The sequence below is a fragment of the Ipomoea triloba genome, chromosome 15, assembly GCF_003576645.1.
Source record: "Ipomoea triloba cultivar NCNSP0323 chromosome 15, ASM357664v1".
Classification (NCBI taxonomy): domain Eukaryota; kingdom Viridiplantae; phylum Streptophyta; class Magnoliopsida; order Solanales; family Convolvulaceae; genus Ipomoea; species Ipomoea triloba.
The window spans coordinates 20,376,250-20,437,197 of record NC_044930.1 but is presented as its reverse complement, the minus strand read 5'-3'; the positions used below and the strand labels follow the sequence as shown (position 1 = coordinate 20,437,197).

Below are 60,948 nucleotides of genomic sequence, written 5' to 3'. Positions count from 1 at the left end.
CCATGTGACTTGTGATTTCTTATTCTTAAAAAGTAATAGGGAATATAATATAATCCCCACAATCTTAAACAGTTGTCTGGTCATTTGGATCATTAATTATTGCATGAATATAGCTACTTGGACTAATGCATGCATGCATATCTCTCTATTAATATAAAGAGTTGGTATGACATTTCATGTATAAAAGCTATATCCCAATGATTACAAATTTTTTTGACATGTGAAAATTCTAGAAAAATAAAAATAAAAGAAAGCAATAAAAAAAAATCAAGAGTGATCGTCACTTTGATGCGCGAAGCTTAGCCACTGTGTGATAGACACACACCAATTGGGAGTTTGCTCCACACATTTTTTTTTTTTTTCGTTTTTTGACCAAAAAAAAAAAAAAAACTCAATATATTGTAGAAGAATATACAAACTATGTCTCTTATCATCTCTCTCTTCCCAATCAACATGGAAACATGAATTTTTTGAAATTTCATTTTCTCTTTCATCTCTTTATTACATGTTAAACTATTTTCTTTGCTATTATACCATAAAAACTACTATGGATAGAAATATATCATAAAAATTTAGAATTTTATATATATGATTTTTTTTAAATACATCAAAAAACACAAAACTATAAATTAAATGAATAGAGATAGTCTTATTAGAGGCGTCTTGGCAACTTTAGTTGAGGCTTCAAGACAGGAACTAGCGGAACAGTAGGTGCCCCATGTTACTCATGTATACATAGAGCAAAACAAGGTTATAGATGTCATAGCCTCGAGTTCAATTGAGTGTGGCAGTGGTATACAATGGATGAAGTCCCCATATATATGCTAGGAATAGTGGGACAAATACCGATTGTAGATGTTTTTGAGGTTTTCGTACTCATAAGAGTGCTTATAAAGGATGGTAGTCGTAGACATTGGGTGTTCCCCTTCCCATAGATCACAAAAAAAAAAAAAAAAAAAACTATAAATTAGATAAACCACAACAACATCACTCCAATACTATTTATATTTTATAAATAACTAGTATATAAAACTATAAATACTCAAGGTAACTATGTATTGTAGTGTACTACTGTACTAGTGCCTCATTTATTTATAAGAACGAGGCCTCAAAAATTTAAGAATCGACCCTAATTTATAAATAACTAGGATATAAAACTATAAATACTCAAGGTAACTATGTATTGTAGTGTATTAGTTTATACTACCTCCGTCCCAAAATGGTTGTCTGGTTCGTTTAACGAGGCTTGACTGAAGTAATTTTTAATCCAATTTTTCATAATATTAAGTTTAGCATTAATATTTACAATTTATATATTTAGAAACTACATTAAAAGTACTATTAAACACAAAAAATTAAATTTAAAAATAATAAAAAATTACTAAAGAAAATAAGCAAAGAAGAAAGAGTTGGTTTGACCAATGAATAGTAAATAGGACAGGTAAAATGGGACAGAGGGAGTATTAAAACAAATCCTAGCTTTCTCCTCTGCTACCACAATAAACAAGTCTTTAAATGATGTTTCTCATCCGCTAGACCACTGTCTTGAGGGATCATGCATTTATATAATTGTAAGTTAATTAAAAGATTAAAAAGAAACTATCAAGCACCTTGTCTCAGATGGCATGTTGTGACTTACTGGTTTTCCTATATGGGAGGTCATGAAAAAAAAGTAATGTTAAAAAATTAAAAAGAAACTATTAATATGAGTGTTCTTGACTCATTTCAAAGATATCAATTAGAGCATTTTAATAATATTTTTATGCATTAATTTTATTAGTAAAATAAATAAATAAATTTAAGTAATAAATTTAGGGGGATAAGTATTCATTTATTAAAATTTAAATCAAAATTCTAAACAAATTTAAAATTTTTTCATAACCACACGTCCATCAATCAATCAGAATAGATTTAGTACAATATATTTGGCCAAGGTCCAGTGCTAATTCTTTAACTCAACAAAGTGCATCAAATTAAATTTTGTTTCAATTTCACCTCTCAGGAGCATCTTCAATTGTCAAGATTATTTAATTTATTGATTTTTAAGAAGCCAAGTAAGAGAGAAAAATGAATTGAAAGAGAAAAAAAAAATTCAAAAACTGTTGTAAAACCTATTAGCTCAAACATAATGCAGGGAGAAAAGTAAAGACAAAGTAGTAGAGACAAAAATCAGAAGTACTCTTATTCATCATTCCACACATATATATAAAGGGATACAATAATGGGATACATAATGAGGAATAATTGCGTCCGTTACAACTGTTACAAGCAATAATGTCCACTAATAAAATACTATTATAACACTGCCCCTTGGACATTATTTGACCACGACCTTGTCTCATGAACAATTTGCTAGGAAAACCCTGTGGAAAAAATCTAGACAATAAAAGAGTATTGAGTACATGAATGGTATATTCAAATACTCTCATGCCTCATTAAAAGTTCACTAGGAAAACCACGTGGGAAAAACCTAGTTGAAAAGAGTATATTTATAATTTCATATATAGTCCGGGTTGCCTCATTAAAAACCTTATACTAAGAAAACCCAGTGGGAAAAAACTTAGTTAAGGAAAAGAGTACAACCATAACTTTCTGCGTTTAATCTTTAGGATTTGCAATAGTTGGTGGTCTTATGGACCAAATAATTTGTATGTTGTTGCTCCCCCTGAAGACGACAACTTTCCTGATTGCCTCGTTAAAAACCTTACACTAAGAAAACCTGGTGGGAAAAACTCAGTTAAGGAAAAAGAGTACAATCATAAGCCTGCATGGCATAATCTTCAGGATTTCGGGGTTCGTCTATTTAAGTATTTATTTGCAACTTTCTCCCCGTTTATTATATCATACTCATGCCTCGTTAAAAACCACACTAGAAAAACCCAATGAGAAAAAAATCTAGTGAGGAAAAGAGTACATGGTATATAGGTTGCAAAAGAGTACAATTGTTCGTCCTTTTAGGACCCACCCAATCTTCAGGATTGATTCAAGTAAATGTAGTCTGCATCTCTCCCTAAAGATAACAATCTTCAATTTCTACATTGCTTAAAGTAGAATAGCTGTTTCAAAGGGATCGTAGAGGAGATGATATGACAATCTTCAGGATTGTTACTATAAGTTAATATTTTATACAATGATTCTCGAGACTCTTCTGGAGCTTATGTGGGTTGAATAACACACAACTAGTTTTGAAAAAGAAGGCAATACCAAGTGATCTATGAGAAACACGCAGTGGTTTATTGCATAAGTTTACTAGATGATATTTGGAGCACTAGGAGATATAAGTGATTTCATTGTATGAACAATGTTAGTCCTAATATGATCACGGAACTTCTGGTTCTTTCGTAGTGTTCCAATAATGAAGAAATGGACTTCAGGTCCTAAAGTGTCCTCAGTATCATTTTTGCGTCTAAACGGTTCCTTATCTTCTTCAAGAGATATAACCGTTAGTGTGATGAGTTCAAGGGAATACTCGATCTGCAAGTCGAGATAATACTTGTTTTCTCAAAGTCCTTTAATTTCTAAAATTCATTTTTGGAGCTAATATCATTAAGCTCTTTATGATTCAATAAGTACTACGGTATATTTTGATTTTTACATTTTCCTACTTCAGGAGGAAATTACTCAGTTAATTGTGATCTGTTCTAAGATCATATAAAGACCATATCGTCCAGTGACCTTATTTTCATATGGTCACAACGTTTATTAGCTGCATATCTAACTTTATTCTGCCATTTATCTTGTATAGCGGAACTTAATGTCATCGTTCATGGGAGATTTGATTAAATTAATCAAGGGTATCTGCGTGAACCCTGTTCTACAAAAGCTCGCTATTATGTCACCTCATCATTTTTTATTTCTCTTTCGTACAAACATCCATTTGGAACCAATAGGGTTAACATTCAATGGTGTGTTATAAAGAGAATATATTTTAGCGAGTCGAGCTATGCCTTAATTGCTCCTTTAAATATTAAATAATGAGGATGCATCTGGCACCTCACCTGGATCCAGTTTATTTAAACGAGCAATTATATTGGCGTGTGTTGTCGACAACTATATAATTTTTTTTTCTCCCAAATTCATGGTAATCAGATCGTTGACATTTCCCAAATATTAAAATCTGATCGTTCCGCATCCCTAGAATTATGTTTGTTTGGTGCACCTTTACTAGGGTTTTCGTATTCTTAGACGAATGTCTTTAGGACATAGTTCTTTTTAAGGCAAAAGTGACAATGTTTCTTTACTAGATCTAGTGTTATGTTTCATATCTCTTAAATAGATAGATCTCCTACACTTCTGGTGTCAAGGAGTATCGATATATATATTATTTGGTCCAATTTTGGGGATTATTTATGGGACCTTGTCACTCTTTTCTGATCAACATGATTAATGTATATATACGTTATTGGTATATATTTGGCAGATTATTTGCTAATATTGCAAATAGATTATCTTCTGAACTTCTAGTTCATTTTTTACTAGTACGTGGATTATAATGAAGATCATTCCATTTCATGGTTTTCTCGGCATTTAAATTCGGATATATCTCCCCCTAATGCCGAGAAACAGATCTTTAGTATGCAGTCAGCGTATCTATTGAATTCTTATCGTGGGCTCTATATAAACAGATGGAATTTTATAGCCCATAAAGATACGCAAAAGGTGGTGATAATAATTGGACTGCACACTAAAAATGAAACGCAGAATGGGAAATGTGTACACGTACTAGGTTGATGGGGGATTTATATTTATATGCAATGAGTTAGATTTGAATATGTCAAGTATGATGTCCCCCAAAAAGATATCAATACCTGTGTGGGTGATATCTACTATTTTGTACAATAATTCACCCCTTATTTTAGTTGTTTTGATGCTTATTTTCTTTATCCTAATGAAATTGAGAATTGTTTGTGTGTTATATTATCCCAAGAGTTGAATTATCCACAAGGAGCAGCAAAGGAAGAATTTTGGAGCAGTTTGGACAAGTTTTGGAAGCAAAGGAAATTACCTAATCACGAAAGGAAACAAGAATAAGAATTGGAAGTTGCCTAATGGGCCAAAGCCCATCTATCTCCTATATATTCTACATATTCTCTACAATTTACAGAGTTCCCAACCCTAGTTAGTTTTAGTTTATTTTTCCATTCTCTTTATATTTCCCTAGCATAGTTTAGATTAGTTATATATTAGATTATTTAATTTCAAGGTTGGAATCTCGGATGGAAGTTGGATTTGTTCTTCATCAGTAAAGTTCTCTTATTCTTTTATTTACTTTCTTCTCAGATTTCTTGCAATGTTTATGGTTATTTATTATTGCTTTGTTTTGTTTACTTTTATGATGCATGATGAGTAGTTAGCTTTTGGGTTTGGATTAGGGTTCTATTGTTATTCTTGATGCTAGGTTTATAATTATTGCATAAAGGGATAATTTATTGATCTAGGGTTTTATATTTGAATTGGATTATAAATTCCTCTTATTGATAATTGATGCGCAACTTTTATTGATTTGTTTTGGAGAGGATTTCATCACAACGAAAGTCAGGTGAAAGACTCAGCATAACCAATTTCAACCCAATTTTTCATACTATGAGAATATGGGTAATTTGAGGGCTTATAATGATTTTGTGTTTAAGGTTATGATTGATGCATCATGAAAGTAGGGCAATCTTAGCCTAATTCTTGTTATTGATTACGAAAGTAGCTAACTTGAATTCTTGAGTGCATTGCCAATAAATCCCTTGGTTATTTATTTTTCCCTAATTTTGAGTTTGTTAGAGCATCAAGATTGCAATACCCCTAATCTGACCCATTCTTTTATCATATAGTTTATCCCTTATTTAATTTGCATTATTTTATTTCCATTCATTAATCTTAGTTTGCTTGGATTCTAGTGAATTCCAATACTTTAGTGCCTAGAATTTTATAATTCACACAATACGTGCCATAGCCCCAATCCTCAGCGGAACGACATTTACACCCTCTTTTTACACTCACTATTATATTCATCACATTTTGGCACCGTTGCCGGGGATTGATTTATTTGGTTGTATTGTGTGATTGTTTTATTTCTAGCATTAAAGTTAGTGAATTCTTATGAGATCAAGTTTTTATTTTATTTTATTTAGTCACCAAAAAAAAAACCTATCAAGGAGTTTGGTGCCAATATGAATCAAGAAGTTTTTCAAGGAGGTGCACCATCAATGTTCATGCCACAACCTCTTTGGTGTGCCATATGTGGAGGATCACATGAAGCCGAAAGATGCTACATCTTTGATCCTAACTTTCAATATCAAGGCCATGTTCAAGTACCTCTACATCAAGAACATCAAGAGCCATTCTATCAAAGACCTCCACAAGCAAGCCAACCTATTGATGAGGAGATGATCAGGTCCATGATGAATAACATAAGCATTCAAATGAATATGTTACAAGCTCAAGTGGACGAAAATAAGGCTCAATTGGAAGATCTTATGGCTCAAGGGACAAGCTTGACAACTCAAGAACCCATTCAAGGTTCAACTCCTTATGAAGATGTTATACATGAGTTGTTCACTCCAAGTGAAGGTGGTGATGAAGAGGAGAGTGAGGATGACGCTGATGAAGATGAGAAAGTGAATGATGGAATTGAAATGGAAACTTTGAATTGGGAAGACAGTGTGGAATTGCAAGGGAATGGTGATAAAGAGCAACTTAAAGATGGTCTAAGTGAAGAAGTGCTCAAGAATGATATAGTTGATGAATTTGGTGGCACAAACGAGGTATGTCTTTCATTTAATGACACTCCCTTGGGTGAGAACTTTAGACTAACTTGGGAACCGGGAGGTGTCAATGTTTTTGAATGTGGAGGCCCCCATTGGCCAATTTTCATGTCCAAGGATTCTTACTTCATCTTAGTGCATAAAGAAGACCCAAGGTTCTCCCTACTTGCTCAAGGAAAGGAAAATCAAGGGGAAAATAAGAATGGATTTGGTGAAAGTGTGTGCTTGAATTTTGAGTTCATGGAGGAACAGTGTTTGAGTTTTATGGTGGTGGACTTGTGTATAAAGAAATTCATTGATGGCCACCATTTGAGGCACTATCTTGAAGAAAAATTTGCTAGGAAGGATGGAATGTTCATTGTTCAATTCAATGATGGTTGATCTTGAGATGTTGAGTCGAGCTAGCGACATTAAACTTAGTGCTTCATGGGAGGCACCCCATGTTATCCTTTACTTTTTGCACTTTATTTTACTGCATTTTTCTTTTTATTTTAGTTCGAAGTAGAATTAGGAGTTTTTCTTTGTTTACAGGGGTTCCTAGGGTTGTTTTTGGTGTGAGGTTTGCTTTATTTTACCTTTGAGAGAGTGGGGAATGGTTGGAATTGAGGTGTTTATGCTTTGAATAGGTGCAGAAGTGCTTTGGAAGTATTTTTGACTAACTTGCAGGTGAAACCGAGTTTGGGCGCGAAACACAAATTTTTGCAAAACGAGGGCTCGGGCACACGGCCATGGTCACGGTCGTGTACCCGACTGTGAGGTCTAGGCGCTGTTTCCAGTACGCATAGCGCAAAGGAGGGCTCAGGGTCCCGACCACCATCCCGGCCGTGACCCTGGCCGTGATGCCTCATCAGAAATTCTAGTGTCTACAGAGCAAACCAGGACTCTAGGTCACGGGCCACATCCCGGCCGTGACCCTGCCCGTGACAGTCTCCAGAATTTTCAGTGTGAACAGAGCTATTAAGGCCCATGGGTCACGGCCACCACCCCGGCCGTGAACCTTCACTGTTTTCTACTTCCATTTACTGCTTGTTTTCGTGCTTTCTAGTTCGATATCTCTTTATTGCTTTAGTTAATGGGTTTTGGTTGTCCATCAGGGATGATGTCCAGTTTAAGTGTGGGGGGGTGCTATTTCTGATAAGCTTTTGAAAAATGAAATTTTTGATGAAGTTTGCTTGAAGGACTCAATTTGCAGCTTAGGATAGTTTATTTTCCTTGTGTTGTGGCTGTGACCACTTTCCTTTCTGCTGGTTGGTGGTTTGTTTTGGTGGTACTTGTGCAGCCTAGTTTGTCAGGGATGATTCAAAGTTGAGCTTGTGATTAATTCAGTCTCTTGCTAATAGTTGGGTTAACCTCTAACCTAAATGTTTCCCCTGTTTGTTATGCATTGCTAGTGAAGGCTTATGTGGGATTCCGGTGATACCTGTTCTGTCATAGCTTGTCTCAGTGTTCTCATAGTGAAGTCTAGAATTTGCATGCTTTGAAGTGATTTAGGCCATTGTTGTTAGCCCAAGCCTTTAAACCTACCCTTTTTACAATTGTTTTCCCTAGTTGTCCCCTTTTGAGCCTTGTTTTTGTTTAATAAGTGCAAAGCACTTAACCCCGTTCTTTGTATTGTTTTTCTTGTTTAGCCCTATTATTTAACCCTTAGCCCTTAACCATATATTTTCCATTCACCCTTAGAGAGAATGTAGCATTTGTTCTTTAATTTAGAGGAGATTTCCCCTTTTGAGCTTACTTTTGATAGAGTTATTCTTGTTATCTTTGTTCTAGTGTGGGGGTGTTGTGAAGGAATTTATTGGTTGGTTGAATGAAAGAAAATGAAATGTTTGTTGATTGAAAAGAAAGAAAAGAAAAAAAAAAGAAGAAAATTGAAAAGAAGAAAAAAAAAGTGAAAAATGATTGTTAGAGAAAAGTTGGAAAAGAAGTTTGAAAGTGAAGAAAAAGTTTGTGAAAGGAAAGAAAAAGAAGGATGAATAAAAGTGCAAGTCAGGTTGCTAGAATAAGTGTCTTCACCCCCACTAGTTTAGAATACTCTTGTGTTTCCAATTATGTTTAGCTCTCTTGATTCATATTTTCCATGTCTCCTCTAAGTTTAGTTGTGAATAAGTGTGAAATTCTCTCTCTTTTGTGCATTTTTCCATACCCCCCCCTTCTTTTAGCCACTCACCCTTAGCACCATTACAAGCCAAATAAAGTCCTATTTGATCTTAGCATGCAGTTCTAGAGTTGATCTATGTGAGTATGAAGGGCATGTCTATGGGATTTCATCTTAAGCCAAGTCTTGCATAATCTCAACTAAGTACATGTGCATACAGGGTTTTAATTTACCTAAATTCGAGTGCTCGGTTATTGGCCTAAGAGGGAACTCACTTGTGATTCTGAGATGATTCTTAAAGCAGGTTAGGTTGTATGAGATGGTTGGTGGTATGATTGGTTGTGCAGGAAGGAAGTGTGATAAGTTGCAGTGTTTGGAAGGTGGATTATCTTGGGTAATTGCTTGAGGACAAGCAAACGTTCTAGTGTGGGGGAGTTGATATGTACTATTTTGTACAATAATTCACCCCTTATTTTAGTTGTTTTAATGCTTATTTTCTTTATCCTAATGAAATTGAGAATTGTTTGTGTGTTATATTATCCCAAGAGTTGAATTATCCACAAGGAGCAGCAAAGGAAGAATTTTGGAGCAGTTTGGACAAGCTTTGGAAGCAAAGGAAATTACCTAATCACGAAAGGAAACAAGAATAAGAATTGGAAGTTGCCTAATGGGCCAAAGCCCATCTATCTCCTATATATTCTACATATTCTCTACAATTTACAGAGTTCCCAACCCTAGTTAGTTTTAGTTTATTTTTCCATTCTCTTTATATTTCCCTAGCATAGTTTAGATTAGTTATATATTAGATTATTTAATTTCAAGGTTGGAATCTCGGATGGAAGTTGGATTTGTTCTTCATCAGTAAAGTTCTCTTATTCTTTTATTTACTTTCTTCTCAGATTTCTTGCAATGTTTATGGTTATTTATTATTGCTTTGTTTTGTTTACTTTTATGATGCATGATGAGTAGTTAGCTTTTGGGTTTGGATTAGGGTTCTATTGTTATTCTTGATGCTAGGTTTATAATTATTGCATAAAGGGATAATTTATTGATCTAGGGTTTTATATTTGAATTGGATTATAAATTCCTCTTATTGATAATTGATGCGCAACTTTTATTGATTTGTTTTGGAGAGGATTTCATCACAACGAAAGTCAGGTGAAAGACTCAGCATAACCAATTTCAACCCAATTTTTCATACTATGAGAATATGGGTAATTTGAGTGCATTGCCAATAAATCCCTTGGTTATTTATTTTTCCCTAATTTTGAGTTTGTTAGAGCATCAAGATTGCAAATTTGCAATACCCCTAATCTGACCCATTCTTTTATCATATAGTTTATCCCTTATTTAATTTGCATTATTTTATTTCCATTTATTAATCTTAGTTTGCTTGGATTCTAGTGAATTCCAATACTTTAGTGCCTAGAATTTTATAATTCACACAATACGTGTCATAGCCCCAATTCTCAGCGGAACGACATTTACACAATCTTTTTACACTTACTATTATATTCATCAGTGGGTCTTAGCATAACTTTTATGGCACACCAAAGGAAACATCACTAAAACAATGTTGAATGAAAAAGTAGGTTATCAATATTACCAACAAGAGCATTTGCTTCAAGCAAATTAGTTGGTAAGATTGAACATTGTGATGTTCTGTTATGTGTCAACAAAATGCTTCGGGGTGTGGCCTGCACGAGAGCAGTACCTTTTATTGTTGTTGGGAGGGTATTATTGCCACCGTGACCTATTATTCATACGGTGACCTTTTCCTCGTCCCCTTTTGACGTTACATGACAGGGCAACATTATGTGTGCTACATGCACTAGTGCATGGTCAGCTAGACATGCATTATAAATTTGCAGTTTTATTGCTAGCAAAGGGAGGGGGTAAAAGAGGGCAAGGTCTTTTTAAACAAATTTGTGATAGAAACATCCTTCTTGCACGACGTACGCTTGTGACATGAAAAGCATTTCAGTCAATTGTGGTTTAGAAATGACAAGTTGATATGTAGTATCCTTCAGGGATTTCTATAAGGCACAAGGGTATACTAAGTCTGGCTGGACCTGAAAAGGTCCATTTGTAAAGCATAACTATTAACAGAATATGCATAGAAATGCATAGTGCTCAATTTTGAAAAAAAAATTAATTGCTGGCCCATATAATTTTTAAGAAAGAACGCTTCTAGTGTTATTAGACTTTAAAAAAAAGCACCATTTATCAAACGGGTTTAGGAAATCGAAGAGACCTTCATCATTACTGATACACCAAAAATATTCCACCTAAGAATTTCAACAGGAATGAGCGAACACACTTATCTTCTTTATGAGAGTTTGGGCCTTCAAGGCCTCTGTACAAGAAGATTAAAAGGAGTCTGTAAAGGATTTTGGGCGCATTTGAAGTATAAACTCCGAATGTTTAAACTGGATCATTGACACGCATTGGGTTGGCAGTCTCTAATGGCCCAAGAAAAAAAAATCATATTGAGATCCAAAAGCCGTAATAAACCAAATAGGCTTATTAAAAAAAATTTAAAAGAAGCCCATAAGCTCTTTAAAGAAATGAGATCATTTTTTTAAGCCCAAAACCCAATGGCCCATTTCTTTCATCTGCATCTCTAAACCAAATTAAACCTAGCTGCTTATTTGTGCCGAATGAGAGGGAGAGAGACAGCGTCGAAAAAGAGAAGAAAGAGACGCAGGTCTCCGCTTTAAGCCACCGCCACAGACTACGGAACGGGTGCTTTCTTCGCCGGAGAATAATATTTGAATTGGATTCCAAAATGTTTGCAATGAAATAAACCGGCAAAAGAAGCAATAGCGGCTGACCATCGGCCGTTGTAGCTTTTTTCATTTTTTTTAAATCAAAAGCTATAGCGGCTCGTCATTATTTTTTTTATTTTTTTTTAAAATCAAAAGCTATAGCGGCTCACCATGAGCCGCTATAGCTTTTGTCTATTATTATTTTTTTCTGTTTTATTTTCCGCAAGAGGAGGCAAGCAAGTAAATGGACAATAATATTTGTTATTGTTGTATCTTTTACGAATTATTATCTATTGATTGTTATAATTATTATCTCATTATTGCTAATCACCGATGATTATTAAAATGATTAGTTAAAAGAATTTGTAATTATATAACGTAATAATATTTAATAAGTGGTTTTTAGTAGCAATGAAACAATATTAACAAGTTAAAAAGAAAGATACTTCGTAATATGCATTATTCACTGCTCCAATTTAATCGTTCAAATTCGCCACACATTGTCGTTAATAGTGTACGTAACTGACCACGGATAAATATTATCAACATAACATTGACCAATAACTAGCATGAGCACGACGTTGTCATTTATATTGAAGCATACAACGTCATCATCCACCTTAATCTCAAAATGATCAATTATTTGCTTCCATTGTTCAATGTAGAATGTTTTATCGAAGTAGAGACGTAGCTTTCTATTGAAGCGGTTGTCCGTTTAAGACATTAGCATCGTTGAGAAACTCACACAAGCGATCATGCTACAGTTGGAATAAGAAGATGCTGGTAAGTAATGATATCGTTGGAATCGGTTAGTAAATGTATATAATATTCTTACCGCTCCAAATGTATAGAAATCTGTATACAAAGAATTACATCGCTCTAGTTGCTCAAACTCAAATCTTGGTGGTATTGAAGATTTTGCGCTCACACTTATTTGTCCTAATATTTAAAGAAATTACGATTAATATATGTAGTTACAAATAAATATAACATATTATTTTATGAAATATGGAGTTGTGTTACCAATTTCAGTTAGACGATTGCTGACGGATGGGCCATATTGATTAAATTTTCTCCGCAGCTTGCAGGAGGAGCTCTTATAGAAGAAAGTTTCAAACCTGAAAAAACCCCGATGTCGAAAAACCACAATGTCTCCAGGAAATAAATGATTTTCAATCAGGAAATCAGAAATGCCCGATGTAAAGTGCATATTTCCGACTAGAACTTCTATTGCCACACTGTAATGCAACAAAATTGCTTTTGTTGTGAAATGTTGCATAAGATGACGATGCATACAATCGGGAATTTTTAGCTGATGAAAGAAAAAAAAGAATAGGTAAGATTGGGATCGGCGAATTGATTTGAATGTATTAAACAATTTAAATATATAACACAAAAAATTAGATTCTTATACCGCAATATGCGAAGGGTCGATTTGAATGGAGAACCACGTAATAGTGCATTCACTAACATCAGGCAAATGTATTTGATTATTGCAAGCTAGTAAAAAGAATGAAGAACATAAATGAACACGTTATATAGTAAATGGATAGTTCTAAATGATAGACTTAAAAAAATCTACAAATACAAAATCACTTACGGCAAGGATAATTAATTAATTAGTTGTAGAGTAAGGAAGATGACCGTAGTATAATCTTGCGCATCTATCTCGTTTTGAAAGATCGTTGTTTCATGCGCATTTAAACCCGACATAGAACAATATTGAATCCATCCTAGACTTGGATAACACCAATATATACCTGATCCTACAATATTCCTCACATATGCATACATAATGGGCCTTCCTACGCGGGTTACTGCGTAATAACGCGTAAATTCATAACTTTTCGGAATGCCAAATCTGGTAAGACGCCAATAATATGTTGTGTAATCTACGAATATATCCATTTGCTGCTCTATGTTGTCTATGACAACATACTGTCCTTTCTAGAGTTTAAATCTGATACCCCCATTTTGTAGAGTCATAGAGGTGCCGTTCAATTAAAAGTTACTTGGCTAGCTAGTAAACACTAAGTATTTATACATATATTTAAAAAATATTTGTATATAATATTGGCTTGTTTTTATGTCCTTTATTTCTGTATATATGTTCTTGATGAGTGATGACATTATATGCATGCATGTATGGTATAAAAGCATGGCATAGTGATTGGATATGAATCCGGTCATATTTATTACACAATAAATAAAATACAAAAACTTGATGCACACATGCTTTGGGAGAAGTGAAGGGCAGTAGTGCTGAGAGAGAAGTGAAAAGGACTAGTAGAGAGGGAAAACGATTAAATAATAATAAATCTTCTAATATAAAAAAGCCGTAGCAAGTGCAGTAAATGCAGTATAGCTGATTTCCCGCCCAGTGCAAAACGTCGCCGTTTAGAGATAGGTTAGGATTAGTAGTTTAGGCGCCTTAGTCCGCTTCTTATATGTAGGTTAAATAGAAAACGGCGCACAATAATTACTATAAATATTTNATGTAGGTTAAATAGAAAACGGCGCACAATAATTACTATAAATATTTATTGTTAAGAGGAGTCATGCGTGAATTAAACAGCCGAAATATGTTTAGGGAATCGAATCGGCTCAAACGATTCGTGAATCGATACACAACTTCCGGGAATGAAAATAAATTACAGGTATATATACAACACAAGCTTTTTGATCTGGATTACATTTGACATATTGAACGCATTGATATTGAAACAGTCTCAAAGCTTGCATTCTACTATGGGTATGTACTCTTTGGCCACCGAGTTGTCTACCTTCAAAAAGACAAGTGCAATCAAGGTAAGGGTGATACGTACGTTCAAAAAGACAAGTGCAATCAAGGTAAGGGTGATACGTACGCATTTGGTTCCATTACGGAAAGGATCCAGTGAAATAAAAAGCAAGGAGATTGTATTTCACGACTCAGAGGTAAGTCTGTTTAATTCCTAACCTTTCAGTACTATAATATTTAAAGTTTAGGGTACACAGTGCACTACAATCTACTTTTGTTTTTATATCAACAGGGCACGGTCATACATGCTACTGTACCAAAATCTCTTCTAGACAAATTCATTAACAGTTTTGAGGAATGCAAAGTGTATGCTGTGAAAAATTTCTTTGTGGTCTCTAATTGTTTGGTCTACAAGACCAGTTTGCATGAATATATGATGCAGTTCAACCATGACACAATTTGGAAAGAAATTAGGTCAGACAATTTCCCGTGGCACATGTACAGACTAAAGTCCTTTCCTTCTCTGAGAGGTAACCCATCTTTAAATGAGAAGGAGCTTATTGGTAAGCTTTTTAAACTGTTTAAATTACTTGGTTATTCTATTAGTATTTAAAAATAGGTCAACTACTGTACGCATTTGAACTGTATTAACAATTTTTTTGTGATTTAACTATAAACTAAAATAGACATTATTGGTCGAGTGGTTGAAATTCATGCACCGCAACAAAAGACCTTTGGTGGTCATAATGCCAAACTGATTGACTTTGTTTTGGAGGATTCACTGTAAGTATAAAACTATCCTAAGCCTAGACTGTAATTATGCACTCACAATTTTATATCCATTTTTACATTGCATATTTAAATCTGTTGTAGGGGAAATAGGATAAGTTGTACCTTTTGGGATGATTATGTGCCTAAAATTGAGGCATACTATCAATGTGAATTTACTGATCCTGTTGTAGTGCTGATCCAGTTCTGTAGGATAAAGTATGGTGTTAGAGGTTAGTTGCATTTTAAACTTAGAAAGTGTATTACAAACAGCAAAAGAAATGCATACTGTAATGACTGTGTTTTGGTCTGCAGACGGTGATGTCAAGATTTGCTCCGCATATGATGTTACACAAACTCTGTTTGACCTGGATAGTCAGGAATTTAAAACATTTAGAGAAAGGTATATCTTATTTTATAAAGTACAATTACTATTAATAATATTACAATACAGTTTGAATATGTAATATGACACTGCTACCAACTTGAGATGCAGTCTTAGAGACCCTGAGTATCAAACACCCATGCGAAGCATAGCTTCATTCTCAAGTCTCAGTTACAACAACACTTTTGATGAGTCCACAAGTCATGACATGGATCTAGTGACAATAACTGAACTATATGGCATGGATAAGGTAAGTAAATAACAATAAGTACAACTGTATGTTTTCCTTTCTAGATATACTGATTGTGAAATAATATATTTCGTAAATGCAGATTGGTGAATTTTGGGTGGTTGCTAAGATTAGTGGGATCGAGACTCCCAATGATTGGTTCTATCTCTCATGTCCGCGTAAGGGTTGTAATAAAAAATTAAAGGTGTCTGAAGGTGTGTTAAAATGTTTCAAATGTAATACTACATGGGAGGATGGGGTTCTAAGGTTTAAAGTTAAGTTAAGAGTTGTTGACATGAAGGGTAATGCTTCTTTCATGCTTTGGGATCGGGAATGCTTTGAGCTTATAGGTATTGCAGCAAGTGACCTACATGAGTTGCATAAGGATGTAAGTATTATTATTGATGTACACATCTTCCTTCTTATATCTTGAAAAAAAAAGTAATATACTTACCTCTTAGTATACTCTTCCTTTGTAGAGAACTAAGCCTCCGAAGCAGTTACAAGACTTAGTGAATAGGTGTATGCTTTTCAGAATTTCAGCAAAGACGGAGCATCTTTCAAAACTTGATAGTGCATTTCCTGTTTTCAAAATTAACACTGACCAACAACTGCTGAAACACCACTGTCCTGAAATTCTTGGNCTAAAATAGACATTATTGGTCGAGTGGTTGAAATTCATGCACCGCAACAAAAGACCTTTGGTGGTCATAATGCCAAACTGATTGACTTTGTTTTGGAGGATTCACTGTAAGTATAAAACTATCCTAAGCCTAGACTGTAATTATGCACTCACAATTTTATATCCATTTTTACATTGCATATTTAAATCTGTTGTAGGGGAAATAGGATAAGTTGTACCTTTTGGGATGATTATGTGCCTAAAATTGAGGCATACTATCAATGTGAATTTACTGATCCTGTTGTAGTGCTGATCCAGTTCTGTAGGATAAAGTATGGTGTTAGAGGTTAGTTGCATTTTAAACTTAGAAAGTGTATTACAAACAGCAAAAGAAATGCATACTGTAATGACTGTGTTTTGGTCTGCAGACGGTGATGTCAAGATTTGCTCCGCATATGATGTTACACAAACTCTGTTTGACCTGGATAGTCAGGAATTTAAAACATTTAGAGAAAGGTATATCTTATTTTATAAAGTACAATTACTATTAATAATATTACAATACAGTTTGAATATGTAATATGACACTGCTACCAACTTGAGATGCAGTCTTAGAGACCCTGAGTATCAAACACCCATGCGAAGCATAGCTTCATTCTCAAGTCTCAGTTACAACAACACTTTTGATGAGTCCACAAGTCATGACATGGATCTAGTGACAATAACTGAACTATATGGCATGGATAAGGTAAGTAAATAACAATAAGTACAACTGTATGTTTTCCTTTCTAGATATACTGATTGTGAAATAATATATTTCGTAAATGCAGATTGGTGAATTTTGGGTGGTTGCTAAGATTAGTGGGATCGAGACTCCCAATGATTGGTTCTATCTCTCATGTCCGCGTAAGGGTTGTAATAAAAAATTAAAGGTGTCTGAAGGTGTGTTAAAATGTTTCAAATGTAATACTACATGGGAGGATGGGGTTCTAAGGTTTAAAGTTAAGTTAAGAGTTGTTGACATGAAGGGTAATGCTTCTTTCATGCTTTGGGATCGGGAATGCTTTGAGCTTATAGGTATTGCAGCAAGTGACCTACATGAGTTGCATAAGGATGTAAGTATTATTATTGATGTACACATCTTCCTTCTTATATCTTGAAAAAAAAAGTAATATACTTACCTCTTAGTATACTCTTCCTTTGTAGAGAACTAAGCCTCCGAAGCAGTTACAAGACTTAGTGAATAGGTGTATGCTTTTCAGAATTTCAGCAAAGACGGAGCATCTTTCAAAACTTGATAGTGCATTTCCTGTTTTCAAAATTAACACTGACCAACAACTGCTGAAACACCACTGTCCTGAAATTCTTGGCATTCCAGAAGAAGAGGTGAACACAGAAATGCTAAGTCTAGAAGATGATGAAATCCTTGAGGTAAAGTTACATTGCTCTATATAAATTCTAAACTAAATTTTGCCTCTAAAATAGCTAGCTAATATTTCTAACACTATTCACAAATAGGGATTTCTGAGTGATGAGGCAGATAGCCCCATTGCAACTCTTCCACCTTTAAGTGGTGAAGCAGCTGATGGGTCTGTGAAGAGGTCTTTGATCGATGAGTTCTCCTCAACTCAAGGGTGCAAGAAGGTTAAGCAGCATAGGGTGAAAGTAGAGAAGATGGACTGATTTGACTGATCTTTAATCATTATGAAACAAAAAATGTACTGCCTATGGATTGTAGACTGTTTTGTTTTTGACTCTTGGTTTTTTTGATGGACTTTTGAATGATGGATGATATGGTCATTTTACAGTACATAGTGCAGTTTGCACTATGCTACTGTTTTCGGATTGTTTCAAATTGTCATATGTGCAAAAAATTTTAAATCTGTGCAATGTAGGCCTTTTGTTTTGTTCCTTTCTTTCAGGTTGCATTATATTATAAGCTAAGGGTAGTCCAATGACCGGCAGCACTTTCAACAGCGGAGCACAAAAGGAGAAGGCCTACTATAACGGTGCACACAAGGAATCACAGCCAGTAATGAAGCACAAAAGGATTACATGTAAATACTTTAGCTTTGCAGGCTCAGGAAATGTAATTGATGAAATGAATGTTGCATTACTTTAGTACTATAGGCTCAGAAAATGTAATTGATGAAATGAATGTTGTTACATAAAGTGCTAATTGTTAGTTCTTAAACTACTGTAACAAAACCTATTACCTATTAGTGCTTTAACTAACTTAAAGAAAGGTCTACGAATTTGTTATTTTCTTTCATGTATTTCCAAAGTTGTTTAAGTGTATACATCACATTCCCAATAAATACATCACAGACTTATAATTCCTACTTAGTTTAGGAATTATAAAGTATATCCTTGATAACTTATATCTAGATATGATTCAAATACACTCTTACTGTTTTAAAAAGCCACTGGAAATGACTAACTGTCAAATCTCTTTATAAATGACTTGATTCTTTCATGTATTTCCAAAGATAAGGTATTACTTAAAGATAGCATATTACTTAAAAAGATAGGAGTTACTTTCTAATAATAAGAAAAAAAAGATAGGATCAAACTTAAAGATAGCATATTACTTAAAAAGATAGGAGTTACTCTCAAATAATAAGAAAAAAAGATAGGATACTACTTAAATGAATTCACATGACATTCATGAAAGAATCAAGAACCCAGTCTTACTTAAATGAATTCACATTACATCACATATATTCTGCAAAATACTCTGTAGCATCATATGGAATTATCATCATTTGCAACTAACTGGAAAAAAAAAAGTTAGTCCACTTATATTATAATGCTCCCAAAAAAGCTGATAATCGTGCTAAATGAATTCACATTACATCACATATATTCTGCAGAATACTCTGTAGCATCAGATGGAATTATCATCATTTGCAACTAACTGGAAAACAAAAGTTAGTCCACTTATATTTAGATTAAATAACAAAATTTTAATAGGTGTAAACAACAATTTCAATGCAGCATGTACTGTCCTCTTAATCCCAACTTTTTTGGGAGCATTAATTGGAATCCAACTGTTGGGATTCCAAGGTGTAGTGTGCTCTTTATTTCTACTAAAGCTTTAGGACAGTGTTGGTCTTATGTTTTAGACACACCAAGTGTATTTCTACTAATATTCTTTTGCAGATGAGTGCAACATTGACCCCCAATTCTGAGATCAAAGCACAGTAGGATAAACAATGAAGCAGCTTATAGGGTCTACTCTTATAGGTCGCAAAAGGAAGCACCCTTCTCATAATAAAGGTATGTATTTTAAATTTGTCAACCATCTATCTATGAGCTGTACAATTACTTTACTAGTTCAGAAAAAATGTGTTAATGCTTTGGAGTAATTATACATGCAAGTACATATATAGTTACAATTTGTACCTAATTGAGAATAGCAGTTAAGATCCATGAGCTCAANTAAGTGGTGAAGCAGCTGATGGGTCTGTGAAGAGGTCTTTGATCGATGAGTTCTCCTCAACTCAAGGGTGCAAGAAGGTTAAGCAGCATAGGGTGAAAGTAGAGAAGATGGACTGATTTGACTGATCTTTAATCATTATGAAACAAAAAATGTACTGCCTATGGATTGTAGACTGTTTTGTTTTTGACTCTTGGTTTTTTTGATGGACTTTTGAATGATGGATGATATGGTCATTTTACAGTACATAGTGCAGTTTGCACTATGCTACTGTTTTCGGATTGTTTCAAATTGTCATATGTGCAAAAAATTTTAAATCTGTGCAATGTAGGCCTTTTGTTTTGTTCCTTTCTTTCAGGTTGCATTATATTATAAGCTAAGGGTAGTCCAATGACCGGCAGCACTTTCAACAGCGGAGCACAAAAGGAGAAGGCCTACTATAACGGTGCACACAAGGAATCACAGCCAGTAATGAAGCACAAAAGGATTACATGTAAATACTTTAGCTTTGCAGGCTCAGGAAATGTAATTGATGAAATGAATGTTGCATTACTTTAGTACTATAGGCTCAGAAAATGTAATTGATGAAATGAATGTTGTTACATAAAGTGCTAATTGTTAGTTCTTAAACTACTGTAACAAAACCTATTACCTATTAGTGCTTTAACTAACTTAAAGAAAGGTCTACGAATTTGTTATTTTCTTTCATGTATTTCCAAAGTTGTTTAAGTGTATACATCACATTCCCAATAAATACATCACAGACTTATAATTCCTACTTAGTTTAGGAATTATAAAGTATATCCTTGATAACTTATATCTAGATATGATTCAAATACACTCTTACTGTTTTAAAAAGCCACTGGAAATGACTAACTGTCAAATCTCTTTATAAATGACTTGATTCTTTCATGTATTTCCAAAGATAAGGTATTACTTAAAGATAGCATATTACTTAAAAAGATAGGAGTTACTTTCTAATAATAAGAAAAAAAAGATAGGATCAAACTTAAAGATAGCATATTACTTAAAAAGATAGGAGTTACTCTCAAATAATAAGAAAAAAAGATAGGATACTACTTAAATGAATTCACATGACATTCATGAAAGAATCAAGAACCCAGTCTTACTTAAATGAATTCACATTACATCACATATATTCTGCAAAATACTCTGTAGCATCATATGGAATTATCATCATTTGCAACTAACTGGAAAAAAAAAAGTTAGTCCACTTATATTATAATGCTCCCAAAAAAGCTGATAATCGTGCTAAATGAATTCACATTACATCACATATATTCTGCAGAATACTCTGTAGCATCAGATGGAATTATCATCATTTGCAACTAACTGGAAAACAAAAGTTAGTCCACTTATATTTAGATTAAATAACAAAATTTTAATAGGTGTAAACAACAATTTCAATGCAGCATGTACTGTCCTCTTAATCCCAACTTTTTTGGGAGCATTAATTGGAATCCAACTGTTGGGATTCCAAGGTGTAGTGTGCTCTTTATTTCTACTAAAGCTTTAGGACAGTGTTGGTCTTATGTTTTAGACACACCAAGTGTATTTCTACTAATATTCTTTTGCAGATGAGTGCAACATTGACCCCCAATTCTGAGATCAAAGCACAGTAGGATAAACAATGAAGCAGCTTATAGGGTCTACTCTTATAGGTCGCAAAAGGAAGCACCCTTCTCATAATAAAGGTATGTATTTTAAATTTGTCAACCATCTATCTATGAGCTGTACAATTACTTTACTAGTTCAGAAAAAATGTGTTAATGCTTTGGAGTAATTATACATGCAAGTACATATATAGTTACAATTTGTACCTAATTGAGAATAGCAGTTAAGATCCATGAGCTCAAGCATGTTTAGTCGACGAATCTACAGATCTTAGCAATTCTACGAGCAATCAAAATAATAACGTAGCTAGGGTTAGAAAGATTATAGTGATTTACCATGAATTGATGTTATACCGTCCAGATCTGTCAAATACAGTAGTGTATCTCTTCTTAGAACATAGAATCCGGGTCTGAATGATATCCAGACCGGCTGTTTTCCGTCGGAATCACTGTCGCTCGGCACCGCGAAATCACAACGCCGCAAACCCAACTATCAATTTGTGTCTAACATCGGTAGCCATCTATATGTCCTGCTTTTGCGGTCGGGAGCCTTCGACGGTCAGGACGCTGTAGTGTAGAAAATTGGCCGGTGCATCTACGAGGACAGTTACCACTCCGTCAATCCACCTTAATAATTCCATGGTGGATTGACGGAGCGGTGAAATGAAAATGAAGAATAACAAGAAAGATAGTGTAAATGTTAGGCTTTCTAGAAGTAGAGAGATGGAGGTTGGGAGTTCTGGAAGATGCAATACGTAGAGTAGGCTTTCCATTTTTCATTTTTCTTTTATATATATATATATATATATATATATATATATATATATATATATATATATATATGTATGTATGTATTTTAAAGGATTTGATGTATAGGGTACATAGTACTATTTAATGTTATACGTGTATGTAATTTTGTACATTTTGTGAATGTAGTATGTAAAATAATGGTAAATAATATTTAGTAGCTTATTTAATAATTAGTAAATTATTTGAATATAGCTTACTAAATTCACAATATGTCTTAAGACAATTTCCTTTTATGCTGTACCTATGACCATCAACAAAAGTCAAGCTAAGGTCAAACTTTGACGCATGTAGGCTTACTATTAAAGAAACCTATATTTGTTCATGGTCAACTTTACGTGGCTGTTTTAAGGATTAGTAACCCTAAAGGTCTAAGAATTTTAATAGCAACCGAAGGTGTGGAGAGTAGTAATTATATTACCAATGTTGTGTACCATGAAATTTTTAATAATTTGTAATCTTAAATATTCTATTCTTAAATATTCTATTGATTTAATCCAAAGCGTTATTCTCATTCGTGCAACGCACGGGTATAATAATAATTTCATGGTCTCTTTTTTGTATAACTAATCAGGTACAGTTTTCATACTATTATTATTAGTTCAATTACATGTTATAAATTGAGTTCAAGATTTAATTTGCGTTTTATGTCAAAATTATTATGTATCTTATTAGAAAACGCAGTCCAACCAGCTATCAATACAAGTGATGTCCATACTCCTCAAAATACAAAGGGCTCACAAACTTCAAATCCTTTGGTGTTTGGTGTTTTTGGGAATTCTTTGAATTCACCATTAACAATTATATCAAAAAGTAAGTATGACCACTACTATTTAAGATGCTTCATATTCGTGTCATATTTTTACTAATGAACGTATAGTCTACTCAGTAAGTTTAATAAATGGTGTATACTTAATGTTCTAAAGACCTATTGTTTTTATAGGTGGCAACCTAATCAAATCGAGTATCAGGGATGCCAACAACTCAAAGCACATTTTAAGTGTCAACAAAGGTACGGATTTAGTCTTGCAGATGTTTTAAATAATTTTATGTACTTTTAATAATTAGTAAATCACGTGGTCTTCTAGGTGCAAGTAGGCTTCAAATATTTAAATTAAGTATGGTATTGAGATTTTTTTTTAAGACACATGAATATTTGATTCACATCAATCTCTAAGTGGTCATAATGATTTCGTAATATATTATAACCCACATGGAATATAATTGTGATTGCAGATAAATGTTCACAACCAGTGGAATTTGAGAATTTCCCGTTGAGTGATGTTACTAACGGTTAGTAATATATTCCGAATGAATTTGGCGGGCTCGACTTACTGCTACCAACTAATTTTGCATAAATTATTTCCAACTTATGGCAGTTCAACAATCCAAAGGGAACTATAGTCAAAGATTGTATGATTCATCATTTTCTGGAGTGACCTCAACATTGCAGGGACAGACATTTATAACACCAACTGCAAAAAAGAGCAGTGCTTTCACTAAAGGTTAGTGAACTTATTTTTATACCCGTGTGATTCAATTTTAGAGGGTGACAATTGTGACTAATTAAAAATGCTTTATGTATCACATGTATAGAAATACAGTAACTCACATGTATACTAGGTGCATCTATGCTTCAATATTTAAATTAAGTATGGCATTTGATATACCATTCTGTATTTTTTTTTTTCTAAACCCATTTGAAGTTTGACTCCTCAATCTCACGTGGTTTTAATGATTTGTTGTGTTGTTATACCTACATTGAATATGATTTTGATTGCAGATATAGATACACAAGACATGGAATTTGTGAGATTACCTTTGAGTGATGTTACTAACGGTTAGTAATATATTCGGAATGAATCTTATATGTTATATTCCCTGATATCAATAAATTTTACTAATTATTTTTCCTTTATTATGGCAGTTCAAAAAGCTAAAAGAGACTATAGACAAGTTTTGAACATGACAACTTGCGAAAATATGTGGAATCGTGGTACAGGTCAAATATTGAGTAATTGTAGTTTTGTAAGAGCGAGTCCACTTCATAGTATGGAAAACACGCAAGGTCATAACAACGAAATCAATCGTAATCTATTACATGAGTTCGTAGATGTTTCTCAACTACATGATCAAGTTCCACAACAATTACAAGGTAAGATAATTCATTTTAATATCATGTTTTGATTTGCGACATTGTGTGTATTAAATTGAAACGTAGAATACTGTTTAATGTCATATTACACCTAAATGTTATTTTTTCTACAGTCAAATACAATGATATTGGTGACCCTACGAACATTTGTGAACACTGCAATGCAATGTTTTGGTACGAAGAACAAATCAACAAGAAGCTTCGAAACGGAAAAATCAAATATTCAACTTGCTGTGGCCACGGGAAGATTAAGCTACCAAAAGCTCTTCTTCCTCCAAAAAGAATATTGGATTTATTCTTTTTTGGTGGGGATAAAAGGAATGAATTCTTGAAGAACATTCGGAAGTACAATAACATCTTTTCCTTCACCTCATTAGGAGCAAAGGTTGACAAATCCATAAACAACGGTACTTGCCCGCCAATGTTTAGGATAAATGGGCAGAATTTTCATTTAATGGGAGGCCTAACCCCGGAGGAGGGTAATCCACCTAAATTTGCCCAACTATACATACATGACACTGAAAATGAGGTGGAGAATCGCATTAACTCATTCGGGTAATACTATTACTACTATTTGTTATTTCGTACTACTCTATTTATTTTTGCCTATTTGTTTAATGTATACCACAGTTTATATATAAGTTAACATCTTTTGTATAACAGGAGCAGCAAATTTAATGCAAAATTACATGTCGACATAGTTGAAGCTATTAAGCAAGACCTAGATGATCACAATGTCTTGGTTAAGTCTTTTCGTTTGGCCAAAGCACAAATGCAAACCAATCCTAACATTGAGTATAAGATGAGATTGATTGGTAAGAGGGTCGGGGATGCACGAACATACAACCTGCCCATAGCATCAGAGGTTGCAGCTTTAGTCGTTGGTGATCTAGATCCCAGTTTAGGACACCGGGATATTTTGGTCGAAACTAAAGCAGGTGCTCTTAAGAGAATAAACGAGCTTAACCCAGCATATTTGCCACTGCAATATCCTATTTTGTTCCCCTACGGAGAAGATGGCTATAGGGAGGATATTCAATTTAATATAACGAAGAATGAAGGCAGTGGTGGCAGAGTTCGTGTATCACAACGTGAGTTCTTCGCATACAAGATACATGATAGGTTTAACGAAGTATCAACAATGCTATATGCCAAGAGGCTTTTTCAACAGTTCCTGGTTGATGCTTACACCATGGTGGAATCGAGCAGACTATTATACATTCGTAATAATCAGAAGGCTTTAAGATGCGAAGCTTATAAAGGCCTGTCTGATGCATTGACTAGAGGAGAAGTTGATACATCCAATCAAGGGAAGCGAATCATACTACCTTCAAGTTTCACTTGCGGAGCTAGATACATGATCCAAAATTACCAAGATGCCATGGCCATTTGTAGACACAAGGGTTATCCAAATCTTTTCATCACATTCACATGTAACCCGAAGTGGCCTGAAATACAGAGATACATGAAGAAGTGCAACTTAAATGCAGAGGATAGGCCTGACATTGTTTGTCGGGTCTTTCAAATGAAGTTGGATTCATTGGTTAAGGAGATACGCACGGGAAATCTCTTTGGTGTCGTAACTGCAGGTATGCCATATTACTTAGTAACCATTGTTCATTATGGTATATTCGGTTCCTTAAAACATTTTGTACTTTAATTTCTTTCTTTGTAGTTGTTTATACTATTGAATTCCAGAAGCGTGGTTTACCACATGCACACATTCTTATCTTCCTAGAAAGAACCACTACATTGTCTACAGCATCATGCATGGACAGTTTCATTTCTACTGAAATCCCAGACAAAGAAGTGGACAAAGAGTATTACAATGCTGTGGAAGAATTCATGATTCATGGACCATGTGGACTTTACAAACCTAACTCGCCATGTATGGTGAACAAGAAATGTTCAAAACACTTCCCGAAGATATTTGTGGGTGTATCTTCTTGGGACGATGATGGCTACCCAATCTACCGTCGTCGTGACAATGGTAGGACTGTCCTGAAGAATGGTGTCCAATTAGATAGTAGGTATGTCGTACCACACAATAGATATCTACTTCTCAAGTACAAGGCGCACATTAATGTTGAATGGTGTAACCAATCACGGTCGATCAAATACCTCTTCAAATATGTCAACAAAGGGAATGACAGGGTAACAGCAGAGTTTTATAGGAGTACAACTGCTGATGGGTCAACCGATGCTGTGGACGAGATCAGTATGTATTACGATTGTCGCTACATATCAGATTATCAGCATGCGAAGCTGCATGGCGACTACTTAGCTTCGATGTGCATTTCAGACACCCTTCTGTTGAAAGACTAAGCTTTCACCTGCCGGAATGCCAGTCTGTTATATTCGAGGATGATGACAAGATACAAAACGTGCTTAATAGGCCGACAATAAGTCATAGCATGTTCACTGCTTGGTTTGACGCTAACAAGACATATGAGGCTGCTAAACAGTTAGCTTACATTGACATGCCAACGAAGTTTGTGTGGAAGAAAGACCTCAGACATTGGCATCCAAGGAAAAAGGGATTCTCAATTGGTCGGATATTTTACGTGCCTCCAGGAAGCGGTGAGATATATTACTTGAGATGTCTGCTCAATGTTGTTCGAGGTCCAACCAATTTTGAAGACATCAAGTCCTTTTAGGGTGTCACATACACAAGTTTTCGAGATGCATGTTATGCAAGGGGGTTGTTAGACGATGATAAAGAATACATTGACGCAATTACTGAAGCAAGTCACGATGATAAAGAATACATTGACGCAATTACTGAAGCAAGTCACTGGTCCACTGCCAAATCAATGCGTAAACTCTTTGTCATTTTACTTACATCCAAAATGGTCAATAAGCCGGAAAATGTGTTTTTACTTACATCCAAAATGGTCAATAAGCCGGAAAATGTGTGGAATGAAGTATGGCACTACTTAGCTGAGGATGCACAATATAACAGGCGGTTAGCAATGCAGGATGAAGGTACGGATAAAAATACTTTCTTTTTTATTTGGAACTTACAATTTCTTCCTATGTATGACAACATTTGCTGACCGCCGATTTTAAAAATGTTCACACACAGATTTGTGCTTATCTGAAGAAGAAAAGAAGAATTTCGCATTGATTGAAATAGAGCGATTGTTACAAACCTACAATAAGTCTTTAAAAGACTTTCCTCAGATGCCACTTCCAAACTTTCAAGACGCATTTCTGGCTGACAATCGCCTGCTATTCGATGAACTGTCGTATGATCGCAATGCATTACACCATGAAAGCCAACAAATGGAAAAGCAATTAACTGATGAACAAAAAGTTGTTTATGATACAATCATAAAAGATGTCTTGCAACAACATGGTGGTATGTATTTTGTGTATGGATATGGCGGTACAAGGAAAACATTTGTGTGGATGGCAATTTCGGCAAAGATCAGATCAAAGGGAGACATTGTATTAAATGTTGCATCAAGTGGTATCGCCTCATTGCTATTACCAGGTGGAAGAACAGCCCACTCGCGGTTTGCAATTCCCATTGTTTTGAATGAAGATTCTACGTGCAACATTACTCAAGGAAGCCATCTTGCTGAACTTATTACCATGGCAAAGCTAATTATATGGGATGAAGCACCCATGATGCACAAACACTGCTTCGAAGCTCTTGATAGAAAAATGCGCGATATCATGAGGTTTAAAGATGCGCTCAGTCACAGTAAAACATTTGGAGGTAAGACAGTTGTATTTGGGGGTGATTTCAGACAGATTCTTCTAGTGATCCCAAAAGGGTCAAGGCAAGATATTGTTCAAGCAACAATAAACTCTTCTTGTGGGAATCATGCAAAGTATTGAGGTTAACAAAGAATCTCCGTCTTAATACACGGGAACCTGGAGTGAATATGCAACAAGTTCAAGAGTTCGCAACTTGGTTAGCGAAAATTGGTGATGGTCAATTGGGAGGACCCAATGATGGGTATTCAGACGTCGAAATCCCTTCGGAGATGTTATTGTCATCCCGTGGTGACAATATAGCAACAATTTTTGACAATATCTTTCCCATGTTTAAGGAATTATCGTGTCATAATGAATACATGAAAAGTCGAGCAATTCTTGCGCCCACGCTTGATGTAGTCCATTCAATTAATGAATATATGAGTGACCTGCATATTGCCGAGAGCAAGACTTACCTAAGTTGCGACACAGTTTGTAGCTCTGATTCAGGTAATGGGATGTTAGCTGACATGCACACTCCGGAATTTCTCAATGGTCTTAAAGCTTCAGGAATACCTAACCATACGTTGACTTTAAAGGTGGGATCTCCTGTAATGCTTTTGAGGAACATAGATCATTCACTTGGACTATGTAATGGAACAAGGCTGGTCATTACAAGGTTATCAGATCATGTAGTTGAAGCAAAGATCGTTTCTAGGAACAATGCTGGTGAAATAGTACTCATTCCAAGAATGTCCATGACACCTACTGATATACGATTGCCGTTCAAATTTCAAAGAAGACAATTCCCTTGATGTTGTCATATGCAATGACTATAAACAAAAGTCAGGGTCAAACATTGTCACATGTGGGGTTGCTTTTAAAGAAGCCAGTGTTTGTCCACGGCCAGCTTTATGTTGCTGCATCAAGAGTTAGTAACCCAAAAGGTTTAAAAATTTTGATAGGCAATGAAGACGGAGAGGATTGTAATTACACTACCAATGTGGTGTATCATGAAGTATTCAATAATTTGTAACATATTTTTTATGTTAATCAAGGTGCTGGTGAATCATTATTCTATCAACTTTGATGCATCCTCAAATTATATTAAGGTGTTTCAGGCTTTTATTAAATAGTTGTATTAATATCATCCGTGCATCGCACGGGTACAATACTAGTAATACTATAAAGCTACAACGGCTCATGGTGAGCCTTTGTAGCTTTTTAATTAAAAAATAATAAAAACCTACAACGGCAGATGGTGAGCGTTATTGCTTATTTTGCCGGTTTATTTTATTGCTAACATTTTGGAATCCAATTTGAATTTTCTTGTCCGGCGGGGTAATGATTCCTACGGAACCCACCTACCGGAGCTAGGTTTCCGGTAGTGGTCTGTCGAACTAGGTTCGATCCAAGAGAATGCGAAGCTCTAGAGAAACCGAGACTATCACAATGGTCTGCTTGTTCGTCCGGCACCCCATCTCGTCAGAAATTAGTCGGCTGCGCAGCGTGTCCGGTCAAAGTTGTTGGCGGCTGATCAGCAATCGGATCCATGAGGAAGATCGTGTTGGGTCCCTCCTATGTGAATGGAATAAAATAAAATAAATAAAACAAAAACACAATGTAGTGGAAGGAAAAAGGAGCATGACTTTGCAGCAAGTGGAGACATCATGCGCATGTGGACTGCAACTTTCACTGTAGCTCCATTCTCCAATTATTCCCATTTTGTTTTTGTTGTTGTTTTTCGGCAGTAGTGGGCAGCAGCAAGTGTAAAAATATCATTCCCATTCTTCTCTCTTTTTTTTTCGGCCAGTAGAGAGAAACACAGAGAGGCAGTGAGTTCGGCAGTTCAGCAGAGGAAGAAAAACTCATCTTTCTTCTTCCTCTTCTTTTGGCGTTCGGCGGTTCATCAGCAGAAGGAACAAACTATTTTCTCCTTCATCTTTGGTGTAGTTTTGCCGTGCTATTTTGTCGTGGGTTTGCCTAGCTCTTGGGTATTTTCTTCATCAAATATTTACAGAGGTCAGCTTATTTATTCCAGGCATCTCTTTGGATAATCTCGTAATATTTCTATTCATTTTTATCCTAGTCTTGGAAATTGAATATTTTGAGTACGAGATATTATTCCTTTTAGCCTGTGAATATTATAAGAATGTATTTGGCCTAGGAGTTGTTGTATTTGATGATTTGTAGATGTTTGGCTCGTGTGGTAGCCTGAAACTTTGTACCCAAGATTTGTGATATAGTGGAATATTTTGTTGTTGGTGGCTCGTGGTTTTTCCCCGCGGTTTTGGGGTTTTCCACGTAAATCTTGTGTTCCTTGTGTTCATATTTATTTTTGGGCTATTGTGTATTATCTCGTATTTGTGTACCGTGTCGGGTCTGTGATTTTGATTGTCACAGGAAGTGGGATTTTTCCCAACAGATCGCCGGCATGTAATGACCGTAATGTATAGCAAAGGAAAAAAAACTATGGCATTTATCAAATACACAGGCAGCGCAAAAACGTAAAGTGTCAATTTGGGGATAAAAGGATAAGAGCGATCGACAAAAAAAACAAGGCCTTCGACATCTCCGCTCTCTCTCAGTCGCCGATCAATCAATGAGTTCCGGAAGGAGGCCCATCGACGATCGGCGATCGACATAGACCAGGGAGCCACCACTACTGCCGTTGTCGCCCTCTGCCGTACGCTCGCCGATCGAGACGCCACTGTGCCTACCATCTTGTCCGTTAGCCCGCAGCCGCGCCTCCATCGCAGTCGCTAACTGCATCGGCGACCAACCGCCGATGGTGGCTCTCCAAAGACACCAAGCTGTGCAGAGGCGCAGGGTAGACGACGATATCCTCCAGGTTTGAGATTTCTGCTAGTCCCTTTTTTGTGGATTGGATTTTTGTCTCAATTCGAAGACAATTTGTTTTGGATTGGGGTTTATTTTCGATTCTGGTTTTGAGATTCAAATTTGTATATGTGATATATTCTGATTTTTGCTTGTTTTGGAAAAAACTCAAATGAATAAAAGAAAATCCGAAAGCATATACATATTGTAGACAGCAGGCACAAATTTATGTATGCACTCAAATAGAATAATTAAATTCATATTGCATACAAAATTTAAAAAAAACAACCATCAGATCAATTAGACAGAGATAGGGCTCTTGATACGAATCATAAACAAAAATCATAGCACTGTAAAGCATAATATCATATTGTACAGGCTATAATGCAAAAAACAGAAAGCTTACTTGTTGATTCTATTTCTGTGAAAATCTGGAAATTGAATAAGTGATCAAATGCTTTCACCTCTCTACTTTGCAATCCTTAATCGCCTCATTCACCGTAAGAGCGTGCTGATAACGTGTTATAAAACCTATTAGCTCAAACATGATGTAGGGAGAAAAGTAAAGACAAAGTAATAGAGACAAAAAATCAGAAGTACTCTTATTCATCATTCCACACATATATATAAAGGGATACAACAATGGGATACATAATGAGGAATAATTCTGTCCGTTACAACTGTTACAAGCAATAATGTCCACTAATGAAATACTATTATAACAAAAACGATTTTTTTTAAAGGGAAAGCAACAGTCAAATTAAGTGGCCACTAACTAGGGCGCGCAATGCACTCCAACGCCTTTTTTTTCCTTCTCCTGCAAAAACCAAGGTCTTTGCAGGAGAAGCCAATAGACTCTCTCTCCTCTCCTCCACATAAGTTTTCTCAAAAATTACACCAAAAATCACTATTGTGCAGTTGCCTTAAGAAGTCTTCAAACCAACTTGACTTGAGTGTTCAACCAACTGTTCCATATGAAAAATAATGTTTTTTTTTTTTTGGTTTTTTTTAACTAAGAGTATGTTTGGTTCGCACAAGGGAATGAGAATGGGAATGAAATACTTGGTAATGGTAATAAGTTTTGATGAAAGTATTTTGCATATTTGGTAGTAGAGTGGAATTGGAATGATTACCAATATTGATTGATGTTTGGTCATGTATGACCATATAATGGAAATAAAGGTTTTGAGAATACAAAAATAAGAAATTAAGGATGATGGTTTTATTGGGACCGGATCCACCATAAATCGTGTATAATAATATCGAACGGGGCAAGAAAATAATACTCCATCCGTCTCATTTTATGTATCGGTTCGGTTCACGAGTCTTGACTGAAGTTATTTTTAATTCAAATTTTCATAATATTAAGTTTAGTATTAATATACAAAATTTATATATTTAGAAACTACACTAAAAGTACTACTAAACACACAAAATCAAATTTAAAAATAAGTAAAAAATAATAAAGAAAATAAACAAAGAAGAAAAAGTTGATTTGACCAATGAATAGTAAGTATGACACATAAAATGGGACAGAGGGAGTAATATTTATTGCGGGGGCATGAGACCCAATACAATATGTACAAAGCCCAAGAGTACCGGCCCAAAAAATGGCGGTCCAAATAATAAATAAATAAATAAATAATTGAAGGACTAATGAATAAATATAATTAAAATAGCCTAACTATGTTACCACCCAGATTGAACCAGACACACAAGTAGGGAAGAGAAAACCTAGACCACCTGACCAAGGAGGAGATAGTGTCTTGAGTGATGCCTTTACATGGACCAGATCTCCCCTTTTATACTATTGGAGGGATCCCCTGCGCCCTCCACGTATACGGCATCCAGAGGGTGTCAAATCCCACCAGACACGCGTCCCACGTTGTCTTGTCATGCAGCTACCACAACTACCTCAACTACCTCAGCTAGACTCCATCTGCCACGTGCCTGAGATCTCCGCGAGCAAGGTGGCATGCTATCGCGTGCATCCAAGGCAGCACGTTGTCGCATGCTCGCGCCTACGGATAACACGTAATTGCGTGCCCGCGCCTAAGGGTGACCGGTCGTGCCCTTGGGCGCTTGGTCGCCTAGGCAGCACGTCTAGCAGCCACCCAAGGTAACTGGACGCGCTGCCGAGGCGCTAGAAGTGAGACGAAAAAGTTGATATATTGTAAGTGAAAACAAATAATGAGTGAATGAAAAATTGATTATCAAAGTAAACCCATTTAATTTGAAAAATGAAAGTAGAGTTTGGAAGAAGCCTTTGTCCACACTGGAGGCAAATTATTGTGTGGACCATGAATATATGTATATTTTTAATATACTAAAAGTACATTATTTGTGTATTGAATATGCATTATTTGATAGTATATAAAATAATGTACTTTCAGTACTTAAATAATGTACTTTACGTACACAAACAATGTACTTTTTTTTAATACACAAACAATGTACTTTTAATATATTAAAAATGTACTTTTTATTTATGATTCACATGAACCATGGTTCATGTAATAATGAGTTAATGATTGCACATTGGAATGGGAAGCGAGTTTACACTAATATATACGGAGTATATGATTCACTTTTAGAAAGATATTGAATTGTATTGCATAAACATTGTCTCTTGTGCGAATTGGTGACATGAATTTTTCTTGCTTTTATCCTATTGGCCTTTTGAGATTATTTTCTAAAATTCGAATCCCATTATTATGTGTATATTTTTATATAAATTTGTTTTATATATCGACTTATTCATCCTACAATTAATAATAATAATAATAATAATAATAATAATAATAATGCCAAGGACCTTGTAGTCCAGTAGCATCAAGCCCTTCCCTTTATACGGGAAGTGGTGGGTTCGGTAGTTATGAACAGATAATGCTTTTATCCTATTGGCCTTTTGAGATTATTTTCTAAAATTCGAATCCCATTATTATGTGTATATTTTTATATAAATTTGTTTTATATATCGACTTATTCATCCTACAATTAATAATAATAATAATAATAATAATAATAATAATAATGCCAAGGACCTTGTAGTCCAGTAGCATCAAGCCCTTCCCTTTATACGGGAAGTGGTGGGTTCGGTAGTTATGAACAGATAATGCTTTTATCCTATTGGCCTTTTGAGATTATTTTCTAAAATTCGAATCCCATTATTATGTGTATATTTTTATATAAATTTGTTTTATATATCGACTTATTCATCCTACAATTAATAATAATAATAATAATAATAATAATAATAATAATGCCAAGGACCTTGTAGTCCAGTAGCATCAAGCCCTTCCCTTTATACGGGAAGTGGTGGGTTCGGTAGTTATGAACAGATAATGCTTTTATCCTATTGGCCTTTTGAGATTATTTTCTAAAATTCGAATCCCATTATTATGTGTATATTTTTATATAAATTTGTTTTATATATCGACTTTATGTGTATATTTTTATATAAATTTGTTTTATATATCGACTTATTCATCCTACAATTAATAATAATAATAATAATAATAATAATAATAATAATACAATTAATAATAATAATAATAATAATAATAATAATAATAATAATAATAATGCCAAGGACCTTGTAGTCCAGTGGCATCAAGCCCTTCCCTTTATATGGGAGGTGGTGGGTTCGGTAGTTATGAACAGATACTGCATTCTAATAGAGTTAGTAGTATTCAAAAAAAAATAATAATAATATTATTATTATATTTTTTTAGGAAAATTATTATTATTATATAGTACTAGTATTTTCACCCGTGCGTTGCACGGAATGAATTTGTTATAATATTTTAAGAAATATTTGAATCGATATACAATTATATAAAATTATAAATTATAATATCGAATATGAGTATGAATAAGTGTATAAATGCAATTATAGTATGAGTCTTCCTTGCATGCAACAAATATCACAAAAATTCAGTGTTCTAAAATAAGTGTATAAATGCAATAGGTAGATAATTTACATTATTGCATCATATTCATTAATTTAATTACTTGTCGGTTAGTTATTGCAAGATCTTGAGGTACANTATTTGAATCGATATACAATTATATAAAATTATAAATTATAATATCGAATATGAGTATGAATAAGTGTATAAATGCAATTATAGTATGAGTCTTCCTTGCATACAACAAATATCACAAAAATTCAGTGTTCTAAAATAAGTGTATAAATGCAATAGGTAGATAATTTACATTATTGCATCATATTCATTAATTTAATTACTTGTCGGTTAGTTATTGCAAGATCTTGAGATACACTTATATTTTGATATTCAGTAAGTATAACTATATTAGAGAAAATTTTACATGGGAGTAATGGGATAATCAGTTGAGTAATTGTTGGTTGACCGTAGAGCGTTGTGTTGGAGGAGGAAGATGATATATAGTGAAGATGATATTGCCCTTCACTATATATCATCTTCTTCATTCAACACATTGATATTCTCTGGACAAATAACTGTTGAAAAAAAATTAGCATAAAATGGCATTTTACTGGCAATATTGTGGTACAAATATATGTGGGGTCCACTTTCTTCGTAGTTAGACGAAAAGATTGATATATTGTACGCTCAAAACTGATAATGGGTGAATGAGAAATTGGTTGTCAAAGTTGACCCATTTGAGTTAGAAAAATATAGAGAAAAACCTTTCAAGTAACTTTTGTCCCACATTGGTTTGAGAAGTGGTTTGCACCACAACTTATACAAGAGTTTTTCTAAGGCTTATTGAATTGTATAGCATAGAGGCTCTCTCTCGCGCGCAGGGGGTGCAAATGAAATCCCAAAATGAACTTAAAAAGGCTTGACTCGTGCGCCGACACCTGCATGCACGAATGTCGTTCAAAAAATTGGTTGGCCTTGCGGGTTGAATTATGCCAAATTTTCATATTTTTTACAACATTACGCAAACCATACCATAATACTATCGGTATGTTTTGGGCGGGAAGTTAAAACTGAGGATATTGTTTTTATTAATAGTATAGATTGCATTGCAGAGAAATATATATACTGAATTATTACCATTAGTAATTCTAGTCTAGAATTGTATTACGAATAGGAACTTAGGAAAGAATATATTTTATTAGGAATTCTATTTTAATTTACAATTGTATTAGGGATAGGAATTGTATTACCATATTTTACAATATTACCCACACCAAAATATTATAGGTCTATTTTGGGCGAGAAGTTAAAACTGAGGATATTGTTTTTATTAATAGTATAGATAACTCCAAGTCTCCAACATGCAAATATGGATCGGAAATAATTGGGATTTGATTGAGCAGTTAGATCCACAACATCATCCATTATTACAATGGCTATTAAGCATAAATGAAGAAGAAGACGTTATTAGTCATTCAGAGTTATTTGTATATTATCTACCAACAATAACAACATATATGAGTTAATACCCAATTTAATAATCGATTATAGTGATTTGTGTCAATTTAGTCTTAAACTAATGAGTTAATTCGCCAAAGATCTTGTAGTCAAGTGGTACCTGATATCCCGATTAACACTCTCACATGGATGATGGGAGTGGGTTTGATCCTCAGTGGAGTACTATATTGTATTAGAGTCAGTCGTACTCAAAAAAAATGAGTTAATTCCATTTTTTGTCCTAGCAGATTTATAGGTGACAATCTATTTTTAGCTTCTTTTTTTAAAAAAAAAATTTTTTTATCAGAAAGTGGACTGTTACCTATAAATCTAGGACCAAAAATGGAATTAACTCTAAAGTAATTTTTGTACTTAATTAGGTTCTTGACTTTAATGGTTTTACCTAATTGAGTCATATGTTAAGATAACATGGTAATTTCACCTCTATTAATACACAATTTAGTCATCGACTATCGTGATTTTACCCAAATTAGTCTTTGAATATAATGGTTTTACCCAATTCAGTCTTTTGACTATAGTCATTTTCCTCAATTTAGTCATTGATTATAACAACTGAAGACTTAATTGGGTAAAACCATCAAAATCGATGACCTAATTAAGCACAAAAAAGTCGTTTAGGACTAAATCGAGAAAAATCGGTATAGTCGATGACTAAATTGTGTATTAACTCCAACATATATTGTATCAATGGCATTGGCGCATAGTTCAATTGGTCAACTAACCCAATAACATAAAATAAGTTTATAAGTTTTTCTTTACTAGTAGCTGTAGAGTGCAAGATTTGAATCCTACAAATAACACAAAAAAAATAAAAAATTGGAGATATTAAGACTAGTCGAAACACATCTTATAATTTACCTCATTCACTATCTCGCATGAGTGGTTCTTGTTCTAAACCATTTTTTTAATAATAGTTTAACACTAACCACGACAAAAGGAGAAGCCAATGACTCTTAAAAATGTAAATACAAAATAAAATAAAATAAAATAAAATAAAAAGAATTACGTGGACTTTGATTATTATTGAAATTTTGATAAGATACGTAGACAACTTAATCTTGATAAAATTAAGTGTAAGACTAAAATTATTATTAGTATTATAAATTAAAATTTCTAAATATGTGATCTTTGGGATGGTTTTTTTGTGAAATTGTCTCACGAATTTCAATCCGTGAAATAGATTGGATCTAATAAAAATGGCTAATAACAAAATTGCATATATAATCAATACTTTAAGTCTTATATATTGACAGGATAATTGAGCATCAACACCTGACCGGAATCATCAGCACTGACCCGAAGGTAGTGAATAGACGTGAAAGAGGCCGTTACACATTAAAGAGGAGGAGCTACTCCAACAGTTCCTCAGTATTAATATCCACTTACTGAAGAACAACATTGAAGAGGTCACTTACTGCGCATTGAAGTGGAAGCAAAGAGTCGTTGCACTCAGGCATATAAAAAGACACTCACACTAGACGGGGGACGCAACATTACTAAGACAAACACTACTAGACTATTGTACTCACCATTGTACTTTAACACTGAGATTAATAATACAAAGATAACGGTAACATTCTTACCGTCATTGGTGCTTTCATTGAGAGCCAAGATCAGATCTCAGGCAAACTTCACAAATAACAAAACACCCAGCTCATCTCATCCAGATCCAGCAGCTCTGATCTCATAGTTCTCGTCTAGTGACCAATGGTCACCCCTCGGGTGATCTTCGTGAGCAGCTCAACAGTAACCGCGTGTGAGATCGCCACGAGGGTGATCTTCGCAGCCAGATCAACAACAATCATCACCGAGAGGGTGATCTCCGTAGCAAACTCAACAACAACCACAATGGGAGCCGCGCTCCCCTCCTAGTGAACGCTGCTCCCATCCAAGCCGTGGACTTCCAAACAGCAGCGTTACCTCCTCAAGTAGCGTCACATCCTCAAGCGGTGTCACCTCCTCAAGCGGTGTCACCTCCTCAAGTGGCGCTACCTCCTCAAGCGGCGTCACCTCCTCAAGTGGTGTCACCTCCTCAAGCGGCGTCACCTCCTCAAGTGGCGTCACCTCCTCAAGCGACGTCACCTCCTCAGGCGGGCGGTGTCACCTTCTCAAGCGGGCGACGTCACCTCCTCAAGCGGGCGGCGTCACCTCCTCAAGCGACGTCACCTCCTCAAGTAGCGTCACCTCTCAAATTCTGTGAAAATAAAATAAAATAAAATTTTATTCCCTTAGGGCCGGCACGAGATTCGATCTCGCTAGCTACTTGACGGGAAGGTGTTTTCTGGGTAAAGCTTAAGGCTTTGCTGCGAAAACACCACACTCTATTCTCTTAGGTCTGGTACAAGATCCGATCTCGCTAGCTACCTAATAGGAGAGTGTTTTTCTAGGTCAAGCCGGAGTCTTGATTTCAAAAACACCACACTCTAGTCCCTTAGGACCGGCACGAGATCCGATCTCGCTAGCTACCTGACGGGAGAGCTGACCTTTGACCGAGCCTACGGCTAGTTGAAGTGAGCTCGCGCACAGAACGCCCAAACAAAAAAATAATAAAAAATCATCGCCCGAGAGTAGTACTATGATGGGTGACATCCTCAAGCGGCGTCACCTCTCAAATTCCGTGAAAATAAAATAAAATAAAACTTTATTCCCTTAGGGCCACGAGATCCGATCTCGCTAGCTCCCTGACGGGAGGGTGTTTTCTGGGTAAAGCTTAAGGCTTTGCTGCAAAAACACCACACTCTATTCTCTTAGGGCCGGCATGAGACCCAATCTCGCTAGCTACCTAACGGGAGAGTGTTTTTCTGGGTCAAGCCGGAGCCTTGATTTCAAAAACACCACATTCTAGTCCCTTAGGGCCGACACGAGATCCGATCTCGCTAGCTACCTGACGGGAGAGCTAACCTTTGACCGAGCCTACGACTGGTCGAAGTGAGCTCGCGCACAGAACGCCCAAACAAAAAAAAACATAATAATAATAAATCATCGCCGAGGCCGGACCTCGGCCAAAAATTGGCCGAGGCTAACCCCGTCTAACAATTGGTCGAGGCCTGACCTCGGCCAAAAATTGGCTGAGGCTGACCTCGGCTAACAATTGGTCGAGGCTGACCTCGGCCAACAATTGGCCGAGGCTGACCCCGGCCAACAATTGGCCGAGGCTGACCCCGGCCAACAATTGGCCGAGGCTGACCCCGGCCAACAATTGGCCGAGGCTGACCCCGGCCACAACAATTGGCCGAGGCTGACCTCGGCCAACCTCGACCAAAATTGGCCGAGGTCATCCTCGGCCAAAAATTGGCCGAGGCCTCGCCCTCGCCCNAATTGGCCGAGGCTGACCCCGGCCACAACAATTGGCCGAGGCTGACCTCGGCCAACCTCGACCAAAATTGGCCGAGGTCATCCTCGGCCAAAAATTGGCCGAGGCCTCGCCCTCGCCCTCGCCACGGCTACAATTCTCCTACCGTTCGAAAAAAAAATTTGTATACACGTCATTGCTCCCAAACCACTTGAAAAAAAAATTTGTATACACGTCATTGCTCCCAAACCACTTCAACCACTCTCGTTGGCTAGGGAGTGGGGGGGGACTGGTGACTGGATAATTGGGCATCAGCACCCGACCCGAATCATCAGCACTGACCCGAAGGCAGTGAATGGACGTGAAAGAGGCCGTTACGCATTAAAGAGGAGGAGCCACTCCAACGGTTCCTCAGTATTAATATCCACTTACTGAAGAACAACATTGAAGAGGTCACTTACTGCGCATTGAAGTGGAAGCAAAGAGTCGTTGCACTCAGGCATATAAAAAGACATTCACACTCATAGAGACGGGAGACGCAACATTACTAAGACAAACACTACTAGACTATTGTACTCACCATTGTACTTTGACACTGAGATTAATAATACAAAGATACCGGTAACATTCTTACCGTCATATATAATACTTTATATCATAAATGTAGTACTTTATAACAAAAACTGTAATGGACGAGTTGTATGAAAAAAAGTAATAGCATAACAAAAATGCATATATCATTAATACCTTTATAATACTTTAAAGCATAAACACAAAACTTTATAACAAAACTCTAATAGACAATTTGTAGGAAATAAAGTAATAACATAATAGAATTACAGATATAATTAATATCTTAAGCCTTATATATAACATTTTATAGCATAAATATAGTACTTTATAGTAAAACTATAATAGACAATTATAGAATTTAAAGTAATAAAATAATAGAATTGCAGATAACATCAATACTTTAAACCTTATATATAATACTATATAGCATAAATTCAGTACTTTATAGTAAAACTGTAATAGACAGTTTACGAAAAATAAAGTAATTAAATAACAAAATTTTATATATCATCAATAATTTAAGCATTATATTATATATATAATACTTTACATTGTAATAGAGTTAATAGTACTAACAAAAATTACAATAACAAATTTTATATTCTCATTAAAGTCTCACTATCATGAACTCTTATATAATTTTTATATATAAGATAATATTAACAATATTCTGCAGTAATAAAATGATATTTTGTATTACCATCTAAACAATGTTATATTGACATATTAAAAAGGGAAAAGGGTCAAATAAGCCCCTGAACAATAGCTAAAAAGTCAATTGGACCCCTAAATATTAAAAAGGTACAATTAGCCCCTTTAACACGTTAAATTGGGACAAATAAGCCTGAAAACCGGTAAATGACCTGCCATAGTAGGTCATTTACTGTTCAGGCAAAAATTCGGCGATGACGGTAGAACCGTCGCCGATCGTCGGACTCCGGTGGATGGTCACCTTCCGCCGGAGTCCGGCGATCGGTGACGGTTCTGCCATCGCCAGTCGTCGGATTTTTGCCTGAACAGTAAATGATCATAGCAGATCATTTACCGATTTTTGGGCTTATTTGTCTCAATTTAACGTGTTAAAGGGGTTAATTATACTTTTTTTAATATTTAGGGGCCTAATTAACTTTTCAGCTATTGTTCAAGGGCTTATTTGACCCTTTTCCCTTTTAAAAATCATATTTCATAATTCGGAGTTTCGGACGTCATTGGGACAGTACGACACACTGTAGCTAGCAAATAAAATAGCATGCCAACATCATCAAGGATAGTGAAGAAACAATTTTTTTTCCAGAAACATGAATAAAAAATACATTTTTAATATATTAAATGTACATTGGTTACTTATTGAATGCACATTATTTGATAATATACAAAATAATGTATATTCGATACTCAAATAATGTATTTTTAAAGAATATACTTTCAAATTTCAATACATAAATAATGTATCACTAGTATATTAAAAATGTTACTTTTATTCATGGTTCACATAGTTGTGTAGACCATGATTTATAGAATAATGATTGTAGTGAATAACTCATAAAGTGCATGCCTTTTTAATTTGTTTCTTTCTCAAGGTACTATGGAGAAAATTAAATACAACCAGTACACATGAGAGCTCAGTTGGTCACAGTGGTAAAGTTTAGGAAGAAAGACCAGGGTCTCACCCGTGACAGTGTGGGAGCAACCTCTCAAAGTGAGGGGCTCTTTGTACGAGGTAAGCAAAGGTCTAGCCTCTATATTTAGCTGAGTTATAATGATTTACATCTTCTCAGATGCTCTGTCGGACTAGGCTAGGAGTCCTTGAGGTTGGAGATAAAACATTTTGGGAAGAAATTAAATACAAATAAGAAAATATTGCAACATCATATTAATTAATATTGCATTGATATAAAGTAAAGCATTTTCTTCCCTTGTTATGGTAAATATCGTGTGATCGATCATCATTGGAATATATAATACGTTACATAAGACCTTACAAGAAATGTTGAAAGGATTTTAATTCATAACAACCTCATTAGTAAATAAAAGAGTTACTTTTTAAGTGCATAATTATTTTTCTTTATAATTTAATTTCAGATAATTATTATTTTTTTTTTAATTTAACCACAATTTTTTTATTACAAAATTGTTACCTATAAATTTATATAGTTTAACTAGTGTTCGTACCCGTTTGATGTACGAAATGTATTTGATATAATATTTTAAGAATATTTGAATCGGTATATAATTATAGAAATTATAACATCAAATATTATATAGTGCAATTGAAAAGATAGTTTGGATCAATTATGTTATAGTTTAATTATGTGATTTAGACAATTCATATTAATTCTCATTTTTTACATCATTCTCACATCTCACATGATACACCGATATCTTACACACATATATCACATTTTGAATTTTTTAAAATTGTTTAAATTACTAATATTTTGTATATAGTTCCCATTAAATGATTTTAGCTTCAAAATTTGAATGTCATATAAAAAAAATCACTAACATTTATAGAAATAAAAGAAGACACAATATGAAACAAATAAAGATATTAAAATTTCATTATATAAATAAAAGAAATTTATTTTAAATTTTATATTTAATTAAAGATTTTTAATTTTTGCATAATAGAAAATAGTTAATTATAGTCACAAGAAAGACTTCATCTAGAACGTACATTAAGATAACAGTGCAGTGACGTTTATGTAAATTAAAGAACAATTATTTTTAGGGAAAATTACACTATTCGTCCCAAAGTTATAGGGTAATTGTAGAATTCATCCCTAAGGGCGTGTTTGGTAACCCGGAAAATGATTTCCGGAAATCATTTTCCGGGCTTTTGGTGTTTGGCAACATCCGGAAAATGTGGTCAACGGAAAACATTTTTCGTTGACCACGGAAAATGAGCTCATTTTTTTCGAAAAATGACTTCCGGACAAAAAATCTGGAAGTCATTTTCTGGAAACGGAAAATGGCTTCATGCAACGTTTTTTTTGTAAAAAAAAAAAAAAATTCTAATTTCTAATAAATATTATTAGTTTATATATTTTTATATTTTAAATAAAATAATAAAAATATATAATTATACATTTATACTCATTTTCCGGAAAATGAACCAAACACACACAAACAGTTTTCCAGAGTATATTCAAACACTGAAAATGAACTCATTTTTCGGAAAATGATTCATTTTCTAGAAGTCATTTTCCTGCTTTCCAAACACACCCTAAGTATTGGTCATGCTCACTTTTTGTCCCTAAGTTATCATTGACATTGCATTTTTCGTCCTTTCGTGCTTTCTTTTCGTCCATGAGTTATACTAAAATTGCAAATTTCATTCCTAATATTTTATTAGTAAAGGAGGGAAAAGTGCAACGTCAATGATAGCTTAGTAATGAAAAGTGAGAATGACTGACATTTAGAAACGAATCCAATTAGGGACGAGAAGTACAATTTTTCTTATTTTTAACTAAAAAAAGGCCAAATATGCTTAAATTAACAATAAAACAAAAACAAACATAAATATTATCAAGAAGTCAAGCTTGCATACTAAACAGAGTAAATTTTGGGATTGAGGGAGGGAGAGGATTCAAATTTTGGGAAACGGTAATAGAATTTAGAAATCCCAGAAAACAGACTTCTTCCTTCATCTAAGCTTTTCTTCTTCCTCTGTCTCTCTGTCTCTATTTAGCAACTCTCTCTTTCTTAGAAGAGCTAAGAAAGGAACACAGTAATGAAGAGGAATGTTGTAGTAATGTTTGTGGATTTTCCCTTTTGGGTCCTTCATCTCTCTACTCTCACATCAGTTTATGCCAGAGCAGACCCTCCTCTTTCTTCCATGTCTGCACCCATTTCTTCACCATTATATGCATCAGCATCAGCAACCTACTCTCCAGGTAGGTATCTGTTTTTGTTGTTTAATTTCTTGGTTTTGCAGTGGCATCATATATATTTCTAAAGTTGAAGTTTTTTTTTTTTTTTTTTTTTTTTAAGAATAAAGTTGAAGTTTTTAAAATTCAAATTGTTGGAGCCATCATCATCATCATCATCATGTAGATAGGTTACACTCAGTACTAGTACATTAAATGAAATGGTTTGAAGAGGGATGGAGGGAAGGAGGAATGGGTTTTATGGTACCCTTTTTATTGTTGGGTGGGATTGGATAAATGCAAGATTTCTGTATATGGAAAAGGGTATTCTTTTTTCTGCAAATTTTGATTTTCTGGCTTTATTTGTGGGATATCTTCCTCCCTTGATCTTAGCAATAATCTCTGAGGTAATTTTATGTCTGTTTTGCATTTGGATTTTGGATTAATAATAAATTTGTAATCAGGGATTGAAATAGTAAGCAGCAAGCATATGGATCCCAATAGGAAATTATTTATAGCACTCATTGCTGCTTCTGTTGTGCTGCTGGGTGCAATCATCTTGGTGATGGGTTGTTTGTGGAGGATTTATCAATGCAAGAAGGGAGTTGAGGAAACTATTCACACTTCAGGTACTGTACTTACTTTTTTCTTCAACTAATAAGTTTCTGATGTATAAAATTAATGAGAATTATTGTGTTCTTTACTGATTGTTTGTTTCAATGGCTTTAATTTGTTGTGAAGATGATATAGTTAAAGGGAAGCCTCCATTCCCATCATCAGCCTCAGCCCCATATGTGAACTGCTCAAAGGAAAAGTCATGTGTGAAAAAATGTGTGTCTTTGATGGAGTACGAGACGCTAGAATCGGCCACAAACAATTTCCAGGAAACCGAAATCTTGGGGAAAGGGGGGTTCAGTTGTGTATACAAGGGCAAGCTGGAAGACAACTTGTTTGTAGCTGTGAAGAAGCTACAAGAAGGGGTAACTCAAGATGATGCCATACAAGAATTTGAGGTGGGTGGGCACTGTTTTACACTTTTACTTTTACTGCTTCATTGCATTTGAAGCTTTTTTCTCATTTTTATTAAAAGATACCCATATTGTAGACCGAGGTGGAGTTATTGAGTAAAATTCAGCATCCGAATGTGATTTCTTTGTTCGGGTATAGCATCCGTGCTGATACAAGGCTCATCGTGTATGAGTTGATGGAAAATGGATCTCTCGAAGATCAACTACATGGTAGGTAGTGTGATATCTTCAGAGTAGTAAATAAAACACAGGAATTTGAATGTGAAAACCATAGTTTTGTTGTTTGTTTTCACTGTGGATCAGGACCTTCCCGGGGATCAGCATTAACGTGGCATCTCAGGATGAAAATCGCGCTGGGGATAGCGAGGTGAGTGGTTTTTTAAGCAATAGACAGCACATCATCAGCATGTGGAAACAAGGGTAGGTTTCAATAATTGAATTGAGTCTTCTGGAAATTATTAACAAATTAAATTGCTGCAACCATTTGATTTGATTTGAGGTGAGCAGTGGATTAGAATATTTGCATGAATGCTGCAATCCACCCATAATCCATCGAGATCTGAAATCCTCTAATATCCTTCTGGATCCCAACTTCAATGCCAAGGTAAAATCTTTCTATCTCTGCTTCCTTGAATCATCATATGAATCATGAAACTTCACCTACTAGTAGTGTTTGGTTCACTTCAGCTTTCAGATTTTGGCCTCGCTGTGCCAGATGGGGCCCAAAACAAGAACGATGCCAAGCTCTCGGGAACCTTAGGATATGTAGCTCCAGAGTACCTATTAGACGGTATGCTATCTAAAATTCTTAGCTTAGTCGACGAAAAACCATGCTGCAGGAATAATATAATATAATACTGTTATCTATCTGTTAAAAAAGAAGCAAAAAAAAAGGATTGTTTTATCAGTGTGCTGAGGAGTCAAGGGAACAGTCTTCTGTGGAATTAATGTTTGTTTAAAACTTAGGAGTGTTTGTTTAAGTACATGTGGGACTAAGTGCACATGCAAAGTCATTTCATAGGAGACTAAGATAATACTTTGGTTAGGCACCCTAACATGCTTAAAGCTACTGTGTTTTAGCTCCATTCATTTTGTCTCAAATTTGATGCCTTTGAATTGATTTGATTGTTAAGCAACGAACCGAAAGGGCAGTAAAATATTGGGGACAAAACTAACTGCAATGTTGAAAATATATAATTTCCTGTAAGGAAGGCAATGAAGAATTAATCTGAATTATGCGCAGGAAAGTTAACTGATAAAAGCGATGTTTATGCATTTGGAGTTGTACTTTTGGAGCTTCTACTAGGAAGAAGGGCGATGGAGAAAGTGGCACAAGGTCAGTGCCAATCCATTGTGTCATGGGTATGTAGGAGAATGGTTTTATGAATATGGGTTTGAGTGAATTGAATTTGAAGCTGATCGAATGGTTTTGTTTATGCAATGTGGCAGGCGATGCCAGAGCTCACAGATAGATCAAAGCTCCCGAACATCGTGGATTCAGTGATCAGAAATACAATGGATTTAAAGCATTTATACCAGGTTTTTGCACACAAATCATAAATAATGTTCTCCATTCCATATATGAATGCTTAGTTAGTTATTTTGAGTACCCAAACGCATCTAAAGGTTGTTTGGGGTTGGGGGTTGTGTAGGTTGCAGCAGTAGCTGTGCTGTGTGTCCAACCGGAGCCAAGTTATCGTCCATTGATAACAGATGTGTTGCATTCTCTTATCCCCCTCGTTCCCATCGAGCTAGGCGGGACGCTTAGAGCTTCTGCTACTGCACAAAACTAGCAAGTCTGCATCTGCATCTTAATTAGGACAGCATTGTCACACCAGCACTTCAATCTGGGCTGTTTCTTTGCACAATATTAAGCTGACAGAAGAAGAAGAAGGTGAAGAAGGGACATTATTGGCTATTGCTAATTGGAATGGAATATATTTTATTTGTGTGAGTATTATTCATTACATTGTACACTGATTGAAGCCACACCTACCACGTGTAGTTTAATTTGTTCTTTCTCACACACTGGTGTACATATCAAGTGCCCACTGCCCACAAACACTCTGTATTTGCAGATTTACATTTACTATTTATAGGTTTTTTCTTTTCCTAATAGTATTCATGTTCTCTTAATGTAGCTTCATCCTCTCGCACCCACACTATTTTTGTTTATTTTATTTGTTCACGTTCTTTTTTCCTTAATTTATTTTGTTTTTATATATTTACATATTTTGTAATATTTATAGATAAATGCTATATTATTAAACACAAATTATATAATTTGAAATATCTTATCAAGATGATTAAAATAAGACTAATATTGAATATAGGTTAATTAAAATTTAAATTACATATATTTTATTCCTTCCTCATCCGCTTTCCCAACTATTAATAACCATTCACATTCCACCCTATTACCAAGCATGCAAAATATTTTCACCAAAACTCATTACCATTACCAAGTATTTGATACCCATTTCGATTCTGATTCCCATGTGTGAACCAAGCACACGCTTAAAGATTTTCTAATAGTTTGAATTGAATACCTTCAAACTTTTAAAGTTTATAAAAAATTTTAAAAGTCTATGAAAATCATGACTGAATACACTCCCCTTAATTAACTTTATGTCTCGCTCCAAGACCTTGTGGTCTAATGGCACCCGGTTGCACTCCCATATGGAAGGGAGTAGGTTCCAGGGCGAAATTGACTCTTGAGGAAGTAGTTATGAACATATACTGCATTGTAACAGAGTCAATATTACTAAAAAAAAAAACTTTAAAAACCACAATTATGCTACTCAATCACAAAGACAACCTCCTACAAGCTCAGTTTATTATTCAATTGTAAAGTATGATTAAATATTATTTCAACACTTGTATATTTTCCTTCACTATTACTTCAATCATTATTGCATAGACCATGATCCACACAACCGTGTGGACCAAAAATAAAAAGTACATCATTTTTATATTGAAGGTACATTCGTTTTATATTGTAGGTACATTATTTTAGAGTACAGTATTTTTGTACTGAAGGTATATTATTTGATATATACTATCAAATAATGTACCTTCAGTACAAAAATAATGTACTTTTTATTTTTGGTCCACACAACTGTGTACACCATGGTCCATGCAATAATTTGCCCTATTACTTACTCTAGATATGAATAATTTTCTCTAAACACCTGTAGAGGCCCAAAAATACCATACCATCACCCCTTGCCCATGATAGTCTCCTTAGTCCGATGATGAATGGGAAACTACACAGGGAACGGATTAGGCCAGGTGACAATGTTTGGAACAATTGTGGTACCGTAAGTCTTCTTAGTACTTGAGTTGGTCTATATATAATGTGTATGGTAGACCCTGATTCATAATATAATTTATGAACATTTAAATAAAAATTTGACAGGCAAAATCACGGTACAAATTGTTTATAATATAATTGGGTTATATCGAAGTCCATGGTCCAATACATGCTAGTTCAAGAGCATCTAACTCAATGCCTAGTCATCCGAGCTCATATACCTACATACATTAGCCTACTTGTATACACCAACGTATTTACCACATCAATGACATATATTATATTGTCAAATGAACACGAAATATAATTAAATTATACTTAAACGTTACTATAATTAAACTAGTGTGTATAGAAAATGAAACTAATAAAAAAAGAGCTAATATATATTGTCAAATGAAACTGTAGTATAATTAAAATGATACTTTAGTGTTGTTATAGTAAAACTAGTGTGTGGTGGAATGAATTAAAAAATATAACAATATTTTTAAATTGAACTAAAATGTAATTAAAATGATATGACATGATTTAACTTTATGGTTCATACTGCTACATGGACTATGTTTCACAGTAAATTGGGCCTCAAAATTGGGCAATTTTAAAATACCTTTTGGCGTCACAAAGGTGCTCCTGTAAAGCCCCTTTTTTGAGTTCAAGGTGTGGCAAATTATATAAACAATGTATAAAAGTACATATTTAATATATTTAATTATTTGTATACTGAGTATACATCATTTGGTAATATACAAAATAATGTAATTTATAATCAAATAATATAATTTCAAATGTTATGGTTGATGGTGTTTGGTTCAAAAATAATTTGAGGAGTGTGTTTCCTTCAATAGAAAAATGTCTAAAAACTTGTCACAAGTTGAGGTTGATGGTGTTGGGTCTTTTAAGGTTAAATAGAATTGATACACATAGGCCATAACCCCTGCCTATAACCTATTCCAATGCCTATCATCAGTATCTTTGCTCCTTTCACAGGGCTCTCCACTCCACACCTCACTCGGTCTCTCCACTCCAGTCAACTCCAGTTCACACATTTCTTCACTACACTCCTCTCGTCAGTCCACACCTCTCTCGGTCTCTCACTCCAGTCCACTCCAGTTCACACCTCTCTCCACTCCACTCCTCTAGCGAGTCCACACCTCTCTCCAATGACGACTGGGGATGGTATGAGGTTCATTATAGCTATGAAGTTCATTGTTATGCTGTTCGTCTCCTACATAGTTTGGAAGATGTATTGTGTTGTTCGGGTAAATATTCTGTATATGATTTTACTCGTGTTTAATATATATGAAAATTTTATTTGATATATATTGACAAGTAAACTTTATAATTTTTTGTTCTTGTATTTCAGGGGACAAATCGTGTTGTCCGAAGTTAGCTTTATATATATTTATTTCTTGTTGTTAATTTCAAATAAAATTTTCATATATAAAATTTCTTGTTGATCTTCTTTCTAAATCTTCCGTGCGACTTCCGTGCATTTTCGAATTTATGGAAAAAAACTGGAAATATTAGATCTTTTAATAAACATCACGGGGTTAATTTAGTATGGGTCATAGAGATCTAATATTTCCCGTTTTTTTTCCATAAATTTGAAAATGCACGAAAGTCGCACCCAAGTCGCACGGAAGATATTGAAAGAAGATCAACAAGAAACTTTATATATGAAAATTTTATTTGAAATTAACAACAAGAAATAAACATATATAAAGCTGACAACACAATACAAGAACAAAAAATTAACAACAAGATTTGTTCCCCGAAATACAAGAACAAAAAATTAAAAAGTTTACTTGTCAATATATATCAAATAAATTTTTCATATATATTAAACACGAGTAAAATCATATACAAAATACTTACCCAAACAACACAATATATCTTCCAAACTATGTAGGAGACGAACAACATAACAATGAACTTCATAGCTATAATGAACCTCATACCGTCCTCAGTCGTAATTGGAGAGAGGTGTGGACGGGCTAGAGGAGTGGAGTAGAGAGAGGTATGAATTGGAGTGGAGAGACCGAGAGAGGTGTGGACTGGCGAGAGGAGTGGAGTGGAGAAAGGTGTGAACTGGAGTAAAGAGACCGAGAGAGGTGTGGAGTGGAGAACCCAATGAAGGTATATATATATATATATATATATATATATATATATATAAGAAAGTAATGTAATATGGTATGGGGTAAGAACGTAATGCAGTAAGGTATGGTAAGAGCATCCTCATCAGCTGGGATATCTCGCGGTTATTGAGGAGTTTTTGTAAGTGTAATTAGGAAAGAGAAAATGGAAAGGGATGAATAAAAAAAACAAAACAAAACTAAAATTAAAATATATATATATATATATAAAATTTGTGCTGCTCTCAGGCGCGGATGTGCGAAACAACCAGCAAAGAAGATTAATTTATTTATTTTATTGGGAACGACCCAAATATCACTAAATTTGCAGGAGGATCAATTTTTCTCTCTCTCTTATTTCTCACTCCTCCAAATAAGCATTTACTGTTTCAATATCCCACTGCTATGCATTGATGTGTTGCTCTAAGGGGTTGCCGGGTTGGTGTGGAGCTAGTGAAATTTCGTGAAAGGAGCAAAGATACTGATGCTTGCTAGCCCTATCACTTTTTTAGGCTGCCTGCCTCCAGTCACTCGGAGCTCTCCCAACCTAAGAATCAAGCCATTGTCTCTCTTCATCAAACAAAGGATACATTGCATTATTGCACGCACCCCCACCGCCACCCACTAACCTCTTAACTTCTACAAACCTCATTCTACACTATACTTGTTCCCTTCTCTTATTGCCATCAGCTTATCATAACTTCATTATATTTTTATTTTTAAAACTCAACAACAAAAATGAATTAAGTTTTTTTTTAGGATAAAAACTTAATTCATTAAATCATGATAAAGACTGTTTACAAGGAAACTAGGGGGTTCTCAAACCATTACCCGCAACCTGACACAGAACTGAGAGCCTCCGGAGCAAGAGAGTGGGCAACACAGTTCGCAAACCGCTTTACAACTCAAAATTCAACATCACCAATTGTTGATGCTAATTCTTTAATATCACCAACTAAGAAACCAAAAGCAGAATTAAAACAAGAATTAAGAATAGCATAAAAAACAATTTGAGAGTCCATTTCAACTTCAACATTACTCATGCATGTGTCCTTGAGCCAACTGAGAGCCTCCCTGACACTAACTGCCTCAGCTCCCTCGACAGTATAGGAACCCATGACTCGTGTATTCTTTGCTGCTAAGAACCGCCCATCATCATCACGGAGAATCCATCCAAGACCCATTATATTATTAGATGAATCAAAAGACGCATCCGTATTAAGCTTGAATTTCCCAGGCGGAGGTTGAATCCAATTAGTAACCATAGGAACTGAAGTGGAGTCACCCAACAATTCATTAGCATTTTGCCAATTTTCCAAAAACATAAAAGCTTTGTAAAGCACAGTATTCAAGTCAAAAGGCACCCCATTCTAAACATTATCATTCCTGCTACACCAAATGCTCCAACACGTCATAACAAATTTAGATAGAAAATCTCCATTCAATATAGCTAAATAGCTAAAGAACCAGTCAATCACATTATTACCATGTGTAATATTTGGTCCAGGAAGACCAATTTTGTTCCATATTGTGATTGCCACAGTACATGTACCAAAAAGATGATAAGCACTTTCATCCTCCCTCCTGCACATATGGCAAAGTAATGAGCATTGAACATGCTTGGAGATAAGTGCCAGCAAAAATTTTTAACTTTCGAGGGCACATGTAAATTCCAAATTTTGTTCCAAGGCCGGTCATCATGAAGCAGACCAATTAACCGTTTATAGCAAGACTTAACAGTATATTGGCCTTTGTGATCCCAAAACCAAAACCACGAGTCCGGTGGCTTACGAATGCTAATAGGAATATTCAAGATTAAATTAGCATCGGGTTCATTAAAAAGGCTATTTATTCTATTAGAATCCCAGCCCATACCTTGGTCATTAAATAGGGATGCTACCGGCGCTTCATATAAATCCTCAACCATCGGGGTTTGAGCATAGGGTTCAACACTTCAACATCCACAGGAAGCCACACATCTCGTCCAATTTTTGTGTCTAGGCCATTGCCTATACTCTGTCTGCCTCCGAGTGTTAGGACATTTTGAGCTTCCATTAGACCCCTCCAAATAAAGGATGGATTGCTACCCTCAATTGCATCAAAGTAAGATCCGTGAGGATAATAGCGTGCTTTATAAACACGAGCAAATATTGATTGAACTAATTTTTATCATAGTTAAACTAAAATTAATTTGCAACTACATATTAGAAAATAATGAACTGGCGTGTAAATTAAACAAACAAAAAAAATAACAATAAGATAAAATAAAGAGAAAAATACATGTAAGTTAAAAACAAATTCTGGTTTGTAAGATTTTGTGTTCACAATGACAACTTTAATAAATTACACTTCATTACCAGGTTGAAACAACCTTCTCTTTTAACTTTAAAATTTGTAAAAAATGTTTAAGGGTGTGTTTTGTAGCCCGGAAATTGATTTTTCCAAGCTTTTGGTGTTTGGCAGTGCTTGAAAAATGCAGTCAACAGAAAACAACTTCCGTTGACCAAGGGAAATGAGGTCATTTTTCAAAAAATGACTTCCGGATCTTTTTTCCGGAAGTCATTTTCCAGACTTGGCTTCAACATTTTTTTGGCTAAAATGGCCACATGTGCTATTTTTAAAAGAAATATTATTATTTTATATATTATTATTATTATTATTATTATTTTATATTTTAAAAAATTTAATTAAAATGAAAATTTATCCAATTTAATACATTTTCCAAAAAATGAACCAAACACACAAAGACAATTTTCCAGAATGCAACCAAACACTGTAAATGAAACTGTTTTCCGAAAAATGACTCTTTTTCCAAAAAAAACATTTTTCAAAAGTCATTTTCCTACTTTCCAAACACACCCTCAGTTAAAAGTAATTGTTCCATTTCATAAAGCTTATGATATATTTGCAAATAAATATTATTTTATTTGCACAAATGCCATTACTTTTTATTTATTTATGCTAGTAAGGTGTTTATTTGTCACTTTATAATTTCTCATAAAATTTAATGAATTATTTTTTTGGTTAGACTACGAGTTGTCTTGCATGTACCATATTCAGAACAAATTAATTTTTTTCATACGAGAGGGGTTCAGATTACTAGTCTCTCTTAAGAGATGAGAGTGCATTGACACTCACACCAACTAAACAACACATCATGCAACCATTTTCAAAATAATTCATAAGTAATTTTAACTATTGTTTTAAATAATCTAGGAAAAACCAAAAGAGAGCCAGAGAGGTCAATTAAACCATTTTCATAATCAATCTCTTAAGAGCGGACAAGTGTTCGAATCCCCTTTCATATAGAAAAATCAATTTAGTCAGCATTTTACTCCTAAATCGGGTCGGTTTAGTGCGAATGATGATTAGTCTGAATATGTCACTATATGGTACATGATTAGAGGTGTCTCTTATAGTTAAGGTCTGCTCAAGACACCTTGACAAAAAGAATTTAAAAAGTTAAGGTTTGCTCAAGACACATTGACAAAAAGAATTTAAAAAAAATTCTAAAAAGAAGTGTCAAATAAAAGGTTTCTAAATTAAATAGTACAATTGAATTCTTAACTAAAAGAACAGTTTCATTGAGGATCCCGAACAAACAAGTGAATTATGTGGATCCATGTGTCCTGTACATTTTAAAAAAATTTAATTTAACTTTTTTGAAATTTTAAAATTTAATTTAATCTTTTAAAATTATTTTATTTTCCTGAATTTCTTAAAATTATATTTCATATTTAAATTCCACTGCGCCATTTTTTATTAAAAAATAAAATTTAAATAAAATTATGTTGACGGCCTTGGCCCAATCGTTATATCGTGGACCACGGTGCACAAGCAATGTGCACCCTGGTCCGAAACGACGTCGTTTCGATGTTAGTGGACGCGGACGCGAATGACTCCAGGGAATTCATTATCTATAATACACATAATCATTATCTAGAATACACAGAACGTTTGCCTAGAATACACAGAATGTTTGCCCAGAATACACAGAATATTGACACAAAATACACGGAACTCATCCTCCTAACATTCAAATGCACAAACACATCACAACCTATGTTAATAACATGAATACACAGAATATTGACACAAAATACACAGAACTCATCCTCCTAAACATTCGAATGCACAAACACATCACAACATGTGTTACTAACATGAATACACAGAACGGTTGCCTAGAATACACAGAATGATTGCGTAGAATACACAGAACGATTAGCTAAAATACACAGAATATTAACATAAATACACAGACCGACCGAAACGGGAAACGCGATTTCCAAAAAAAGGGACGATTAGTTTACAATGCTCAAAACGACGTCGTTTACGTACGTGGTGCACATTGCTATGTGCACCGTGGTGCACGGTATAATTTGCCGCCTTGGCCACCTTCATTGAAGTCTGTTAGCGGCCTTTTTCTTTTTCCTAAAAGAAAAGGATTAAATATATTTCTAACAAAAATTCATAAAAATAAATAAAATAAAATATTTTAAAAATTCAAAAAACTTAAATTATTATTATTTAAAAAAAAATGTACACAGATCCACCTAAGCACATAGAAAGCCATTGTGCACCAAGTAAAGCAGGTAGTGACATGATGAATAGACAACTTTATAACTCAATTGCCCTATTTACTTCACATGACTTATTTGACTGTGTTTTCAATAGCCTATAATCTGCTGCAAATTGCATGATCTTCTATGTTTTCTTAATACAACAAAACTATATCATTTACCTATAACAGTTTCATGATTAATATCTAATACAACTACCAACTAAATTTAATGGGATTGACATATCACAAAAAAATCTTTTAAGCTATCCATATCCTTGCAATATTCTCTCACTTTCAAAAGTGTATCATACTACCAAATCATCAAATTTGCAATTCTTTCCCTATGTATTCTACATTTGTGAGATACTCTCACTTTCAAAAATGGTTCCACTTTCACCTCACAATAATAAATTCATATATTTTTCAATATATAATAATAATAATAATAATAATAATAATAATAATTTGCTTTTGCTGTCATTTGGTAGTAAAAATTACAGGTGCATATTAGAGCATCTACATTTGTTATTTTTTGGGATTTTTGCAGCTTTAATGCATAGGTGGAGAGAGAAGAAGAGAAAGAGGGAAAATTTACTACAAAGTAATGTATTTTTGTGGGACTCATTATCCCACAAAAAAAAAAAAATTGACTGCTTTGCCTCTAGTGCACGTCACAAGCACCTGGCACGCAACGCACACGCCAGCTATGCACGTAAGTACTTATTTGGTTTTTTTCTTGGCAGTTGTCCACGTCAGTTAGGCACGTAAGTACTCATTTGTTTTTTTTTCTTGAAGAACCATTGAAAAACCCAAACAAATAGGATTGCTGTTTAGGCCATCCCCATTTGTGGGTTCTAGGGAATTTTCGAATAGTAAAATCTAGAAAATGGATTTTTAACAAATGTGAGGGGTGGTATTTAGGTGGTTTTTTCTCCTGCAAAGGGGAGATTTTGGCAAGTTTTGTAGGTTACATTGCGCCTCACGGCTGCAGTGAGGCACAGTTCTCGCTCCCGCCTGGGCATGTAAATGTAAATTTTTTTTTTCAGCGTTTTTTTTCCTCCACTCTCATTTTCTCTTTCCTAATCACACTTGCAAAATCTTCTAAAAACCGGTAACTATTGAGGAAGGCCTTATGCAACTTGCAAGTTGCAATCCACGGTGGAAAACAAAGAAAAGAAAAATTATTTTTTTTATTTCACCTCACCTTGAATGTCTAGACTTTGAAGGTTGAGGACAGCCTTACACAAAGCCTTACATTTATAAGTTCCAAAATTTATTGGCACAACCTAACATTGAATAACCATTATTACAATATATTCTGAATCCAATGGCTCTTCTAATTGATGAGTAAATCATCATGCTGAACAACTATTATTACAAGATTCGTTAAAGTCATTGGATCAAAGAGTGAAACATAGTGACTCATCAAAATTGCTATGAAAATGTACTTCTAGTCTTATCTAGCTGACATTGTAATATGAATCAATGATGGCATCTGCAAGATATTCGCACTTCGCTGCAGATAAGCCAGCCAAGGATATTCTTCCATCTAAGGTCATGTATACATGCCACTTATTCGTCATGTTTTCACTCTGATTAGTCAAAAGAAAGAAAAAATGAATCAGATGAAACTACTGGTGAATACATGCCGGCATTGGTATACAAGTCTGAAACGGGGTGTTGTGCACTGAATTAAATAAATCAAGATTGGCAAATATATAAGAGATATCTAGCATTATAAAAGTAAAGAGTAAGAAGAAATGATAAAACGTAAGTTTATGGGGGAATCACCTGAGCTTTGTTCAGGCCGGTAAAGGAAAACATGCCAATCTGCTTCAGAATAAATGTCCAGTCCTTCCCACTCTTGTCCTTCGAAGACAGGCTGTCGTATAGTTTTTGCCTCACACTCTTTATCCTCCCTGCCATCATTTCCATCTCTTGTTTCCATTCATTGAAGAGCTCAGGGTTTCCTACGACATTGGCAACAATCCTAGCTCCGTGTACGGGAGGATTTGAGTACATTGGCCGTGCCAGCCTCTTCAGTTGGCTTTTCACCCTATGATAAAGCACACGTACATATTAATAGTTTAAATCATAACATAAACATTTTATTGGCTCTGACACGAAATTCTAATTGCAACAGTCCTAGCTCCATGTATGGGAGGGTTTTGTACCTTGCTGCTGCATCTGCTGACGAGCAAACAACATTGATAGCTCCAATCCTTTCAGCATAAAGACCCAGATTCTTACTGTATGACTGTGCAACAAGCAGCTCCAACCCGCGTGCAGCAAACATTCTCACGGATGATGCATCTGCATCGAGGCTACCACTCGCAAATCCCTGCAGTACAGTATAGAATTGAAAAATGATTTGGACTGTGGTACAATTCAATGGTAATGTATTCTCATTCTGAAACACTGCAAAGCTATTAAGTAACCTTAATAATTCCAGTCACATATCTGATACTTTTGATCTCCAAACAAATTTGAATAATGTGAACTACAGTCCAGAGTCCAGAACATGTATAAGAAAATACCTGATAGGCAACATCAAAAAACGGAATGTGGTTCTTCTCTTGGATTAAGTCTGCAATCTTTTCCCACTGTTCAGGTGTAGGATCAATACCAGTTGGGTTGTGAGCACATCCATGCAGCAAAATGAATGATCCATCTGGGGCAGCCTGTTAACAACTAGTGGCATAAGATTTAGAATGTGATTCATGGAAGAAGATGAAATTACAGTAAATACCCCCTCTGTTTTATATACGTCAGACAGATTTTTTTTCCACGCACTATGGTTTGTTGAGTAAAATAAAACAAAGAAATGTAATAACTCGGAATTTCCAAGCAAGAATGATTGAACAGCCAACTTTAATTGCATAAGGGGGATTGGAACATATTGCTCTTAACTCTAAAATTTCCAAACAAAAATGATTGGAACAAACAGGTGTAATTGCATAAATGAGATGGATTACAGCAGCCTACAGCTGCATGAGTGTGACACAAATATACTGTGCAATATATAGCATCATACATACAATGCATTTCCTCTTCCTAAATGAATTAAACTCTTTTTATGAGGAAATGGCATGAATAATTACTGCAGCAAGTCTAATTCACAGTAGAATGGGAAAGAAAAGGTGGAAAGGGTTGTATTCCAGAATATTTTGAGCTTCTCTTTAGGTGACTATCTACCAGTGAGGCCACCCAACAGGGAAAAACTATAAACTCTCATACAGAAATATTAGGAAGTAGGAAATAAAAATGATTTCCAATTTCAGTTTTGCTTTTTGGCAGTTAATATGAAAGAGATGTGAAGGCAACAATGACCTTTATGTCTTCTAACATTCCTTCAAAATCCAAACCAACTGTTTTTGGATCATAATAGCGATATTCAGACCAGGGTACTCTGGCATCATTGAAAATATTCTTGTGATTACCTGCAATAATAATAATAATAGCATCATAATCAGGATTTAAAAATACCAGAAATAAATTCAAAAGAACTATGATGCACACCCCATGTTGGAGATGATATCAGAACTTTTGAGCCAGGGAAATAACGCTCTATCAGTGCTGCTGCAAGTCGTAAGGATCCAGTTCCTGAAAGACCCTGAACAGTTGCAACCTAAAATAAAACAAAGAAAATATGTTATACTGAACAGAAACAAAATGAAATAAAGTTCACGCTGATGCAGAAAAATATTTCTTATGAAGAAAAGAAACAAGATGTGTGATACCCTTTTTTGTTGAATCACTTCGTTGTCAGCACCAAACAACAACTCTGCTGTGACTTTGTTGAACGCAGCCAAACCTTCTATTGGAAGATACTGTGCATTGTGACTAAGCAGTGAGAAATCCATGACAATCAAAATGGTTCTCTCAAAATATGAAATTTAATCATCACAGATGTACCTCTTTGTTTTCTCCCCTCTGTAGCATAAGGTTCTCAGCCTATGCGACATGAGTCACAATGTAAATGAATATAAAATCCAAATTAGTCCTTTTTTGCCTCTCATTCAGACATTAAACTACAGAGCTAACCAAATACTATGCTTTTGAAGAGGAATATGCAAGACAAATGGATGTATTTCATAGGTTATTGCCCCATTAATTGAACTGAGGAAGATGAACTTACCTTCTTGACAACATCAAGAACATAAGGTTGAAGTTCCTCAGTACGGTATGCTCCAACTCCAAGATTAAGTTTCATTTCATCAGTATCAGCCCTGAATGCTTCAGATACTCCAAGGATGGGGTCAGGTGGAGCCATTGTAATGCCCTCAAAACGAGAAACATTAACGGCGGCTACCATTCTCATCCGACCATGAGACTGTACAAAAGATAATAATCAGCTAAAAGTAAGATTTCCAATACAAGAAACACCTGTTTAATTACAGCAGGAAAGTTTATGTCTCTGTTGTACCACCCCCAATCTCTCTACAATTATGATGAATTAATACATTAGTTTTATTCTTTAAAAAAAAAACAAAAATACATTAGTTTTATAGTGAATCAAATTAGTCAAAGCTAGGCAATCCCTACGTTCACCAGATATAATTGAAAAATATGCCATTTCATAAAAATCCTTTAGCAAATCAAAGGGACACCTTTGTCGCGTTGCCAAAAAGCGCGCACTGGCCATAGTCGCGAAGCTTCGGTTTAGCCTGGTCAGAGAAATGAGAGGAGAAACACATTTTACCACGTTAAAACAACCAAATCCAACGCAATTCAATCCCATATTCGCAGAAAAGTGATTCAACACAGAGCAATTCTACCACTCCAATTGATCACTAACCTTTAGCTTATCCTGCAAAGACAGCGAAACCGATGGAGAAGCAGAGGCGAGAGTGAACGCCGTAGAAGCCATCGTAATCTGGATCACAGGAAATCCCAAACGGATAAGTCGATAACAGATTAGTAGCGCGAAGTTCCAAACATAAAGTCTGAACCTGATCTACGAATGAATCGGATTAAAAAATGCAGTGATAAAGCGAATGAAACAGTAACATGAAACCAAAATTATATAGAAATGTAATCAAATCTGTATCACTAACAGGATAAGAAAGCGAATTAGAGAGACAAATATTGGCTTAAAGAAAGATTTTATGAAGAACAAAGATCAGAAAGAGAGAGTAAAATACACCGTACCGGAGAAAGAGAGTTTTGCAGGAAAAGGAAGAGAGAGGGACTGAGATCTCAGCGGTACACGAGGCCTCACACTCCCGTCAGCTTCTTCTTCTTCTTCTTCTTCTTCAGATGCTCTCTTCCCACTACTCTCGACACGTAGATATGGAATGCACTTTACTCTCTATATATACGGAGTATAAATTATGGGCAATTGTTTAATACACATTTAGACTTATTGGTTTCTAAAAATCCTAAATCACACAAAAAATGATATAATGTCTTCCTCAATTCTTAAGTTTTTTCACAAATATTTAGGTTCATCTACGACGGGAAGGAAAAAGAAAAGTAAAAAACCAAATGTCAAAAAAATCGCCTCTGAGGCAGCTTTTTCTCACTAGGCGGGCTCTGCCAAAACTCATTATTGCAGTAGAAAAACATCACAAAAAACTCACTCCCCCATTTGTATTAAAATTTGTGGGTTAGTTTTTTTTGCCTAAAAACTTGTGTCAAAATGAACAAATGGAGAAGGCCTAACAACAATGTTTTAAATTTGACTCCATGTAAAGATGTGTATTGACTTTTTTTAATTTGACTCGATTAACTATAAATAACATATGTTTGGGTGTGTTTGTTTCGCACAAGAGAATTAGAATGTGAACAATTGCTTGATAATGATAACAG

General features: G+C 34.9%; 4 protein-coding genes and 1 pseudogene across 5 annotated transcripts; 4 read left to right on the top strand and 1 right to left on the bottom strand.

Annotated features, from left to right (window-relative positions):
• The first annotated feature begins 21,452 nt into the window (after positions 1-21,452).
• On the top strand, positions 21,453-26,722 carry LOC116005845. Its single transcript, XM_031246083.1, has 9 exons — positions 21,453-21,516; positions 23,186-23,254; positions 23,479-23,535; positions 23,622-23,747; positions 24,026-24,082; positions 24,170-24,244; positions 24,511-24,952; positions 25,061-25,986; positions 26,073-26,722. Exons 1-9 carry the CDS (start codon positions 21,453-21,455, stop codon positions 26,720-26,722), a joined length of 2,466 nt encoding a protein of 821 aa, XP_031101943.1.
• An 89-nt stretch (positions 26,723-26,811) lies between these two features.
• LOC116005844 lies at positions 26,812-28,243 on the top strand. The gene is made up of 3 exons (XM_031246082.1): positions 26,812-26,998; positions 27,107-27,382; positions 27,483-28,243. The coding sequence occupies exons 1-3, from the start codon at positions 26,812-26,814 to the stop codon at positions 28,241-28,243; spliced, it is 1,224 nt and encodes a 407-aa protein (XP_031101942.1).
• A 377-nt stretch (positions 28,244-28,620) lies between these two features.
• Positions 28,621-29,138, top strand: LOC116005996 (annotated as a pseudogene).
• Positions 29,139-43,792: 14,654 nt separating this feature from the next.
• LOC116006340 (probable receptor-like protein kinase At1g80640) lies at positions 43,793-47,316 on the top strand. 2 transcript variants are annotated; one of them, XR_004095117.1, is made up of 10 exons: positions 43,793-44,127; positions 44,565-44,729; positions 44,842-45,113; positions 45,206-45,338; positions 45,432-45,495; positions 45,636-45,732; positions 45,816-45,918; positions 46,372-46,464; positions 46,578-46,667; positions 46,781-46,922. XR_004095117.1 is itself a non-coding variant. In XM_031246674.1 (10 exons), the coding sequence occupies exons 1-10, from the start codon at positions 43,965-43,967 to the stop codon at positions 46,919-46,921; spliced, it is 1,347 nt and encodes a 448-aa protein (XP_031102534.1). In that variant the 5' UTR covers positions 43,793-43,964; the 3' UTR covers positions 46,922-47,316. The 2 variants fall into 2 exon arrangements, 1 of the variants encoding a protein (XP_031102534.1); XM_031246674.1 differs by having other exon boundaries at positions 46,372-46,490; positions 46,781-47,316.
• An 8,991-nt stretch (positions 47,317-56,307) lies between these two features.
• LOC116007293 (aspartate aminotransferase P2, mitochondrial) lies at positions 56,308-60,446 on the bottom strand. The gene is made up of 12 exons (XM_031247933.1): positions 60,289-60,446; positions 59,936-60,013; positions 59,748-59,804; positions 59,276-59,470; positions 59,053-59,091; positions 58,878-58,967; positions 58,657-58,765; positions 58,468-58,577; positions 57,675-57,818; positions 57,312-57,478; positions 56,929-57,193; positions 56,308-56,729 (listed from the first exon to the last, which is right to left on the bottom strand). Exons 2-12 carry the CDS (start codon positions 60,005-60,007, stop codon positions 56,598-56,600), a joined length of 1,380 nt encoding a protein of 459 aa, XP_031103793.1. The 5' UTR covers positions 60,008-60,013; positions 60,289-60,446; the 3' UTR covers positions 56,308-56,597.
• Between the last annotated feature and the right edge of the window lie 502 nt (positions 60,447-60,948).

Coding starts and splice junctions, on each gene's coding strand:
- LOC116005845 (XM_031246083.1), top strand. CDS start 21,453: ATGAAGCAGCTTATAGGGTCTACTCTTATAGGTCGCAAAAGGAAGCAC. Junction 21,517..23,185: donor GCACCCTTCTCATAATAAAG/GTATGTATTTTA, acceptor TTGTTTTTATAG/GTGGCAACCTAATCAAATCG. Junction 24,083..24,169: donor TTTGAGTGATGTTACTAACG/GTTAGTAATATA, acceptor TTATTATGGCAG/TTCAAAAAGCTAAAAGAGAC.
- LOC116005844 (XM_031246082.1), top strand. CDS start 26,812: ATGTTCACTGCTTGGTTTGACGCTAACAAGACATATGAGGCTGCTAAA. Junction 26,999..27,106: donor TGAGATATATTACTTGAGAT/GTCTGCTCAATG, acceptor GGGGGTTGTTAG/ACGATGATAAAGAATACATT. Junction 27,383..27,482: donor GTTAGCAATGCAGGATGAAG/GTACGGATAAAA, acceptor GTTCACACACAG/ATTTGTGCTTATCTGAAGAA.
- LOC116006340 (XM_031246674.1), top strand. CDS start 43,965: ATGAAGAGGAATGTTGTAGTAATGTTTGTGGATTTTCCCTTTTGGGTC. Junction 45,496..45,635: donor ATCGCGCTGGGGATAGCGAG/GTGAGTGGTTTT, acceptor TGAGGTGAGCAG/TGGATTAGAATATTTGCATG. Junction 45,733..45,815: donor ATCCCAACTTCAATGCCAAG/GTAAAATCTTTC, acceptor GGTTCACTTCAG/CTTTCAGATTTTGGCCTCGC.
- LOC116007293 (XM_031247933.1), bottom strand. CDS start 60,007: ATGGCTTCTACGGCGTTCACTCTCGCCTCTGCTTCTCCATCGGTTTCG. Junction 59,805..59,935: donor CTTTGCAGGATAAGCTAAAG/GTTAGTGATCAA, acceptor TTCTCTGACCAG/GCTAAACCGAAGCTTCGCGA. Junction 58,578..58,656: donor GATATCATCTCCAACATGGG/GTGTGCATCATA, acceptor TTATTATTGCAG/GTAATCACAAGAATATTTTC.